The sequence below is a fragment of the Sinohyriopsis cumingii genome, chromosome 8 (assembly GCF_028554795.1).
Source record: "Sinohyriopsis cumingii isolate HCF-2022 chromosome 8, ASM2855479v2, whole genome shotgun sequence".
NCBI lineage: Eukaryota > Metazoa > Mollusca > Bivalvia > Unionida > Unionidae > Sinohyriopsis > Sinohyriopsis cumingii.
The window spans coordinates 54,174,009-54,246,097 of record NC_142968.1 but is presented as its reverse complement, the minus strand read 5'-3'; the positions used below and the strand labels follow the sequence as shown (position 1 = coordinate 54,246,097).

The 72,089-nt window shown below is 35.5% G+C and overlaps 1 protein-coding gene and 1 pseudogene across 2 annotated transcripts; one reads left to right on the top strand and one right to left on the bottom strand.

Moving 5' to 3' along the window:
- The first annotated feature begins 17,093 nt into the window (after positions 1-17,093).
- Positions 17,094-70,007, top strand: LOC149793547 (uncharacterized). Of its 2 annotated transcripts, XM_089967519.1 has the most exons (9): positions 17,094-17,207; positions 25,467-25,540; positions 29,479-29,829; positions 38,071-38,192; positions 44,717-44,900; positions 55,155-55,259; positions 56,162-56,224; positions 61,980-62,330; positions 65,074-70,007. In XM_089967519.1, the coding sequence occupies exons 1-9, from the start codon at positions 17,203-17,205 to the stop codon at positions 65,334-65,336; spliced, it is 1,518 nt and encodes a 505-aa protein (XP_089823645.1). In that variant the 5' UTR covers positions 17,094-17,202; the 3' UTR covers positions 65,337-70,007. The 2 variants fall into 2 exon arrangements, with proteins under 2 accessions (XP_089823645.1, XP_089823646.1); XM_089967520.1 differs by lacking the exon at positions 55,155-55,259.
- LOC149793548 (E3 SUMO-protein ligase KIAA1586-like) lies at positions 40,658-44,673 on the bottom strand (annotated as a pseudogene).
- Positions 70,008-72,089: the final 2,082 nt, after the last annotated feature.

Sequence of the window (72,089 nt, the reverse complement as noted above, 5' to 3'; positions counted from 1 at the left end):
ATTAAAAATTTAAGTTAATAATAATGGCAAATATCGGAGAAGCTCTCACAACTAGACTAGCTCGATAGCGACTAGAAGCAATAAAAAAATTTCTTCCTGTGCGAGATAGTGTAAGACAAAAATTACAAGCACGGCAGCAAGCACAAGTTGAATTTGCAACAGGTGCAGAAGAATTTTTTAAACCCATCACAACAGCTACTGAAAAAGCTGCGGCGGTCACTGAAAAAGCTTTACTGGGGGATGAAGGTATTCTTCCAGCGCTAAAACAAACTGCCACGCAGGCTGAAAAGATTGCAATGAGAACTAAACAAACAAAAAGGATTTTACGAGAGCTTCCAACTGATATAGCTGCAGCTCAACCTCCACCCACCGTTGTAGTTCAACCTCCACCTACCGCTGAAGAAGGTACTGAAGTTGCCGAAGCTGCTGCGCCCAAAGTAGCAAAGGAAGTTGTTAAACTAACTGCAAAATTTGATCCGGGTTTTATTAAAATCCTTAAAAACACACCAGAAGAAAAATTGCCTGAAGTGATATCAACGGGTTTATATAACAAAGAAATATTTTTAAACAAGAAATATAAGTCCACGACTGATGACAATTTTGTTAAATGGGCGTATCGTATATACCATAACAAAAAAGTGGTCAAATCTAACGATTCAAAATACTCAGCCCTTATAAACGCGATGCAGAAACTTGACAAAAGTAGACGACAAGGACCTCCTCTTCCCTATTCACCTCCGGAGGAGCGTCCAGATGAAAAAGATGTTCTCGAAGATCTCGGCTTACATGAAAAATCCGGCAAAGGTCTTGGTGGTCACATTACTTGTCCTGATAATATCATCAATGATGTATCACGGCTGGAAGTTCTCTTAGGAGGAAAACGTGCTGGAAATAACTCACCAGAAATAATTAATGAAGCAGCTGATATCTGTCAGCGATTATTTCGCGGCGGTATCATGGATTTTCACATCTATCGAGAACTATTTGATGAACTCGTCGACAGCGATTAGAGAAATAACAATTAAATAAAATGATAGTGCACAATACTCATCGTAGACCAGTCATGGTCAGGGTTGTAAATTCACGAGTACCTGTATACAGGATGACTTATGGAAACGGATTAGGCGATGTTGTTCAGGGTTTATTCGCGAGGATGGCACCTGAAGCAATACCGATCGTAAAACAATTAGGAATGAAAGCTATTGATGTTGTCAAGGATAAAGCTCTTGGAGCTGTTGGTAGCGCTGCCGGAAAAGCATTTCAATCAGTCGAGGACAGACTATCGCGATTAATACGTAGAAAACCTCCCCCGGTAATATTACCAGCCACCGTAGATATGCCAGTAAATGTCAGTAAAGTAATAAATCAAGCCGCAAATCAAAAACTAGCAGCGCTGATTGATCAACAAACAAGTCCTGAACAAATAAATACGAGTTTGATCGCGGGAAGTGGTCTTCGTTTTAGACGATAACTTTTTATAATAAAATGTTTAAACGGGAATCTAACCCAGCATTCGACATAGACGAACCGGTTCTTAAAAATGATTCAGTGCGTGATTATCAATATTATTCTTATGACGCACGAGAACCAAACAGACGAGGACGAATCGAACTTCAGGTTCAAGACACCAGAAGGTATTTCCTGCCCGCTGAAGCGTTTATTGAAGTAGAAGGTGAAATTAAAAGAGCAGATAACACAGACCACCTGGATGCATTTAAAGTCGGCTTTGTCAATAACGGAATTATGGCCTTGTTTGATAGTGCTATATATATGATTGATGGAAAAAATATTGAAACAATTCAGAAGGATGTCGACGTTGCTACAACAATAATTGGTCTAGCACGATATTCTGATGATTATACAAGATCAGCCGGTCCATCAATGATGTTTGCCAAGGATAATACTGATCATCCTGAACACAGACCTTCTATTCCGGTACTAGCAGCACAAGCCACTGCTATGGACCCATACCCAGCTGAATGGGGGGGGTGGGGGGTGGCGGGGGCTAGACCAGCTGCTGCATTTCCAATATTAGGGTATGTTCCAAATCACAATCTTGGTTTTACTACGCGTAAATTAATGTTGAAGGATAATAGTAGAAAATTTTCTTGTGCGATTCCGCTGTCTCACATCTTTGGATTTTGTAGAGATGTCAGAAAGGTAATTTTTGGAGCAAAACACACGGTCGTACTTGTTAGAAAAGCAGACGATAATGATGCGCTATGGCGAGAAGCTGCTCACCCTGGTAAAGTATTAATAACAAAACTATCACTGTGGATGCCGGTAATGACTCCTGCAATTGCTGAAGAACAGCGACTGCTTTCTTTTATGGATCAAGGTGGTAAAACACTGTTATCGTGGCTTACAACAACCACAGATAGTATTCAAAGCGCCATTAATGGTTTATTCACATGGCATATAGCATCACAGCAGGGAGTTTCAGCGCCGCGACATATCTTCATTGTTCTTCAAAATACTGCACGAGTGGGTGATCAAACACGTTCGCATATATTTGATCAACTTGGTGTCACTAACGTTTCTCTGAAAATAAACGGACATCAGGAACCATCTGAGGACATAATGCTAAATTTTGATAATAATCATGTTGCACGCGCATATCAACGATTGACGAAATATCTAGCGCGTGATCTAAATATCGATACTGGTTTGCAAATATCACAATTGGATTTTAAAACTCTTTATCCAATCTGTTACTTCTCGCTGGAACATCTTGATTTAACCAGACAGTCTGTCGTTGATATTCACTTTCGGGCTACCGTGAATAGACCCGTAGCAGGAGCAGCAGCTATAGCTAATTACAGAGCAATCGCGGTTATACTTTCCGATAAAGCAATGTTACTTGAAGGCGCTGGTGGCCGAATGATACTCGTTGATCCCCCCGTGGAAAATATGTAACGCAATTAGATCAACATCGTATTAAATAAAATGTCATATCATCACGCTAACGTCGCTCTGACTCCTGGTCAGATCAACAAACTAAAATCAAAGCAAGCATCAGCGTCAGGAACGTCAATAACACTTAAGCACGGACAACTTAGTGGTGGTCAAAATAAGTTATCGGTCACTCAAACACAGCTTAATCAAATCAACAAAGCCAGGACATCAGGAAAAGGAATCAAACTTGATTTTACTGCCACAGCTGTCCGTGATATGGTTAAGTCTGGTGGAATATTTCCACTCATTCCAATATTAGCTGCCGCGATACCAGGAGCACTTGGAGCGGCAGCAAAAGCCGCAGCACTTGGAGCAGTTGGAACCGCAACAGGAATGGCACTTAAGAAAGCAATCGGAAAAGGATATAGCAAACGAGGAGGACAAATTCCTCCTGCAGCAATAGTAGCAATGGCTCAACTTCTTCCTGCGGCACTAGCAGCAATGACTGGACAAATTCCTCTATCACAGCCAAGTGAAACAATGAAGCAGGTGGCAGCGTTGGCACCAGCGCTTATAAAAACTGCTCTAAGTAGAAAAAATATTTTGGGATCACTTACGGATGTTCTATCTAGAGCGCTTTCTGGACGAGGATATAAAAAAACAGGTAACGGTCTCAGACTCCCAGGAACCCCAGCCTCATGGTATCCAAAACGGTTTTAAAAACGCTTCCAGCGTGCAATTTTGATTTACTCGATGCTGTTAAAAAACTACGTATAAAGAATTTCAGGGGCGTCTTTATGCGAGATCAGTTACCAGCACGACCGAATAATCTAGAAACAGGAATTATTAATCTCGACAATAAAAACGGTCCTGGAACTCACTGGGTTGCTTACGCGATCGATCCACGTGGAATTATATATTTCGATTCGTACGGACTAGCAGCACCAGTTGAGTTTCTTCGATATACAAAAAACATCCCCGCGACAAAGTCAGGGTCAGCAAAGATTTGGTATTCAACACTGCCAACACAAACACTAACCGATCCTCCGATATGTGCCCGTGAAGTACTTAATGTTCTTGATGCGATCTCGAAATCAGCGAGTCCTCCTCACAAAGTCGTGCATGAATACACCACAGATGTGATTTCCAAATTTAAACAATCCCATAACTAATAATGGTTGATATTTACGGAAGATCAAGCAGAACCAAGGAAGAAAAAAAAAGATATCGATTTATCAAAGTATGCGACCAAAGATGAAATTGATAATCTTTTAAATCTGCCTGGGATAGATCCAGATGAGGTTGTAATTTTTCAAGATCGACATGGCAAGCTAAAAACCAGTAACATTAAGTGGAATGAAATAATTCGCAGGGTTATTGGAGCTGTCACGGACAACATTGTTGTATTCACTGACAGCGGCAGAATCAAAGATTCACTGATATCAATCGCGACGCTTCGAGATGATGCACGAAAAGTCGCAGGGGAACGTGTAGCGAAGACCGGTGATACAATGACAGGTGAACTCAGCATGAACGGTAACAAAATAGCTGTGTTAAAAGATCCCGAGGGTCCCGAAGATGCCATAAACAAACAATATGTGGACACCGTTGACAGTAAACTAACTACGTTGCGGGCAGAATATGATGTTCACGTGGGCGCGTTTACAAGACTTCGAAGAAACTTCGCAAAAGCTGATGAGTCCATTGATAAGTTCTTTGGGACTCCTCCAGTCATCGACATGTAACTTTCTGATATCAAGACCAACATTGACACAATCAAACAAACACAGCAAAACATCGTAGCGGGAATTCCTGAGATCGTTAACAAAACCAATTTGATTAAAGTCCCCACTGGAGTTACCCCCGGACATTTTACCAACATCGTATATACGGTATCATCAGGATTTGCAACATGGTCTCGACAAAATAATGCTATCAAATATACAGCAACAGCCACTGGCGTGTATAGACTGTCTGTGTTCTCCGCTGCAAAATTTGAAATCTTCACAACATATCCCTGGAGACATTCCACTGATAGGTATTCCGGGGTTGTGACTATCATACTAAACAAGGACACCGAAGAAATATTTATACTTGAAGCCGCAGACAAGAAATTAACCGCAACATCTTACTGGTGGTGTTTGGAATTCGTAGCTGAAACACCTCAATTGGTTACCGCGTAAAATAATAAAATGACAGAGTCAATAAATGTTCAACAGCACAGGTACGATCAAGTACGTGAATACCCGTCAGAGTTAAAAAATATCATTGACGAGTGCACGGTAAAAGTAAAAAAATATCGACGACGAGTAACCGTGTTAGATGTGCTAGTGTATTCTGTATCCGCGGTAGTAGCATCAACCGGAGTAGTATTATCGGCGTTGACTCCGGTTACCGCGGCGATTGCCGCCACCATTGCTGTGTCAGCGACAACTACGGTTGCCGGAGTTGCTAGTATCATCGCGAAAAAAATATCATCGTGCGCGAGTGACAAACTCCACGAATACACAACTAAATTAGAACTTACCCAGAAATGTTATTCAAAACTTTCTAACGCGTTATCGGAATCCGTCGCTGACAGCAATATTTCCACGGCAGAGTTCACTGAGCTCACCAAGATATATGAGGATTTAAAAACATCACTGATAAATAATGACAACACAAATTCTGTCAGACATAGCCGCAAATACAGCTCCGGTAAAAACATCAATGATAACAATGTCTTCGACACAACCAGAGTTTAATATTAATTTTCCAACTGCAATTCCAGTAAAAGAAATCGCGTTGGCACAATTACGAGTATATAATAGTTGGCCCAACATCAGGTCGACATCATTTCACGGACAATCGCCGAATAATTCATTTGTATTTTCGTATCAGAATAACCCTGACGGTACTCCAGATTGGAACGTCATTCATTTACCAACAGGGTCTTATCAGATAGAAGAAATCAACAGGGAAATACAGCGTCAAATGAAGTGTGTCACCGGAAAAGAAGCAAAAATATCAATAATCGCACACGAGCCAACGTTGTCAACGATCATCGAAGTCGCTACACCGGGTTACCACGTAGACATTTATAACAGCTCAATCAGAACAGTATTAGGATGGCCAGAAAATCCACCAGCGATCCAACTACCACCAGAACCTAAAAAATCCGACTATGTAACAGAAGATCTTTCTGATGATTGGAAAACTAAATTCTTGCAAAAAGATCCCATTAACCCTAAATTTAAATCACCTATCATTTCAGAATTATTTTACGGAGATTTGTTTTATCCCACTTTTAATCCTTTATGGGGGACGGATTTTGCATGGACTGTTCATGGAGGAGGATTCGATGATAATTTTACGCCAGAAGAATTTATCGATGCATTTGAATATTATAACGAGTTCTATCGACAACAATTATCTAGTCTGCGTGGGGTTTTTTCAATCACATATCGTAAGATTTGAACACCATCATGAAGTCATCCAGAAAATTAAAGAACTAAATCATCTTTCGGTTATCATTGAAAAAATACACAATAAATCAGTTCAATCGATAGTTGGTTATTCAGTTGGCTTAAAGGAGAAAGTTAAAAAAGCTAGAGAACTTGTAGATGAATACCATAAGATTTGGGCTAATCGCCCCGCCGGCTCCGCCCCACACCCCGAAACAGACCTTATACTAAGGGGATACCGAGCACAATTAAGGAACGCTGAAGCTGAGTACGCAACATTTCAAAAAATTTTAACCGATAAGAAAATCACAGAGGCTGAATTACCAACGTGGAAAATCCCCGGATATGTGTCTGTGGCTGATCGTAAAAAACTTCGTGATGATCTCATCAACGAATCCTTCGATGACATACTTGAACAGTACAAGCGAATACGACCACCGCCAACTATCCTCAGCGTTGACAATTCCACCAGCGGTGATGGCCGGCATATTTCTCCCGGCATCATAAATATCACTGATGTCGTCGCGGTCAATCTTGTGTGTGACGTAATCGATGGCAGTTACAACATAGACACAACAGTATCAAATCAAGCCCAGCAAGGGTTCATATTATATTCATTTACTCCGAATTCCTCACCTGGGTTTTTGATTGTACAAGAGCCAATCAATCCAGTATTTCTGCAGTGCTTAAATCCAACTCTGACAAGAATAAATTTTAAAGTCACTGACCAACAGGGTAGACTTTTGGACCTAAGGAATGAAATTATCAGTACTAATTTGCTGGTGAAATCCTAATTACTTCCAATTAATAATATCATATCATAATAATGTCTTACAGGAAGTGTCAGGACTTCGTGAGAAATTCAACGAAGTATTCGGAATCATCTTCGGACGATGATTTTATTGTTAGTGATGAAGATGTCTCTGAAAACGCTGGCGTTTCCGACAGTGATTTTATTGTTAGTGATAGTGACGACGATGATAGCCCGGTCGGAAACATCATTATCAATGACAGCAATGTCACAATAAATTATATTAAATGATAAAAAAAGAATATAGTATGCATCAGCACGTGAAATGTTTCATACACAACAAAAGCGCGCTTGAAGAATTCATCCGAAAAATATTTACCGGAAATCATTTCCCGGGTTATGTTAAAACAATCATCGATAAGTACGGCAATGATGATTTTTTACTGACAGAATTTCAGCTGAAGCAATTCCGCGAAAACAATGTCACGATGATTAATTGTGACGCAGACCAAATCCTCAATGTTGTGCATTTCACGGGATCATCTTAATAAGATACTGCAGTGAAAATTCTTTGAAAATATTTTGCTTTATATATATTTTTTTTACCACTGACAATTTTCCTGATTTTCATAGAGTACTTGCTAGTAAAAATTAACAAAACAGACCAAAGTCATAGATTTGATAGAGTATTTGCTAGTAAAAATCAGAGAAACTGTCCATTTTCCTGATTTTGATAAGGTAATTGCTAGTAAAACGAGTGAAAATCATGCAGTTTGTATAAATTTCATATAATAATTATTTCACTGCGGGATTTTATTTTTTATTATAGTACTTTTCTGCAACAGACCAAAGTACTCGATTTGATAGGGTAATTGCTAGTAAAAATCAGAGAAATTGTCCAGTTTCCTCGATTTGATAGGGTAATTGCTAGTAAAAATTAACAAAACAGTCCATTTTCCTCGATTTGATAGGGTAATTGCTAGTAAAAACCAACGAAATCGGACAGTTGCACAATTTGGACAGTAAAAAAAAAAGTAATGTTTTTTTTACTTCCTTGACGCTGTCAAGGATTTCACTTCTAGGTGCCCGATTTCACTTCCAAGTAATGCAATCAAGGTGAGGTATTTACTTCCTCGTGAATGACTTCGTCATCCGTGACGAAGCTATCATCGACTTCAAAATTCTCTGGATTTTCATCATTAACTTCATCAGCGGACATAAAGTGTTTTAATTTACGGACCCGATTATTAATTATCTTCTTTGTTTCATACTCAGCTGCTAATGCCAGCCTGATCTTTTCGATTGCACGAGACAGTGGAACAAATTCATTTATTTGTGTCTCCGCTACGCTACGCTAGCCAGCGATTTATACAAATTATTTTGTATCGTCTTTATGAATCAATATTGAGCAGGAAGAATACAACACCCTGCACATTTAGCTTCGTATAATGATTCAAAATCAGACAGAATAGTTTCAACATTTAGTAATATATTAAATCCTTGTTTTTCTAATTTTTTAATAGCAAAATCACATTATTGATATTTTCTCGATTCATATTTATATATATTTTTATATATTTAAAATAAAAAAATAAACAGTAGCCGCTGATGAGCGGTTAGTCTTATATTGGCTTATGGGTCTCCACGAGGTCCTTTCAGACTTAAGATTTTTCTATTTTGTGTTTCAGGTGATTTTTTTTTCAGAATTTTTGTTATCTCAGTCCTACAGAGCTTTTCTTATAGCTTCTCGGCATCCTCGTGATCGGTTCTTTTAGCCGTATTTTGTTTTTGACTTACTGTTTTAATCAGCGGCTACTGTATAACTTAATTCTATAGGACGGTACAAACATATAACTTAATTCTAACTTATCCTAAGGACGGTACAAACACGATGCGGGGTTATATTCTACGTCCAACAAGTTGCACACCCACCCCCGAAAAAGGTCACCCCTCAACAGGGCGATAACGGAGAAAGTTGTGCAACTTCGTTGGGTTTCGAAACCCCAAGTGTGATATTAGGACGATATTGTATATAAACCGACTGATACTTGGGAGATCAGAAATAGCTCAGCGTGATTTGTTTAAAACGTATTTTCTTAAATATAATCGTGAAAAAAATACAGATGTACCATAAACCCGAACAAGTGTAATAAAATAGTGATATTGTCTGTAAAAATAAAAGATAAACAGACGATCACTTAACGCTGTCAGGGATAAAATCACTCTTGCGCTGTCACCTTGACAAAGTCTAGGGGAAATAAAGGGAAGTTATTTACTTCCTTGTGCAGAAAATCGTCTGCTCGTACCTGTAGAGTGTTATAGCGCTACTGTCAAGGTGACAGCGGGGGGGGGGGGGGGGGGGAATAATTGACTTCAACGACGAGGGATTTTCACACAGTCGTTGCAGAGTTATCTCCGTTTGGAAAATTCTCGGATTATAGTAAATTACCTAACAATAGTGAAATGTAATCCTCTGATTATATGTTTTTGACAGAGTTGATTTGATAATATTTTCTGCGACTTGTTGTACTGAGGGTGCACAAATACCGAAATACTTACCAGCTGCAGATATCGATTGAAATTCTCTCTCTTCATCTGTACTTAAATTTATGGATATAACTCTCCTGGCAATCTTATTACCATAACCAGTATTCCCAGCCCTACAATTTTCACTCTGCGTCACAGCTCTCAGATTGGATAAATTATTATTAAGTTTCTGTCCATCAATGTGATCAATTACAAGACTTTTTTTTTATCTCTCCGTGGAAACACTCGAACAGGAACCTGTGAATATAATAATGTTTCTTTCCAGCAGTGAACATTAAATAACCAGAATTATTAACAAAACCAACTGGTTTTTTCAATCTGATATTTCTGACTATTCCCTCACGTGATGCTTCAAAATTCTTGATGGTTGGATGTGGGACAAATACTTGGCTAATCATATATATAATATATTTGTCTAATTCATAATTTGTTTGAAAACCTGTTTATATAATCACTCTCGGATTTTAGCGCGTCTTCGTTATTTTTTTTTATTGTAATATCGCTTGAGTTCCCGGTATCGTTTCACCCCGCATCCCGCACATAATTGTGTTTTACCTCTGACACCAATGCCACATCGCAGGCAGGGAATAGGTCCTGTGCTTCCTCGTGTGATGCTTTGTATATGTTCACCGCAGAATTCCTTCCTGCAGGGCTTACCACAGACTATTACAGATCCAACTTTTAACCACTTGCAATTATTCATTTGTATATATAATATTTTTTATTTAAATATTTGTCTTAAATATAATATGGAAGAGTTTTCGAAATTATCCGCAGTTGGCGCCGGGAGATTCGATCTTGACAGGCTAAACCCGGATCCACGACGACGGTATCTAGCTGATCTGTTTAATATTATCAACGAAGGTAAAAGAGAATTTCGCGACGAGGGCGCATCTCATGCATGGTCCACATTTAAAATTGTCCGCGATGATGAGGTCATCATCGATGCTACAATGACTGATGCCCGAGCAAAAACAATTATTGATTATCTGTTTGATGGATATCAAAGAGATGGACATACTAAGAAATATGTTTTCAGAATAAAATTTATTGTGCAAACAGATTCCGATGAGTGGATTATCCGTGACAAACTCGACCCTATTCTTGCTAACGGGAAAACCATTCTGTTCAGTAAAAATTCCAAACCAGGAATGCTGACGGGGATTGATATACCATATTACGCTAGATCGTATCCTGTAACCGCAGTCATTTATGGAATATATCCTGTAAAAAAAACAAAATTTGATAAACTCGCCCCGATGCGATTTTCAACGTTGAATTGTGTAGCTGAACGAGTAATGGAACATTTTAAAAACGCAAAACGAGGGAACGGTTTAACCGACTTGCGACGTAAAAAAATAACAGCATGGGCTGAATCGGTTAAGGATACTGGGGCATCAATAAATGATGTTGCTGCGCTATCAAGTAAATTAGAATGTTCAATAACAGTAAAAACACTAACCGGAGAAATATTATATAATTCGAAGCATTATAAAAAGTCAGGAAAACCGATTGAAATTATTGATCATAACTCTCATGCCTGGAATGATGCGGTTACAATATTTCCACGAGATCGTGTTGTCAGATTTTATTCTGGAAATATATTTGATGCTATTTACACGCTGAGTAAAACCGACCCTATGTCAGTGTGGTTATTTAGGAGTTCCGAAGATTCCGAGTATGATCAATTTGTGAATCCCAACGGAGAATTATACAGAACGGAATCGTTGCAACAACAAATGAAAAAACTCGCAGAACAATATGTGAGAAACGCAAGCGTTTCCAACGACAACATTGAGCAGTTATTGGTTAATTGTTTTACAGTTCCAAGTGTTGCCGCTCACGCCGCCAGAGAAAGAAATTCGTGGAGACCAACCCGAAGTCAGTTTCTTTCAGATATACAATTAAGTTGTGTCGAGTATGGACACGGCGGGTTATGGAATACCCGGTATGACTACCGGGATATGATTTCCGTGGATATGATTGCCTGCTACCCAGGAAGCTTTCTCTGGAACGGCGAGTGCAGCAGATACTTTAAGCGATTTGGTAACCCCACGAACTCGATGACACGAGTTGCTATAAACGGCGTTTTATCCGATTTTGATTTGGCAGGATTTGCTCGTGTGACTTCGTTTGAATTTGCTAAAGGGCTTCATCAGATTTGTTATGTTTGGTTTGGCAGACACTTCAGTGAAAAGCGCTGGGTACCAATAGTGTTATTGCGATATATGCTTGACAGCCGAATACTAACATCGTTGACTGTCAGTGAAGCAATCATATCATATCAACCGCAGACCTCAGTTTGGTTACCAACACCAGAGCGTATTACCCTCGAAGAAGTTATCGGTGAGTATGCACGAGAGTGTCCAAATACCCCGATGGATGTCATCGTCAGTGAGGCTCCTAAAATTCTCAAGATCAAACTCGGTAGCAGTGAAAAAACAGCGAAAGATCTCGGACGAAGAATAATCGGTAAATTTACTCAGGGTGCAGCATTTGATCATAAAATGCATCACTCGTGGTTGATTATCGATGAAGCTGAATTGCATTTTATAATCGCCGACGCGGTTGCCAGAGACTTATTTTGTAATCGGGAGGATGTGTTCTTGTCCGACGGAAGAAAATTGGGTACAATTGTAAGTTATATCGACGGAGAATCGCCTCAGTGCACACATTTAAGATCTTCAATGCTGGCTTATGTTTCTATAAATTTGTTATCGATGGTAAATCGATTTCCTGACACCGCAGTTAGAGTTGCCACGGATTCATTTTATATCGATAAAAAATATTCAGAATCACTGACCGATATAATGAAATTCTACAGCGGAGATGAATGGGGTTCGTGGAGAATAAAAGCCGAGACGTTACACGACTATTGTGAATCCGCTGATGTTGCAATTAAGGATGATTATTGTAAATCAGAAATGTCAGAAATATCTTCCGCACCGTCTGTGTATGATCCAATCACTAAACACAAAACTGTTTATTTGAACGGGCCGGTGGGGGGGGGGGGGGGGGCTGGTAAAACAACTCGAGCGATTGAATTGTTTAAAAAATCAGATGTGATTGTGCTAACACCCACTCACAGGCTTGCCAGGGAGATGAAACAACGAGGAGTCAATTCTTGTACTTATCACAGCTTTTGTAAATACAGCGGTGGTGTGTGGACATCAGATCGAATGGGAACAAAATATATCAATGATATAATAATTTGGGATGAGATATGTACGGTACCGTTAGATACATTAAAACATTTCTTGATTGGCTGCTAACGAAAAATACTGCAGTGATTATGTGCGGCGATCACGGTCAACCACCTCCGTTTGTCGGCGCATCTCCGCATGATTGGCTGAGGAATTTTGTTGATTATTACGAAGAAGTGTCTGATGATCATAGAGCACTTGATGCAACGTTGAAAGAACTTAAAACATTAATCAGATTACAACCGAATAAAATTCAATGTGAAATTATGCGCGAGATGATTCCTGAAACTTCAATGAGTGACTTTTTACGTGTGTGGAAACCAGACGATTTGATAGTGGCAAGTAGAAAGATAGTCAGAGACACACTTCAACAACAGCTATTTCGGTTGCAACAAAAAAAGTTTCCAATGTTGCCAGTGCCGTTATGTTATAGACCAACTGATACGCGGTTACAAAATATAGATGTTGATATTCCAGGAAAGACAGAGAAACAGAATTTAGTACTGAATGATATTGTGCTAGTTGACATCGATGCTGTCAAAGATGCACTAGCGATGAATAAATCCCCGTGGACGCTAGGATACGCAATGACAATTCATTCATCTCAAGGACTGACTATCTCTGATACAACTGTCTGGATTGTTGACGATCGAATCGAATGGTCAAACTTAGTTTACTTGGCTGTGTCCAGAGTCAGAAGAATATCTCAACTGCGAAGAATTGTCTTGAATGAATCAAACGCTGATAAAATTAATAATGAAAACAACAGCATCACCGATGGTAATGTAATAAGAAAAAAACTCGCCGGTTACAAACAGAGTGACAAAAATAATAATCGCGATTTTGATCTTGATGTTGAATTTATTAACGCGTTGAAACAACAGCAGAATGATCACTGTGCGAGTTGTAATTGTATAATGCTATGGCAGTATTCGAATAAAAATTCAAGACAATTTACCGTAGACAGAAAAGATAACAGTCGTGGTCATACATGTGATAATGTCATGTTGACCTGTCTTGAGTGTAATCGACGTCGGGGTGCCAGCGCTAGTTAAGCCATTGAAATCACTTCAGTGATTTTGGCGGCAATTGTGTATCCTCGGGAATTACCTGAAGTTGCTCACGGGTGAATCCACGTTGAGGAGCAGTTGAATCCAACCTGTAGATTGCTGGTCTGCCAGTGGATCTTGTCACGGTAGATATCTTATGTGTAGTAACACTCCAGATGGGATCAGTCGCTCTTCGTTTACCACCTTCAAGTTCACGTGGTTCATATAAATATCTAACTGTAACATTACCCAGTATTTGCTGTTTTTCTTTCCTTCGTTGTAGTGGTATATTTTTTTCGTTATCGCGATGGCAGGTTTCATGTTGGTTGTTCGTGTAATCTCGTTATTTAGCGCAGTTATCACGCTTGGTAATCTTGCAACCCATTCGCGCGATCTCGTATCCTGAATAAATTCCTTCGCGTATTGATATCCAAATAACCGCTCAGCAAGTGTTCTATTGAAGCGCTCAACAATTGCCTGATCGCGATGAATTTCAGTATGTCCTCGTCTGATGGTGACGTTATGTTGCTTCATCAACAATGATACTGCACCTTGAAATTCTTTGCCAGGATCAACTTGTAATAGATTTGGCCATTGTAGAGGTCCTCGTTGATAAATTCGTTTAAACGCAGAAGCAACCTCAGATGCTGTTTTAGTCGTTAACGGTTCCGCATCTTTGTATCTACTGGCAACATCAACTATGGTTAACGCGCACTTGTATGTACGTCTTCGGATAGTATCATGTGGCAGAAATAGTATGTCAGCCTGATGAACCTCATTTGGCACACTAACATCGAAATGCGCGAAGTGAATTTGTTTAGGACGCGGTAGATAAATTTGCCATATTGCCTGTCGGGATAACCAATGTTTGGCAGTATTACGTGTGACTTTTGCTGCACTGGCAAGTTTACTAATTGCTGCGTTACCTCTCCAGTATCCTCTTGGGGAATAATAAATCGACTCCATTATAATTAATTACCAGCGCCTAATACAAGCTTAGATTTCATTGCGGATTTTATTAACCAGGATGCTAACCTCTCCTTGAAAGATTTATCAGTGATAGCATTTAACGCATGAATTAATTTCACATCCGCGAGATGGCGCTGTTGCAAATCCTTGCTTCGGTAAGCTACATCATGAGCATGACACGCCTTATCAATAGCATTTATCGGATACTCACCTGGCTTTGGTTGATCTTGGTCATCAAGTCTGATATCAAGTCGGGTTCCTGGACCGCAGTAATTATATCCTGGAAGATGTTTTTCCCCTGGGTATTTAGCCCACGGAGCCCCTGGTAATTTTCCTAACTTGGCTGCGATATCACCTCCGTTTTTTTAAAAAATAAATCTAAATTTTTTGTGCCACATCGTTCACACTTGCCTGTAAGGGCTTGTCGATTATTTTTTGTTGTAATTGTTGTTGTATCCCCAGTTGGGGTATGTGCTCGGCATTTCACACAATATAAATTCATATTTATTTTATGATATATCTAATGGAGATCACTGACTTTTCTGCGTCAAAGCGACGAGAGCCAATCAAACATAACTCAGTGCTACCAAATTTAACTCGAATGATTATTATAGGTCCATCTGGGTCGGGTAAGACGCAATTGTTACTTAATTTAATAATGAAGTGGATGAAGTGGGATAAATTATATTTGATAGCACCATCAGTGGACGATCAGCGATGTTATCAGGTATTAAAAGATTTTAATGAAAGTGCAAAATCGATAATGGAAAATCAAAGTGATTTTCACGAAGATGTTATTGATTTTATAACTGATATCAATGATCCACCGAGTATCGATGATATTGATGGGAGTATTAATAATTTAGTCGTGTACGATGATGTCATGCTGGACAAACAATCAAACCCTGCCAGGATATTTTCCCGCGGCAGGCACAAAAACGTTGATGTGATTTATGTAACTCAACGGTATACACAAATTCCGAAAGTGATCAGAGATAACTGTAACGTTCTTGCGGTATTTAATGGCGTTGACGCACACACGTTACAAAACATTCATCGAACTGGGTGAAGCGGTGACATGGACATCAATAAATTCAGAAATTTCTTTAGTCGTGCTCAGACAAAACCACACGGATTTGTAACGATAAATTTACATGATCCCCGGACACGGTATCGAGTTGGATTAGATACAATTTTTAGTTAGAAATCCTAAAATATTTACATTCTTAGCAGCAGAGAGACTGAGCCCCAAGTATTTCGTCGACCCCCCCCCCCCCCCCCCCCGAGTCAAAAAAGTATTTTTATAGTGAGTTATTTTTGTTGAAATAACTTCTCTTGGACATCAGAGAAGGCTTATTAATCATAGTTTCTGAATAGAGGGTTTATTTTGTGAAATAAGACCTTTATATGGAAGTGTTTTCGATACATGGTTCTGTTGGGACGAATAGTTACTGGGCTCAGTCTCTCTGCTGCTACATTACTTGGGCTGTAAATAAAAATCATTTTCACCGTAAATGTGATAAAATAAAATTGATAGAAAAAAAAAAAAAAACATGTTTATTGCCTTATTATGATGATGTTCATCTAGGACCCAACAGTCACTGAATATCTTATCTTCACTCTTTTACATCGATTCATTACACTTAGGACCCAACAGTCACTGAATATCTTATCATCTCTCTTTTACATCGATTCATTACACTTCATCAGGCATGCAACTTATCACAATCATAAATAGTAGTTATGTGAATGCAATTAGCTCCATTTGGATCAAACAAATTAGACTATTGCCATGCTATTAAAATTCACCTGTTTCCATAATTTATATTTATTCTCTTCAACAGTGTTACACACGTACATCTTGTCTAACATTTGTCTGTACTTGATTTCTAGCTGAAAAAATATTCTTTAAACTGCAGCATAATTCGTCCATTCTATTCATCATAAAATAAGTTTGATGCATTTACTAGATATTGTGCCTTAATTTTGCAAGTTTCACAGACAAATATCTTGTAGAAACCTAAAACATCTCTAAGTCCCCCATGCAAAATATAAAATACATTATTCACATAAGTCCTAGTCATGGAATTATATGTCATTGTGTTACTTGCTTATTTATTCCTGCAAAATAAATAACAAATGCCCAACTCAATTGTAAACGAACTTACGGAACTGATTTATATGATTTCGACAGTCGTGCAATTTCTATAGAAAGAGCTCAACGAGTTGGAATTCGGATTTCTTGCTTATTCCAAGTTGTAGCCCGGCTCCAGGTAGAAGAGAAATAATGAAGAAACTTACAGTGGCTATTAATTTGTTTTATCAGTATGGTACTTAAATCATAGATGGGGTAAGGGTGTGGTCTGTCTTCTTTACGGTAGTGTATATGTGACTAAATGCACAGGCGGTATTATAAAATTTGTACCGAATCATTGCTCGATGACCGAGACTGACACCGACTGCATATTCAGCTTTCACTTTTATAGAGTGACTTTATATTTAGTTGTTGTATGTTTTAATCAGTGTCGTAGTTACAATAGGTATATCAACTGTTAAGCTCCGTTGCTGATACTTTAAAAATATTCTGTGCAGTGGATGTTTTATTTTGTACCTGTGATTGGTAATGGACAATTCAGTACGGTAGGTGGGGGATCTCTGATCACGAAGAAATGGCTACAAATTTTGGTGAAGTTTCTTTCAAAGTTTCAGTTAAGCATCCAGCAACATTTAGCAGTGAGTGTGTGAAACAATAACTTATAATTAAAATAATTTCATATCGTTTTGAACACAGACTTGTATGTAGTGTGCAGCAGTATAGAGTCGGTATGTAGTGAAATTAAATTCCAATGACACTTATTACAGTGAAAGTCACACGGGCCGTGTAAGCGCATTTACTGATATAAATTTAAAAAACAATTTTGGTTTTAAAATTTAATCATAATATAGTTATAACAGAGTTGATTCAATCGTGATTTTGAGTGATCAAATTGTCATAACATTTATGTCGTAACATTTCAAACGAAAATTGTCGATCACTATGGACTTTTACAATGTTAGTTAGGCATTAGACTGGGTTAAAAAAGTTGATATTGGATTGAATTATTACTAGTGCAGGAGGAATCCTAGGCTTTGTTTATAAATGATGACATTGTCACATCTGTTTGTTTTAGTACAACTTCTTCCCAACTGCAGGCACATTTTCTCTAACTTCATAGCGCATGACAAAAACCAGTTTAAACAGGATCACACCACTTGCTTGACTGTCTAAAAATGTTGAAATATCTTTGAATCTGCCATTAAGCATTTTAAGAGGAATTTATACAATAACCTTCAATGGAATTTTGATAGTCAAGGCTTGAAATAAAGTGAATAAATTTTTTTTATATATGTATGTGTAATTAAATCCTCCAAAATGAAACATATAGCTGCAAAACGTGACTCAGAGTGCTTGCATGAGCTATGTGAGTTGTTCTATAGTAATCGATTTAGTGGCAATGAGAAGTGGATTTTATATTTTTAAAAATTGGAGAAATTGAACATGAGCTGTTTTTCAGCACATAGTGTTTCAGAGATTTGCAAATTTTATAAAAGGCAGGTTACCTGGGTCAAGCTGACTGGAAAATTGAACTTACCCTTGGAAACTTTGAGCTTGCCCCAAATATAACATCCTAACATGAGTAAAACAACATAAAATGTTATATTTTAAGGAAATCTTATTTATTGAAACTTTCATCTCCTTTGTATCTCTTTTGGCACCTAGAAACCATATATATATGTACCAATAATTAAAGTTACTAAAAAATGTGTATGTAAATATACTCATACATGTAGAGCAAGAGTTCTAATGCAGCTGTTTCAAGAGCAAAACCAGAATTTGCATGTAATAATAGATAATGGGATTGGTAGAAAAGATTTTTGAAATAACTACATTTTACTCGCCATGCACAAGGTATGTTGAAAATGTACATTTTAAGGAGAAAACCATTAACCTTTTTAGATTTACTGGTATCTCATGATTACATATTTATACTTCCCCACCATAAACCTAAGATATTAAGCCAGGAGCTGACAAAAAATTGAAATCTTAAAATAGCATATATTCAGAATTGCTGGAATTCAGAGATCAGCAGTTTTCTCATCAACAAAAAAGAATATGCAAACATGTCAAAATGCTTAGTAGTGTCTTAGTGCCATGATCTATTATGTGTCAAAGACAAAATCAAATTGCCAATTTTAGCTCATATAAATAAAAAGGTTGCCCCTGAACATTTAAATGCTTTTTAAGTTAATAAGTTATAACTTTTAACTTAGTATGTATTGTTCATGATACTTGGCTATACAACACCCACCCACCCTTTTAAGTATATTACCATTAGCACTTAAAATGCACATGACAAAGTACTTAGAGATGTCAGAATTTTGTTGAAGCTTTACTGGGTACTCATTGATCCTAACGATCAGTTACCCTGCTATCCGTTTAAAGGGAAATTGTATTAAATGTGAACCAGATCTGCTTTGTTGTAGGTTTACAGATGCCAACCCCCAAGATAGGTATAAGTGTAATTATTACTAATATAAGTGGCAAAAAGGTGTGATCTGAGTATAAAAAGAGCAATCAATATATTACATTCCATAATTATAAGAAAACTGTATGAAGAATGTATTTATTTTTGACACTTACATTTATCTGCAGTTAAAAGTTTTGTCACAAATCAGCAAAATCCACGTGGCCTAGTGGTCAGTACAAGAGTATCGACAAAAAAGAAAATTGATAAATTATGTATGCATAACACTCACTTTTACTAGTCTACATGTCTACATTTGCATATTGTCGTAAAGTCCACAAATGTTGACTGGTTTTATTTTGTTTTGTTTTTTAAGGGGTACTTGGTTGTCCATTTTGTTACCCGTGTTATTATCGACAGGCAGTTATCCAAGTACCAGGGTACCAATTGACATCTTAAATAATACTTTGATTTAATGTTATAACAACTTTATTATGTTGAAGAAAAGGTATGTCCAACCTATTGTCTCTTGCTTATTTATAACAGAATTCATTCCAGCAGTGACAATATTTTCCAGTATTCAGCAGTATCTGAACCAGATTGTTTGTTTTTCATTATTTTTAAGGCTACTGGTGGTAGGCTAGAGGAAATTAATGGGATTATATTTTGTCCATTCTTTTTTTGCCAATCATTTTTTTGCCTATCCATTAGGACATACAGGCTAGCCACTATGTTGACCCTCTTGAAAATCTTGCTATTCCTTCTGAATAGAAAGTCATATTGATAATAACATTGCGTTTTTACCAGAAGACCCCTCATCGTTAGAGATTATGATACCGTACAAACTACACGACTAAGTTGCCCAAGTATTGAGTTGATTATTTTCTCACAAATGTGGGGGACAATGCTTTGTTGTTGTATTTGAAAAGTGGTGTTAGGTCAAGATGTTTTCACTCATTTTTGTGAAAATATGACAAAAACAGCAAACACAAATACAATTTAACCAATGCCTGACATTACTACAAATACGTAGATAAATATAGAAACCATACTTTTGTAATACTATCAGTAAACTGTTGTAACACCGCTGGAATGTGATTGGTTACATTAAGAAAACCATTCTTTCAAAAACTAGATGCACTCACGTGCTGTTTCGATTCAGTTGGAAAGAAGGGTTTAGTTCATTCATATCGTAACTTTTTCATGTTCTGAATAGTTACAGTAATGTTTTGTCAGCAAAAATGATGGGATGAAAAGTATGGTATGTATACATGTGCATTTTGCTCTCATGTACATGTTATATGGGTTGTTTCAAACAAGTTTAGAAATCTTTTCAACTGCCATTTTATTGTGAACTTTTATTAAGTTAAAAACAAGTCTTGTTTAAGTGTAGTTTATTAGGCATTTTTACTAACTTGCATTTACAATACGTAACCATAATCTGCACACACACACATATTTACATTCATGCACATTCACATACTTTCATATTCAGATGCATACACACATTCACATGCTTTCATATTCAGATATACTGCTCCGGTGGCCTAGTGGTTAGAGCGTCCGCCTTGGATGCGGTAGGTCGTGGGTTCGATCCCCGGCCGAGTCATACCAAAGACATACAAAAATGGTGCCAACAGCTGCCTTACTTGGTGCTCAGCATTAAGAGGTTATTGTTAGGACTGGTCAGCCTGGTGTCAGGATAATGCGATTGGGTTGGACATCATGCGGCATGATGCCTCAGTGCTAGACATCACTATAAACTGTCACCCTGCAGACATTGTAGCGATATGATTGAAAAATTGTTAAAGCTATGCTAAAAATCCAAATCACACTCACACACACACATATTCAGATACATACACACATTCACATGCACACACACAATCACATGAAACTGAAATTGCTGAATTAAAATAATGGTTAACTAATCAATCTACATATACATTACACAGGCAGGCCAGAAAATGATATCAACAGAAACAGATCTAAACCAGTCACATAGATGATGGGTGTAAGGTTGACACTGTTGGACTTGCAAGCTTGCAGAAAGCACAATCAAGATAGATACAAATACATTTTGTTTTGACAGCAATCAGTGTGTTCTCTAAATATGCTTGGGAAGATGAGTATAAAATAAAAGCGGGGAGGTGACATACACTATGCTATCAGAGAAATATTCATAGAGAGGAAGCCTGAAAAGATATTGTTTAATAAGAATAAAGAATTTCTCATCAAAGTTCAATGAGGTAAAGAGTTTTACGAGAAAGGTTGGATTTACTAGTAAAGAAAACACTGCATAACTTTCACTTTTTCAGACAATAATTACAATAATTAGCAGTAAAAAGCTTTAACAGACCCTTAAAATATGAAAATGTTGAAGTATTTCTCATAAAAGAAAAAGCAGAAAATGGGCTGACAAAAAGCCAAAGCTAAGTTATAAACACAATAACAGACTGAAATGAGCAAGGAAGTAAAAATATTAAAAGCACATGATTGTATCAATATATTTGGGTATTCAGCTACTGGTACATTTGATCCTCCAAAATTCAAAATTGTTGAAACTGTAAAATATAAAAAGATATTTGCACAATGATAGCTTCCTAACCTTACGAATTAAATATTTAAAATCTGGTTCATGTTCTGTAACCCAGTTGTTACAAACTGAAAATCCTACAGAGCGTATGTTTTATGAGCAAGATTTATTTCTACACAGTATACAGTATGACATACAGTATGACATACAATATGACATAAAATATGACATAAACAGTTGGAAAGATTTTAAAGATAATAAGAAGGAAAGGTACAAAAGTATGTATTTATTAATGGATATGACAAATCATTTAACAGTTCAGACAAACAGCAAAAAACATTATTTTGTGAAAAGAAATAAATGAAACAACATATACATATAAGTATTACTGTAACAGTATTTAAATGAGTTTCTGAAAGATGACAATTTTTACAATGAAACAGTTCAGTAGAAAGTGAAGGATTTAAAGCATTGTACGTAATGTTATAAAAACAGAAATAAGTACATGTACTTCCAGGATCGTCAAAGTTGAGCAAAAACATGACACACATGAAACTCATGACAATGCGACCACAGCATAGGCATAAGTGACATCACAGAAGAATTTAAAAATTAAAACAGATAACATTCATAGAAATGATTTTGATTCTAACTACATCATGACGAGTTGCATGATTGGATTGACACTATTTGGTAAAACAAATTTCCATGAATTCAAGATAACACCATTTTTAAATAAGGTGCTGTCATGGGCATACTGCTTGTCATATTGGCACCATTTATTTAGTAAGAAGTAGATATCATAAGAAGTCTTTTGGTGAAACATTCAAGTGGAATAGGGCCCATAAGTTTCAAGACAGCAGTTGTAGTAGTCAAATTGGACTTGTACAACAACGACTATTTTCATTTAGGACCAACTAGGCATAATAATAAGTTTTGGTGAAAACCCGATATTGAAATAATGACATGGAAGTAGTGGAGATAACAATATTTTCAAGGCAGCCACCATGGCGGCCAAACTTGTTAACAAATGTACATTATCTCTTGATACTGATATTGTTACTTTAAACTCCTAAAATATTTATAATGATTGTCTGAAAACTGGTACAGTATAAAAACTGGTACAGTATAAAAACAGGTACAGTATAGCTTGGTCTTCAGCTACCGGTACTTAAAATTTGCCATCTTCTCAAAGTTCAGTCAGTCAATTAAAATACAGACTAGGAGTGAAAATGTGTTGATTCTGTTTTAGAAATTATAAGTGTTCTAGACAGGGCTTTGAATATGTTTAAACTGATTTGAACCAGTTGACTGAGAAATTTATCAGTGTTCTAAGGTGTGTTCTCATTGTGTATTTGAAACGAGAGCCATTCCTCTGGAAAAACCTCGTTTAGAGGTATTAAGATGTTAGAACATTCTTCTGTATTGGCATGAGGATGCTTCAACCATTTTTAACCTATTTCAGAACAATCAGATATTATCTACCAACAGGACATGTTTCGTTTAGTTACAGCAATGTACTGTGAGGCAACTGTTTGATTTTTATTGGTGAGAATAAGGCCATTATATGTAACACATACCATTGTCACTCTTGTATATTTACCTACATTTGTGTGCTTTTTCAAGTGCAAAATATGTTTATGACCTACCAATTATACTAGTTAATTATGAAATCAGTTTGTGTGTTTGTAATGTGTTTTGTAAGAAAAGATCTTTGCTTATTCATTTCCAAGATAGTTTTTATCTGTTTGATTACAATAATGAGATCAAACAGATGAAATATTTTCATGAACCTGGTGTTCAAATGAACAGTTGAGTAAACGCAGAAAGTCAGTACCTAGTAAATAGATCTTTCTCTACTTAGTTAAAATGCTTTCTTTAATTCACACAATTGTTTTTTACTTGAGAGAATAGGAACATGGAAGTTTATGAAATGAACATTTGTATATCATCTGTCTTCAGTAACTTGTGATATAAATGCTATGAGAAAAAAAACCATGAATCATTTAATATCAGGTTCATGCAATAAATGACATCCATCATTGCAGTGAAGATAAATCAAAGTAATTATTAAAACATGTATAGTCTGTTTTATTGTTTTATTACAGTAGATTATATGTAAATGTTGCAGAGGAGTTCAGGGATTTTCCTTGATCCATACTCCTGGATTTTTCCTTGATGCATACTCTTGGATTTTTCCTTGACCCATACACCTGGGTTTTTCTTTGATCCTTACTCCTGGGTTTTGCCTTGACCCATACTCATGGATATTTCCTTGATGCATAGTCCCAGGTTTCTCCTTAACCCATACTCCTGGATTTTTCCTTGACCCATACTCCTGGTTTTTTTCCTTGACCCATACTCCTGGGTTTTTCCTTGACCCATACTCCTGGTTTTTTTCCTTGACCCACACTCCTGGGTTTAATAGCATGTGTTTAATATTTTACCCAAAAATGACATTCACTGCTATGTGTCATTTATACTCTCTGATAATTAGAAGTCAACTTTACTCTAACATTTTGAGATCGGAAGATAGACTGTTTGAGTGGCACTGATTAAGATAATAGGAATATTGAATCCCTTTATAAAGTAAGATTTTGAATTATCTACAATGACTGGAAATTAAAAATGGTGAACAGAAATCAAAGAGAATTGTTTATTTTGCTGTAATATCTGGATTATTTGATCAAATTATTGAGTGAAATTCTCTTTATACTGGTTGCACTTGTGGCATGTAAGTGAATTGTATCATATTTGATCATTTCCAGTGTTACTGTTACGCTATTTACATCATTCTATATTATTGATCGCATTTCACATCTAATTAGATTATTGAATATAAACACAGCTGCTCATGGAATATTCTGACTTGTTTCTCAGGGATATGTCAGCAGAAGACTGATTAAAACTTTGAGAATGAACATGAAGACACCACTTTTTCACAATGACAACTGAACTTAGATCATGAATGATCATAGCAAATTATGCATATTTCATTTTTATTTGAATAATTGCGGATATTTCAGTTATGAGCAACTTAAATGTGAAGAAAGTTTTGAAACAATTTAATTGACAAAAACATTAAAGGAAGTAATTCATTTTGTGAAGATATGTAACTGTTATGCTTTTCTATTGTGATTAGTGAATACTGCATTTCACTGTAATGTGTGAAGTTGAAACTTCTTTTATTGTTTCCTCTTATTATTTTATGTTATAATTGTGTTGTTGTGGAACAAAGAAGACTCCTTGATGCAGCCTGCGTTTGATAATAAACGTAAACTAGTTTTAAAAATGTGTTTTCTGTGTCATTCTCATAACTCATTGGTTTAAGATTTTTACTCCTGGAAATTTTAACCTAAGAGTTAATGACCCTTCACTTTTCATATCCTCAACGAAACTCCAAAGCTGTTGATTAGGTACAATGAGATTTCATGTCTGACATACTCTTTTATATTTGTATTAAACAGCTTTGTCATCAGCATAAATGGAAGGATGCTGTCTTTTCCTATGTGCGCAGAAAAAAACAATAAAACAGTTATATTAATTGTAAATTTTTTTATTATTTCAGAGTTTTGTTTTTGGATGCAATGTGTCTCAAAGGAATTATCTTGATCATCATCCTTCAAACAAAGGGAACAAATGGTAAATAGAACATACCATTTCACTTGTTCACTTCAATTATCATATAGTATCTTTAGAAAAAGAATTTGTTGTTTTCATACAAGGCCATGGACCCAAGTACAAAATTATATATACAGTAATACCTCGTGCATTCGCGAATTCACGGATACGCAAAATTTTCATTGGAACCCTCTTTGTACATGTTTTCTTTATTTTATTGAATTGTACCTTCGTTATATGACTTCTGTGACATATGAAGTTTACCTAGTTTACCTTCCTGACAATGACAAAGAAAACGTCAGTCATTAAGTTTACAGTCCCATTCGTTACTTGGTTTTACCTTACTATGAGTGGAAAAGAAAACGGCAGCCAACGAATTAGTATATGGGTAATATTAGTATCACAGGAGTCTAACGTTTAATTAATAAAGTACGGCAAAATCTCTGACAATATGAAATTCCCTTATCGGTAATATAAGTAAACACAAGGAGTGCAAGCGTGACCACAACCCTTCGCTCGATTGGACTTTTTCTCATGCGTCTTTTATCGCTTCAGAATCACAAGAAGACTGAAAAACTACACATATACATTCAAAAGACAGTAACGTACCAACGCATATCTCTTAAATGACCATGTCCTGAATCCAATCTGGCGAATTAACCTTTATTTTCACCACTAAAGTCAAAATCCCTTTCTATCAAAATCGGCTAGACGGAAGTAGCACATTCTACCAGTTTCTACCCTGCAGTAAATATGCTGAATAACATGATGAAAGTAATTTCACAAGATAAAATGTTTATCTTGCTTTGTATTTCAGATTGTATAATTTTATAATTTTATTTAAATTTCCAGCACAGAAATACGTAGTCAAAGTTTTGATAGTAGAAATAACGGTTGATGACGTCATCAACCCTCATAAATTTCCCTAATATTCAAAGATAACACAGATTCTGCACCATGTTCGGTACAATTATTAGGCCCTAACTCATATTTACTGCAGGGTAGAAACTGGTAGAATGTGCTACTTTCGTCTAGCCGATTTTGCTAGAAAGGGATTTAGACTGTAGTGGTGAAAATAAAGGTTAATTCGCCAGATTGGATTCAGGACATGGTCATTTAAGAGATATGCGTTGGTACGTTACTGTATTTTGAATGTATATGTGTAGTTTTTCAGTCTTTTTGCAGTTCTGAAGCAAGCGAAGGGTTGTGGTCACGCTTGCACTCCTTGTGTTTATTTATATTATTGATAAGGAGATTTCATATTGCCAGAGATTTTGCTGTACTTTATTGATAAAATGTCAGACTCCTGTGATTAGTATACATGTACCGTACTGTAAATGCGCTAGTGTGGCAAATACCCATTAGGCAATACTGTACTCTATTTTTACGTCAACCATTTATTTCTCTGTTTAAGGGTAATGTATTAAGCTAACTTTTAAATGAAATTAAAGTGCTTTGGGAGCAGGATTTGGGTCATATTTAGGGTTTAAACCCTAGAAATAAGCATTTATTATCATTTTTAGTGACTTGTACCAAACATTCGCGATTCCTCCTGATCCGCGACTGGTTCTGGAACCTAACCTCGAGAATGTTCGAGGTATTGTGTATATATATAAAGTGTTCAGTAGCTGAATGATGGTGTAGAAACATGAGTAATCTCTAACAATGTGCATGGAAATTCCATTCTTTGTGTTTTTATGACGCACATAGATTTGGGCTGGAGCATCACACTTATTTGCTTTTGATTCGCCTCCAGCTTAATTTCATTACAAATTTATTTTATGTGACCGTGGTTGGCATATTCATGACTATTGTTTAAATCTTCTCAGTCAATGCATGTATGCAAAATCACTGAACTGGACAGAGCTAACATACCTCTGATGTCAGGCATAGGTATGGATATTTAAATGAAGATTGGATGGTTTTGAAATTATCTTAAATGATTATTATAGTTAGAGGAAAATGAAAACAATTATAGCATGAATGGATTAACATTTGATCAATTATAAGTGTTAGTTCGATCGTGTCCATTTTGAAAAAAAAAAGATCTCCATTACTCAACCACAACCAGATCTCCTGCTCCTTTTGCATTCCTTAATGACTGAGGAAATATCAAAGAGGTTCTCCACAGGACAAGACTGTGTTCGACAGTGTAGATGGATCTGTTCCTCCCACTACCTTGAGACCTATGGTCTCTGCGTCTAGTTACTGGATACATTCCCTGAGGTGGTCATTTAAGCCATCCCAGTTGGATACAGATTTGTCTCAATAGGGTATTACAACTGAAGACTGGGCATGCCTTCCCATTAAAACAATTCAAGCCACTGAACAGAAGTCCAGCTCCTGGTCACCATACCTTCCCATGCTGACCTCTTCTGTGGTACTTTGTTTAGTTTGTGAAGGATGCTCTGAATCCAGACACATTGCAACTTGTATTGGAAGCTGTGGCAAAGACAATTCTTGGTATTATGTGTTTGGGTCATGTTTGTGATGTGTTGCATGATAAACTGATTTTGGAGGATGTGTGGATGATTAATGGAAATTATTTGGGGTATTTCTGCAGTTCGCAATGACTGTTGTCTTGAGGAAATAGGGAAGACATTGACCTGAAACTAGCCTTATGCAGCTGTTGTTTTTTATTCATTTGGTTGTGTGACTCCTTGAATGCCACATTATTTATAATGTACTTTAGAGATGGTTATGAGGTGTTTAGAGGTGTTATGGTTCAATAGCATACACCTTTATGTACTCATTTGAGTCACAGTCTGATGATTTTTATGCAGCAGCAATAACATATATCACTTGTATTTCATTTTATATAGCCTGCCCAAATCAAAATGTTTTGAAATTACGCATTTATGTGATCTAAGAATTTATTATGAACGCTTAGTAATCTCAGCCAATCAGCAACTGTATGAATTTTTTTTTATTAGTCTTGTTTTGTGTACACCTTACCATATTCTTATATGAAGAAGATATCATGATGCATACTAATTTCTTGTGCACTATTTATAGAACAGTTTTGCTTAAGCAAACTTGAAACTTTGATTTTGAATATCAATATAATCCCAAACGCTATAAATGCAGTTTTTGGATAAGAAAGTTGTCTTTTATAAGGACATAAAATTCCTAGAGTTTTTTTTTTCCTCCAAATTACTTTAGAGCAATTTTCCTATAAAAACAAATATCTCCTTTATGATGGATATCCTAAAACTGGACAATTCATAATAGCAATCTTCAAATTGCCTTGAAAGCAAAAGACTATATCTTTGGATCAGTGAAGTTGGTAACTGTGCAGATATCTAGAAACAGGTGGAGAGCAAGGGAGAGACTGAGCCTATGGCTGCTGACTGAATGCAAATAGAGTCAGTATACATTTTTTAACATAAGCGACAAACTATATCTTCTTTATATCTGTCTTCATTTCCATCGGTAATGAGAGTTTTGAGTTAAACTTTGTTTCAATGTATTCCCGATATGAACATTTTTTAAGATTTGTAGTCAGTTGATCTGCTGCTTTCTGTTCCATCAACTTCATTGTGTCATTGTATGAAGGAAAAAAACCCACTGATTATCACTTCAGAAATAGTTTTTGAGGAACTGGTACACAGGTGCTTGCTGTGTAGACATACAATCTTACAAAGTTTGAGATCTTGTGCCACCTCAGTTACCTCCCTCATGAGTGAGACAGTCGTCTTGTGAGTTCCTTAATCTTCAAATTTATTTTATGCTCAACCAAAATGTCTTTAAAATGTGAATATATGCCTTAGTATAACATAATGAGTTACTCACTGCTGAAAGTATTCAACCTTTAGTACATTCCCTACTTGGAAACAAAACTTGAATGAAGGTTATTATAACAATCAAACATCAATTTGTTTTAAACTATTTATTATTCAGTAATAATAGAAAAGTTTTTTGTTTCTTAGTCAATTACATTATATTGAATGTATTTACAGGAGCACCAATGACAATGCTACTACAGTTGACAAAGACAGAGGAATGTGAAGGGAAAGACAAGCTATTGTCAACAGAAGATCATTCAGCTACTGAAGACTTACTAACTTATGAATGGGTCTACAGCTTGAAAAATGTTTTTATTGGTACTCCTAACAAAATATTATGCCAGAAGACAACATTAGGTGGATTTGAGGTGAACCCATCTTACCCTGGGAAAGTTGAATATTGTGATTCATCAGGAATACTTCTTAAAAACGTATCTTTGAATGACTCAGGATATTATAAATTGCAATTCTTGAGAGAAAAAACGGAACACAAGGAAAGTCAGACGATATTACTTACAGTTTCAGGTCTGTAAAATATATTTGTCATCTTACTCGCCTTGCTTACAAGTTAATTGTATTTCAAATGAGATAATATTGGGTTAGGAATTATTTAAGTTATCAATAAGTCCAGTATTATTAAATAATAAGTTATCTTTTTTGATACAAATGAAATCTTTTAATGAAAAATTTTGATTCCTAAATGAGTGAATATTTCTCAGTCAAATACATTACCTTATCACAGTAGCATTGGATTACTCTCTGCTACTTTTAAATCCAGCCCTTCTTGAGAATTAGAAAAACATTTATCCATCTATAGCAAATCTAGTTAAGGGAAGTAACTCTTACAGTTACAATTCCCTTTACACATCCTAGGTGGCCACCAGTATCCCAGATGTAACCTTTTTCAACTTTTACTTACTACTGTAAACTGTGACTTCCTTGAATCCATCTAAAACTTAATTTCAACTATCCAAGTATCCTTTTCATTGGCATAGTATTAAGTCAAAATGTTATATACTGTACATACAACATTTACATGATTTCCGGTAAATTTATTTGTATTTCTGCTTTTTTCATAATGTTTATTATTATTCATGTGATAGCAGTTGATAACATGCAGTTGTAACCTTTGAAATTGTTGCACATTATTACATTTAAGTTATTTCACTTTTTAAGTCATTTCGTTAATGAGAATTATTATTTCTATAATTTATGAATTTGCTGTGTGCATTTGCTTTTTATATCTCTTTTCATTACACTGCTCCCGTATGAAATAATTAGGCGCATTACACCAGGAACTTAAGCAGACTACAGGCGGAGTCTGCCTAAAATGTTAAAAAAAACTGGTTAATACAAAGGCAGACATGGAAAATTGGAGAAGTCAAAGATGAATCCATCTTGAGTCTGTCTAACTCTAAGATGGAGTATTGTCAAAATTCCTGCTATAAATACATCTTTGGGCATAATTTTGGACTTGGTTGATTTTCCACCCACCATCTAGGTGGAATTAGGAACTTAGTCACTGGCATATATTATATGAAAGGAGGAATCTGGACTTAGTTTATTTTTAAACCAACATCTAGGCAGAATGAAGAACTTAATCATTTACATCAGTTAAATAAGGCTGAATTAGGACTTGGCTTTTGTGTGTCTGTAAAGTTAAATGACTGAAAATATAGTGATATTTTGTGATTGTAATATCACTGACATTTAAATAAAAATATCATTAAGATATAATACAATTTATTGTTTCTTGTACAATTTGAATGATTTTCAGCAGCATTTATATTTCCTGTTTCTGATAGCTGTAACTATTGTTTTTTTAGGGCACATTTATAACTTCTTTCCACATCTTTCCTTGTTGAATTTCTTTTTCAAATTTGTTGTTGTTGTTGTATTTTTGTTTAACTTCAGTTGGATTTAATTGCCCTCAAACAAGTTTTCATCTTGTTTTCCATTATAAAACAGAATTTCGCTTTTCTCCTGACCTGAATTTCCTCGATATGGACCCATTTTTTAATATCGTTTCCGAAACTTTTTTAAAAATAATAATCTATCCGGTCCCATTCCGCAACGAGCTTTCTAATAAGTATTTGTTCTGTTTATTGTTTAACTGATGATCATTGTATAAAGCTTTCTGACTGGTCAAAATTTTGTAATTGCCCAATGAATCGTCACATAGCAGAAACTGATGGGAATGAGCATGTTTGCTAAACATGGCGATTGAAATTTTCGAGCAGTATGCAAGATTGAATAACCATATGAAAAATGTGCAGCAATGAGAATAGCTTGAATGCAAAGTCAGTGGGACGTAATTGGTCAATTTGTACGAAAACTGAACGCTAGGACTAGCATTTTGCTTTTTTGCCATAATGAGCTTTGCAGTAACGGCTGACATGCTAAATAGGACAAGGAACTGAACCAGGAATCAGAATGATTTCGAAGTTATAGAACTCCAAAATGATTAACTTCAGAATTTAAGGAGGGACAGGGTATAGATCATTGGTGGGAATTGTTGCCAGATACTCATGTCTATCAAAGATAGTCATATCTTTTTGGAATTTTCTTGGCCGAAAATTAGAATCTACTTTCAGTATCGTGAGGCATTATTGTGTATGTTATCAAAATATTCTAGGGGTGTTTGAATTCAGTGTAAAATAAGAGTAATTATATCATGATAAACATTTGTCACGGCTGCTTATGGAATAAGGACTAACTCAAGAGACCACAACAGCATCAAAGTTTGTACAATCAAAAATCAAGTCTACACTACAAGTGACTTAAGGCAAGCTCCTAGCTTTTCCTCTTTTCATAATCAATATCTCAAATGGATGCTTTCCTGTAATTTTTAATTATTTTCATGGCTGAATTTTTCAATGCAGATTAATATTTTATATTTTATGTATGTTTATGTGTTCACAGATGCCAGTGCATATGTTCCAGGTTTGATAGTTTGATTTTTTTTAAATCCCCTTATTATTTAGTGTCAAGCCAGATTCTTCATATCATGTTGTATATACTGTTTATGTTGTACATCACTTATAGAAGGCCTCAAGGTAAATTAGTTCTGTAACTAATTGAACTACCTTCTCTAAATAAAATCTTTATTATTATTATTATTATTATTAACTCCCATTTCTCTTGCCTTGGATGTCATATAATTACAACAATAGTATATTTGTTTTCATGCACACTTAAATATCACCTTGGTTAATAAAGTCCTGTTTAATTCATATCCATTATTTCTTTGAAACCTGCTGAAATGTCTGTAACACTACTGAAACTTAAGTAATATACTATATAATGATCAAAATTTTAGTGAAATCTTACGAATGTTTTAGTCAAAGTTTGTTGAAACCTTACAAACTTTGCGTAGAAATTTTAGTGAGATCTCATCATAATTTCAATGAAAGTTTCGATCCAAATATTTGTGAAATCTCACCAAACTTTAAAGTGAAATGAAAAATACTTAAGTGATGCCATCATGGATTAGGTTTTGTATGCAAGAAAGAAAATGAGGACAAGAAAAACCTACATCTTATTTGATTATGTCTGTAAAAAAAAAATTATGATCCATTTTAAAAATTACATTTTAAAAATTACTGTGAATATTTATCATTGATTCCCAATAATGTCTACAAATCATTAGGCAGTTTAGTATAAATCTGCAGTATATTTTTTTATGGTTTAGGCAGAAAGCACTTAAAAACCCTGTCTGAAATCCGCCTTGACATATTCATTATTGGATGGGGTTTCTGCAGGTGTTTCCATCTAATTGGGCAGAAGTAAAGATTCTGCCGAGTAACAGACAGTAATTTGCATATTTTGAGCTATATTCCACACTGAATCTGCCTAAAAGTGATAATAAGGTGAATCTGGGCTAAATACATGGAATAAACAGATTCCGCGTAGTAGGCAGAATAAACAAATTCCTCCTAATAATAGATGGTGTAATTTGCATAATTTGCATATTTCGGGCCATATTCCACCCTGAATCTGCACAGAATCCACCTAAAACTTATAATAAGTGGAATCTACTTTAAAATTTCACCTGGAATCTAGTTAAAGTCAGGGCAGAAGTTTTGATACAGGAGAGATGCCAATCAAGTGCAAAAAGATTGTGCGGGACAAACACAGGATGTGTTTGGCATGCACAAAGTACTCATTGTCAGGCATGTAATGGGTGTGCATTATATGGTCCAACATCTTAAAAAGGCAGCTATAGGGATATGAAAAACAATACACTCAAAGTCAATGGAGCAGGAAAATTTGAGCCTCCACCCCACTTCAGAATTGTTGATAATTGTGTTATGTTGAGATGCCACCTCCATGAAGATACCAAAAACTGCACTGGTGGTAACTGTGACTGCAAATAGAATCAACCCCATGACAAGTGAATCCGGTCAAGCATTGGAATCATGTTGTTGTTGCTGTGGGGTTTAACGCCATTTTTCAGCACACGATAGGCTATGCATATTGGCCAGTATTAATGGTGGAGGAAGAACCTAGGAAGAACGACCAACCCACGAGAAGCTACTGGCAAGCTTTCTCACATACCCACATTGGCCAAATCCTAGACTCAAACGCATGCAGACAGAGGTAAGATGGCATTGATCCCTAACGTAGAGTGCTTTAGACCACTCGGCCACTTGGGGCCCCTGGTATCGTGAATGATTCACATGTTACAACACGATTTATCCTCGAAAATGTTGCTGAGTAAATTTCTTTCCCTCACTCACAATTTTGAGTTGATAATCATAGTAGAGAAGCTTGACCTTACCCATGGCAATATTTTGTCCAGTAAGGTATGGAGCTCTTAACGCACTTCAGTATGGTGTATCTTCCTCCCAAATACAGCAGAACTAACATTCATGTGACAGAGAAGTTTTCAACCAAGACCTTTGTCTCAGCAAGGGAGCTCTTCATCTTCTTGGCCCATTCAGTGCAGTGGCCCACCTGTTACACTTTGGCTTCCTTTACATGCACCCTGAACAGGTGCCCCTTCTGATGTAGTGGCATCTGATCTTGGGTTGTTGAAATCATCATATTAAGATGTTGACAAAGATGAAACACTTCCTTTTTAATATAAGAACATGTAGTGGCTAATGGCAGAAACATGCTTAGAAACCCCACAACCAGAAATAACAATCTTTCCAGATGTTTGTTCGGTTTGGGGAGCATACTTGCTATCAGACTTTATGAAAATCAACAGCCAGTATCAGCAGCAAATAGACGCTGAAAGAGAAGGCTCATAATGTCAACCCTTTGGAAATAAGGTCATTCTCAATCACACTTGGGTGGAATGTATCCAAGGAAAGACATTCCTGATATGTTGGACATCTCTGTCTTGTTGAAGTATCTCTGTAGGCAGGGGGACAGGATGAAACCATTGGACCTTTGCCTCAAGGTATGGAATTTTCTTTCTTGGTATTCCAAATATCAGATAAATATTCAAGTAGGCACATTCCAGGCAGACCAGTTGTCTTGACCAACTCATCAAGGAGAGGGCAAAAGCTGCATAAATCATGTTCACTCCATCCATTACTCTTACATTGAGTCTGCATCCTATGTGGCAGATGGATGCTGGACCTATTGCTGATGAGATGGAACAGCAAACTGCCCACCTTCATCTCCTCATTTCTGGACCGAGAAGCATGAGTCATAAAAAATGCAGGTCACAGACTGCAATTGGTTCTGATTGCCCCTCTATGATAAGACAAGTCTTAGATCAGTGATCTGCATGTTTTAGTGACAGATGTGCCCAGAATGAATGTATCGACTATGCAGCTCAAGCACTTGAGGGACCGCAATTCCATTCATGTATGGAGAGATTCCTCCTAAATGCTTGACTCTTGTCAGGGATGTTCTGAGCAAATAGGAGTTTAGAGCTTCAATTGTGGAATGGATGACAAGAGCAAGAAAAATCTCCTCTCTGACAGCATATGATGGGAAATGAAATTTTCATTAATGTCAGAAATGTTATACCACTTTCACCCTCCATTTCTCATAGGACTGTAGCTTCTTTCTCTTTCTCTTCAAAGACAAGATGTTGGCACCTATCACAATTTAGGGTTCCATTTCATGATACTAGACACATTCATACATCATAGAAGAGATACTGGCCACACAGCAACATAGACCTTTCTGACTTGCTGTCCAGTTTCAGTATACCCAGACTATGCTCAATTGCTCACCATGTTCTCCAGATGGAATCTCTTCTGAGTCTTGGCATGGGTCAGTTTGTCTAAGTACAAGCACCTGTCCTCCACCCACTGAAACAGCAAAAATCAAACAAATCTTTGTTCTTGAATGAGCTACATGCGCTCGATTTGGATCTGAACTACATGCAGATCCATACCAATGGCTCATTCGATCTAATGACACAACCTGGCATGATTTCTGAGTGTGAAGTTCTGTGTGACTCACTGTTATGCGTTGGGGTGGGGTGCTCCCAATATTTATTCGAATTACTGTGGAATTCCTACCCTGGCTCGTTTTTGTAGGAAGTGAAATTAGTGATAGAGAGAGGTAAAGCTCCGAGCCCCCAGTCAGCAATACTGACAATTAAATTGTTAAGAACACAAAGGTGAAAGCCAAAGGAAAAGCAATTTAATACAAATTAAACGATATTAATTTCTCAACCAATCTGCTTCCTCTCGACCATGTGACAACCTATTTCATCACGTGATTTTAATGTGAGATGGCTTTCCCCTGTACTTGGTTTACTCTTCTGTGTTTACTACGCCAATTGCTTTCCTCCTTCCGGCGTTCTCCGATTCTTCCTGTCCTCTTCCCCTTTTGTCTTCTTTTCTCCTCCTCCTTTCTTTCTCTCTTTCTCCTTCAACGAGGCTTGTTCCCCACCTACTTCTATTCTCTATTTCTCCTTCAACGAAGCTTGTTCTCCGCCTACTTCTATCCTGTCTCTCTGAGACTCGATACTTGACTACTCTGTCCCCAAAAGCTTCCTACGAAAAACACAAGGACGTTAGCATTTGTGTTAGCCATCTCGCTCACACTAAATCAACAATCAATCATCAGATCAAGGTTATCTACATCTTTGGTCATGCATTCGTGCACATCGAAAAACACATGTTCTTATAGAAACAACATTGCAGTAAGAGCGGTATCCTACTTATCATACAGAAATCACTAAATTGCGTCATATCAATATATATATTTTCTTAATCTCATTATTCTCAACAATATCACAATAATCTGATGCATTTCTGTACATTACACTCCCACAAGTGTACACAAATATTCAAATATATTATTTAAATTTACACACTGCAGCCATTTTACAAGCTACCATTTAATTAGTAACTAAATAGCGTATTACAATATTAATTCCGCCGAGCGAGCAATCAACATAATCATGGCTCATTTCTCAAGTACGCATGTAAATTAAACAATACAAGGGTAATTCTACGTGCTAACGATTCTAGTAAGTAAATATACATACTGCACTTAATTACAATTACAATGCCGTAACATTCTGCAACAATCGAGCAAATAACTCACTGACCTTTACGAAGCTTTCTGTCCTTAGAATGTTCTTAGAGTTTTCCTGCCAAATCACGAGTGGCTCCCTCGGAGTGAGTATATTCTGCTTTACCAGTATGATGGCTTACAAATCACTAATTCTTTATCAGTTCAAGTGACTCTTAAGTTCTGGTTCGAATTGATGGCCCCACCCTTCCTCAGTTCTGATTGGATATCAATTCTACCCCCAGTCGGTTCAGATTAACAGACGAACCTCAGGCCATCTGTCAAAGCAGGCAGATTTACAATAGCGTTGAGGGTCCTTTGTTCTTAGAACAAAGCTTCTAACATCTATATGCTAGTGTTAACACCTAACAGGGGGTTCTTATACAAACAAAATCGCCGTAACAGTGCAGGGTCGACATACTCATTTTGCTAACCTATTCCTTTGTTCCTGACTTACGTAATCGCGGGCAGGCAAACGTGACACTGAGAACAGGTTGTTGTCACAAGGTAACCAGGCAAATAACTGTTCACTTTCTCTCTCCTGGATCTCCTCATTGAATGAAGTGAAGCTGCTGGACACCTGCCTTCAGGTATTATCTTAGGTGCATGGAGAACATTGGTAGGATTGTCACAATAATCAGTGTGGGATCCCACAGGGATTTCCCTATCATATGTATTAACACATTACTGTATTTTGTGATGAAATAGCATTAAGAAACGTTCATCCTTTCAGTAGAATCATCATAATCTTATTGGTGACACAGATTACCCCTCCTCTTAGCTATTCTGCTAATGTTGATGTGATTAGGTGATATATTTGACATAGAAAGCAAATTTTTTGTAAATTTTTTTATATCTCATAATACTTACCAGATCATATTACTAAAAATCCATGACACCATTCCCTACAACGTGAGCTTGCAGTTAAGTATTTTGCTGAAGCTAAACCTGGTTACATCCAGGAAACTGGTGGCCACCTTGCAAGTATGAGTTTACCAGTAGGAGCTGCTTTCTTTTGTATGTAATGTTCTATAGATGGAAAGACATTTTTACATCTGTCAGGGAGGGCTGGATTCTAAGGAAGCAAAGAGTAGTCCTGATGTTAATGTTACAAGGTAAGTTGTATTGAAGCACAATAATTTACTAAAATATTTGCATTTTACAATCATCTTAGTTAAATGTACAAAATAAGTATCAAATTACATCAGAAAACTTTAAATTCTGTTTTATTTTTATGTAATAGAACAGCTTCACCTACTTTCTTTCCCATTTTCACAGCTACTCCAACAGAACAATGCAAACCAGTCATTAGACACCATTCTGGAAATGTGTTAAACTGTACAACACATTGTGGATATTTAGACCTACAGTGGATATGGAATAAAAGAGAAAGTGTTTTGGTATGTTGGCATGAAGACTGTATAAAAAAATGTTTTGTTGTAGTGAGATTACTGGTGAATGCCTATTAAGATAAAATAAATCAATGTATTAATTAGTTGTTTGAGTAGCCTAAGGAAAATCATTTATTTGCTGGAGTAGTCAAAACTGATTGTATTATGAATTTCTGATAAATCTCATCGATTTCTCTATCACAGTGGCTGACTTTTACATTCTGAAATACAATAATTATTTTTATTTTATTTTATGGTAGACCCTGACACTACACCCTTCCCCCCATGCTGACACACACACACACACACACACACACAAGTGAAGTGTTGCAGTTTTAGTCCAGATTTGATAAAAGCCTGATTTAAAATATTCTTTACATGAATAGTCTTCTATATAATTTATGGTCCACACAATAGCTTCTACATCAGTCCAGTTAACTTTACATAGAATTGTTCTAAATTATTATTTTTTAAATCAGTTCTTCATTCAAGTGAAACATTTCAGTCCTAAGCTTGTAAAAGCATGTCACATGTTATCCATGAATGGTTATTCCCAAAGAACAACATGGCTAAAATTATAGAACTATTGCTTGAAGCACAATTATTAACGAAACACTAATTATACTAATTACTGCAGAGTATTGAAGTTCAGATTTCACTAATTTATGGACAAAGCCACTGAATCAACATCTTGCCAATGAAGTATGCTGCTGTACACAAATCTTTCATCAGGTAAATAATGCTGAAATTCATTTCAGTAAGACAAGCATTCTTTGTCATGTGGGCCACCAATACCATTCATCATGAGTTAACTTGATAAAGTTTTAGGTTCGTTTGCACATGAGGCAAGCTCAAACAAAGGAGTGATTACATTATTTTTCCATTTAGTTAGCATCTTTGCACTTAGATGGGCCTGGAAAATATCAGATGTTGACTCTGACCGAAACAGAAAGTTTCAGAAGAAATAGACAAAAGACAGGGATGGCTGAATTATGACAAGGAAAGGAACGTTATGTGGTGTAACTGGTGTATGCAATTCGCAAAAACAAACACACAGAAAACATCCAGTTTCGTTGGGGTTGTTCGAACTTTAAAATTGAATCGGTAAGCGTGCATGAAAGCTGTGTGACATTGTTTTGTGAATAGGACTAGTAAAGATTTGACAGGACTAGTAAATTTCTCAATATACTAGTCCTTCTGGCCACAAAGAAATTCGTGTTAAATTCGAGCCCTACACTGATCATCAGAAAGTAATTGATTGTACATCTCTGTGGACAGTGTTTTAAGGAAAGACAATATATACACATTTACTATAATAACTGATTAATTTAGTATTGCTGGCTGCATTGGTTCCTTTAAGCACTGAGTATTAGTGATTTCTCTTGACAGGTGTTTAATTTGTGCTCATACAGATGATGGTATTGCTTTAAGCATGAGGTGACTACCAATTGTTATTGGAATGTCGTTTTTTTTTTCATTTTTATTCTTTGTGGAATTTTAGATATTAATCCCTGAAATGAAACACCTACAAATAAGAAAACTTTGAAATGCAAAACAATGATCTCTAGTACCCACAAAAGCGCCTTTCATTATAAAAGAATGAAAATTGATATCCACAAAAATAAATGATGCTACAGTAAGAAAATGCAAAAAACATGTAACCTTTGACATGTGTATATGGAATATTGCAGGGCCTCACTTGGAAATATTTTTCTTTGCACCATGAAATTTGCCAAATTTTTAAAATTTGGAGCCACTTTTCAGCCATGGGAGCCATTTTATGCCATGATGCATGAACTTAAATATTTGCATAATATTATATTGGCCCTATTTGTAATCTATATAAACATGACACAAAAACAGTTTTTACATGTTTTTGTTACGTTTCAAAGCACAAGAATAATTGTGAATAAATATAACTATGCCGTTATGATTGATTGATTGATTGTATTTTAATGGCACACCAGCACTGTTAGGCTATTTAGTGCCATACAAAAGGCTGTATGTACGATTGTTTAAAAATTTTAAAAAGCTTCATATCGACCAGCAATATCAAAACCAAATAGTTGAAATTAAAACGATAAGATGGTAATGGTAAAAATAAAGCTTCCCGTATCAACGGGGGGATGTAAATGGTGTATGTTAATGTAGACGGATGAAAAGGTATTGAAAAAAGGGACGGTATCTACATTACATAAAAATGCTCTAGGTGATAGCACACACATTATAGCTTAGAATAAATGTTTACTTCTTTCAGGAATTTTACAATAGAAGTGATTTTTATTGTATCAAAAAGTTCCTTCATGTCATGTACATTGTAATACTGATTGCGGGTAGGTTATGCCATTATGTACTTATGAAGTTCACTGTATAGCATATGAAAAGCAAGAATGAATAAGAATCTTTCTTTATAACTTATACAAAATACTGCTTAGTCTTTATGAACAATGTCACTGACACTTCATAAATATCCACCTCATTTTTTCCCCAGACCATTTCTTAAATGCCTTCCTGAAATCAATATTCTAAACACTGGGCCCATCAATATAAATTCTCATTAAATGTTTCAGAGTAGATATACCCATAGAATTTCATAAGTTTGTTTTGATGAGATTCTGGCAACTGAACCCCCTCTCACAGTCTGCAGTAGAAATAGGGGCAACAAGTAACCTGGCAGCTGCCTCAGATGCATCAGGATATAAATCTTTGTTTTTCAGAGCTAGATTAGCCATATTCTTTGTGCTTGATGCAGACTTGTTACCACTGTCAATTAAAGAATGAGCATAACTCATGAAACATACTAATTTATCTTGGAAGCCAGCTATATCTATTGTACCTAGATAGTTGGTAATTACTTCAATATCGTCATATTTTAATTCTTTATTAACTGAAGGATTGAAGAAATTAATCATGGCACTGAGTAGAGCACTATCATCATTGTCTGAAAATCTGTCATTAAGACTTCTGATTAAGCCTAGGACTGGTCACAAGCACTGACTGCCTCTTGCCTTTGCTTTTCTTCCTCTCTGAGTGTATAGCCTTCAAACTCAAAGGTACAAAGACCATCTGAATCTAGTTCTGGCTGTAGTCGGACCTTACTCAGGAACTGGGTCAGTCTGTTACCATTTTTGTTGTCCCTTAATTCTTCAAGATTGTCAGTAGTTGACCTTAACAAGGGAGTAACCTCTGAAAAATCCAAGTCGGACTTTTAGTACATTGTAGACAGGATGGCCAGTGGTTTTTCAGTATCAAAAAAAAAAATGTACTACATAGAGAAACCTGAAGCATGTTACAGGCTTGTGCAAACATTAAGATTTGCTAGAGTTTTCCTCCAGAAACACTGAAATTAAATTACTGTAATTGGTCACCAGAGCTTCAATAGGCCCCTCAAAACTAAGCCACCTAGTATGAAAAACTTCCTTAAATCTAGAAATTTGACTAGGGATTGAGGCCAGAATAGTTTCCAGCATAGCCATATTTTTAGGAGATAAGTGGAAATACTTGTGCACACTATTCAAGATCTCACACATTATGGAATGGAAGCTTGCCAGTACCTTCTCATTGGTCGGTGGTTCTTTCCAAGGTTTTCCCAGGTTCTTCCTCCACCATTAAAACTGGCGCCATGTATAGCCTATCTTGTGTCGAATAATTGCGTTAAACCCTACAACAACAACTATTCAAAATCTCACAAATTATGGAATGGAATCTGCACCAGTACAGTAACTTGGTACTATTGTGTGTGTAATACAGTGAGTTGCTAAGATACCAGGGACATTAGGCTTCAGCCTAGTAACTACACCTGATTTGTTACCAACCATCACAGAGGCACCATCAGTGCTCACAAGAAAGGCCTGCCAAGCCATTACATTTTTCATCAAGCATGAAATGGCCTTACTATATATGGTTTCTACATTTGCTCATGGGAGACTGTCTATTATCTAGAAAGTAAGTGTGGGGCTCATAGTAACCTAGGGTACCTGACTCTAGGTTGTGAATGTATATAATCAGATTTTGATCTACAGAAATGTCAGTACTTTCACCAAACAATAAACTGTATTTGGCACTCAATTTCATTTTCTTTAACATTTCATCCTCTATCACAGAAGCTATTGATTCTTAGGAGTGAGCAAAAGATGTTGAATGTTCATACGTTGTGTTGTGATTGACTTTAAGATGGCAAGTTGGGTCATACCCTGTAAATTAAACAATGCAAGCCATAGGATTTATGAAAGCTAAAATAAAATGTAATCCCCCCCCCCTTCTCCCTATTCTCTCAAGAACAGATAAGTAACTCACAGAATAACTATTGTGTCGTTCAATAAAAATACTTTAGTATTTGTGTAAGCAAAGAAATACTCAGATATCAAGTTTAAATAATAAAATGAAAATTTCATCTCCCATACTATATTTTTGAATATTTTGGATAAGAATCAAGCAATTAGTTCATGACCTAACCAGTAGGGGTAGCAACATTCTCAGCTCTGAAGACTGAGCAAAACAAGTATATACTTTGTAATGTATTTGAAGCACAATTAACAACTGAATAATGCTCAAGTGTCTGTCTTGTAGTAAATCACTTTCACTAATTATAATATTGAGTTAACATTATTCAGTAAATATATCTCACTATCTTTCAAATTCATACTGATACAACATAAATTCATTTAGCTTTGGAGCCAAAGAACTTGCAAGTTCCTTCTTCACCAGGAAGTATACATTTGCCATGGCTTTCATAACTGCAGTCTCGCTTTTACTTAGTGTTGCTTGCTTTGCTACTTCCATGTTAGTGCCTAGTTCTGCAACCTCAGCTGCTTTCTGGTGATCTTAAAGTATAAAAATATGATCAGCATATGAATTATTTTTTTTATTATTTTAGTTACATGACAATCTTGAATGCCAAAATGGCCAGTTTACACATTTATGATCACAAAATCGAGTAAAGATATTTTATTGCATCACAGTGATGGTCATGGGCATACACTAATTGCAATTCAAGGTAAATATATTTGTCATGTAGAAGCATGTTTTGTCATAGATTCTTTCTTAAACACTGTACAGCCAAATATTTGAATTATTTGCCTTCAGACAGACATCACAAAACAAAAAATTTGATTTGGCATCAAATCTTAGCCACGGGCTTCCAATTTTCCAGCTCTCTTTGAAGTTCCTAACAGGTGAATTCCATATTTCTGCAGTTTTTGAATGTGGAGATTCACATGAATCAAGGGCATGCTTTCTGCTGGTGAGGCCACTGTATCGATGAATGATGAAAATAATTTGAAAATCGTACCTTTTATATTAAAAATATGACTGCTATTGGTTAAATCAAACCATTGCTCTTATTCAAATCTATCATGTTTTATTACCTCCTTTTACAAAGAAACAAAACAAAAAACAAAAAAATTATTTGCCTTTGAGGTTGGTGATGAAAGGGAGATTATGTTCACTGTTTATATATCCTAAAATTGCTACATGTTGGCTTACTAGTTTCATCTTCTTGATCCCTTTGCAGTCAACGACTGGCATCCTTGTAGCCTCATCCTGTTTTACTCAGTTAAGTTCAGAAATGCGTGTTATCTAAGTAAATAAACCCTAAAACATTATGCAGTCGCAAGTGTGTCTCACAATCACAGTTTGCATTAAACATAAATTAACAACATGTGCACTGAATCATTTTGCCAACCTGTTCAACAATAGAGTATATCCCCAAGTCATTCCTCAATTCCTTCTAATCACATATAATTGCTTCTCAAAACCAGCTGACAGCTTGCAGTTAGCAGCAATCATGTTCAAATAACGTCGTATTCATCATCTACCAAGATGATCCACTGACTGCCGCAGATAGTGACAACAGGTATTAAGTCGCCAGAGTCACTTATATCAATGAAAAATTAAAAATTTACTTTATAAAAAAAATTCTCCAGCAGATTTTGCCAGTCAGTAGAAAAGAGCACCAATTTCTTTCGCAGTAGGCATCAAATGTGAAGACTAGCAGAAGCTGTGATGTTGGGAGAAATCTTAGGAAAAATTGCAATGAGCTGAATAATGTACTCACAAAAATATTAATATTCTTAAATAATTTGAGAATATTAATGGATATACTGTACATGTATGAATTGAACACCAAATAAATTGCATTATCTCATGATTTTATAAGATCTTGGTGGTTGCTAGTATAAACATTTATTGCTTAGCTTCATTTCATTTCCTAATGATAATGTTTTTTGTTTTTAAAGTACCAATAATTAACAATTGATATTCTATATATCCTTCTATGAATTGTCTTATTTTTGTGAATAAATCTTTCTGTAAATCATCTCATGATGTAACTGTTATAATAGACTTTTTGGTCATGTTTAGTAACAATTATGCATCATTTGGCACCTTATGCAGATGCCATTACAATGGCCATAGTGTAACTTGACTATTTATTTATTAATTTTATAACTTCTAAAAATGTATTTACGTATTTACCTTCAGTCTTCAGCATTGATTTTGACTTGAAGATTATGGTTGTGGTTGTTTAATTACAGGGGAATCAAAGTGTTTTGCCAATTAGTTGTTCGTGGAAGAATGAAGTCATCTTGTGCTGTCTACAAGGCCAGGCTATGGGGTGCTATAACGGGAGTCATGGTGACTTATGTACACCGACAATACCTAGTTCCTGCATAGAAGACACATCTGGAGATGATGGCTCTGATATCCATACTGTTAAAGGTACTGAATGTAAACGTACTTAAAAGTTGGTGAACAACTTGGTAATGCTTTAGAGAGTCATATAATGATACCAATACAAAACAATTTAGCTGAAATATGGCATGATTTCGACTATGAATTTACACCACAATGGTAGCAATTTTGATTCACAGGTCTGACACTTAGGCCAAACACAAACAAATATCTTTCAAGTTGTTTTAGCATGTAGCATGTTTCTCATTGTCAACCCTAGCACTTTTTTCCCCATGGTATAAAAAAATGACATGCCTACCCAAATGTTAAAACCAGTGCAAAAGGAAGCATACACTTGGGGTGGGGGTGGGAGGCTTATGACATTGTCTGTCAAAAACTTGTTGTTTTCTTTGGGCTCATAGATTTCTTCAGACTAACAAAAGGCTATGTTTAAGCATGTGAGCCATAGAAACTGCCAAGTATTCAGGTTGTGAATCATTTTGCAATCAGTGTAAATTAATGTGTTTGCTTACATGTCTACAATTACAGAGAAATTGAACTTTTGGACGGTTTATGAAGGTGAATTTTGCATTCCCATTATTTGCTCAACTTGAAGGTGCTGAATATATTTTTGTTGTCTCCAAAACATATTCTGACCCCCAAGTCTTTAGGAGAAAGCTAAATGGACACTATTTTTAGTTTTCATTACGGCCGTAATCATCCAGAGACATCAAATATATTCCTTCTATTAGCATTGCTGCTCATGTTAATGGTTAATTTCGACTTTGATCTGTGGTTCTAAAGATCACTGTAGAGATAATAGTGATTCAGTTCTCTTACTCAGTGATTCTTAGCTAATGTACTTGTGGGACACTTAGATTGCTGCATTGTGATGTATGTGAATGATTACCGTATATACTCGCGTATAAGCCGAAAAATTTAGGAAAAAAATAAGGCCTGGAAGAAGGGGGGGGGGTCGGCTTATTTGCGGGCCAAGGTCCAAGTCTGAAATTTTTAACACTATTTTCCCTCGACTTTTAGTATTTATTGTTTCTGTCGATCGCCAAAGACTAGATCACATGCCTAATGATGCTACATGGCTCATAAGATTTGTGCTGTCGTGAAGTGAAACAAATATTTTATTTCTAACTTAAGTGGGAGGATAATGAATGAAAAACATGTTTTAATGTAATGACGTCTATTTGACAGATGTCCATCCACCAGAAAATGCAGCCATACGTGTTATTTAAGTCATGGTGGTGAGTGTATTTTCCAAAAGAACCGCCATATTAGTAATCTCCAGTCAAGTATTTAACCCTCAGCTAATCAGTAATCATTGAACTCTACGGTATCGTACAAATGCACGCTAGCTTATTTCAGTGTAAATATGAAAAGAATCTACGTAAAAAAATAAAAGAATTACGATACTGAAGGTATATACGACAAACATTTTGATCGAGAGTAGAAATACATGTACGATAGTCTTAAAGGAACAATATCGAGAGGCTCCATAGGGGTTTGTTGCGTGCATGCTTAGGAAGGGTAAATAACAGGGCAATATACAAGTCAGCGTGAATAATTGTAAAACAATATCATTTGTGGAATTTCTTTGACAGGTGCTTTAGAAGTAATTGGCGGCCATAGTTTATATACTACTGTTGTTTAGTTATTAGTAAAGCAAAGTGGTTTGTTAGCAGTTGAGTGTTGTACAATAGCTACCATATGCTTAATCTGTGGTAAATGCCTCAGGGATAATACGCAGAAATCTTGCTAGGATTTTAAAACTAGAGTCTACAACTCCCATTTTGGTAAAAATAGGAATCCCACCATCAAAAGTTGCAGTCCCTTCTTTCCTACAGAATCAACATAAACGTATGTGCATCTATTTTTAGAAGGAGAGGTTTTCGTAACGTAATCACTCACTATAATATAGCTTCATTACAAATGGTGCATTGACATGATCGCAATTTTTTTGGTTTATTTATTTGTCTACGTCCTTGTAGTAATTTTAGGCAATTATTAAATAGTATCTTATTTGCTGTTTTTTCCCCCGTATTTTCACAAATACATCTCAGGTCAGAAAACAGATTAGACCTTAAAGCGCATCTCCCGAATTCCACAACAAAGCATTGTCCCATACGTTTTCTGACCTACATAATTTTCAATTTAAAGTTAAATCTTTAATAAAATAATACCTTGGCTTTGCTTTCAATGATCTGTATATTTTTCTGAAAATAGTTTCCTGATGGTTTAGAAAACAGACAATCTAATAAACTGGTACATCCCAGACTTAGTGAAGTCCGCCATTATTTCCCGTTAGGCCGAATGGTTCACTTAGAGTTTCAAATTAATTTTATGACGAAATAGTGTACACGAGGCAGTTAATAATCACCGATTCTGATCTTAAAACACAAGTTTGTTTGTTTTATCATTAAAGGGTATCATGCAGGAAATTGATAGTTGCTACTTTGCTTGGAAAAGGGTTAATGGTCAATCAGCTATCAAAACATATGCTTGTGAATGGATAAGAATTTGTTTGTCAACGTAATTGATATCAAAACTAGGCCTAGCTACTGATGTATTGATGAAGACATTTTGCTACAACACTAGAACTAACCCGGCTAAGGTGAGCTGCATTTAAAAAATAAGTATGGTCAGTCAGTGTACCTCTTAAATATCTCTTGTTCGTCCATCAGTGATACTGAATTTCATCAATCCAAGTCATGACTTATTCCAAACACTAAGCTAGGCATCACACACTTTCTTACAATTGGCTACTGTTCTATCCGAACTATCAATGCTAGCAGCTTTAGCACTCTTCTGAATCTCGTTACAATCTTCGTAAGTTTGCCGTTTAACCCCAAAATACTTATCCAAATTACGAATTAAGTCTCAACATGTCTTGATTCTCGTTCACTACTTATTCTGTTACATTCGGAAATGAACACAGTAACGAAAGCTAAAGTTGTTTATTTGATGTATTTTTATAAATGACCACATGTACATCTCTGGGTCTTTCTGACTCTGTATTCAATGACTGTAAATATCAGTACATTTTCGCATCCGGCCGCGAGTCAAACAAAGCCTTTGATCTTGCCGCACAGCTATTGCATCATGTTCTTTTTGATCTACTCTTATAATGGCAACATGTATGTACATCAAAAGGTCTTTCAGTCACTGAATTCTGTCATTGTAAATATCAGCATAGCTAATTAATCATCACATTTTCCCACAAAGCAGGTGGCTGAAGCAGGACTGGCAAGTCTTTGAAATTTGCCGCACACCTATAACATGCTTATGGAGGACTCCCGCCTCAGGGATTATCTGCATCCCAGATCAAAAATTGGCATCCAAATATGCGTAATTAAGCGTTTCCGAGATCTCTGATAGGTTTGTTTTGTTGCACAATGCCAGTGACTTTACTAATCAGATGTATTGTTTAATGAGATATGGTTGTGGACATGGTTTCTGCTCAAAGTTATAAACTGTCACAATGCTTGAATAATGTCCATGCTGAAATCAATCATATTTTGATCAATTGAATCACACTATCGGATGACCATGATGACAATGACGATGTATATGATGAAAGCACGCCCGTAACAGAAGCCGAGTTTCGTGAACTGTTTGGCGAGTCTGATACAGAGCCAGATTTTGAAGGATTCTGAAAGTGATAGAACTTTTATAATTTGTAATTTTAGAATGAGGATTAATTAAATTTCCATTAAGACTTAACACTTTAGAATTGTTTTTATTTCAACATATAAATTAGCTTTCTTACTTTCATTTTATTTAATAATGGGATTTGCTGAAATAAATGTATTCAAAACTCACTTTGTGCATCTTGTAATGTACCGGTAGTCTAGAAATTATGGGTCGGCTTATACGCGGGTCATGCACTTTATAACAGTTTTACCACTTTAGTTTGGGGGTGTCGGCTTATATGCGAATGGGCTTATACGCGAGTATATATGGTACTGATTTCTTAGTTCTTTCCTTAAGTTATTATTAAGCAGTTTGAATGTATCATTGGTATAATGTTGAATTCAGCACTAGATATCTCTTGCATAAAACCCCTTACAGCCTGTTTCATTAGCATTCATAAATGCTCTATAAGATTGATATTGTCAGGATTCAAGTTGTTACGTTTATCAATATATTTCATCTTAAAGGAGACCAGAAACCAATGGAAATATAGAATAATAATAAAAGTAGTATAGCAGAAAACCTTACTCTAAAGTATCATCTTAGACCGTAATGCCAATATTTAAATATTGGCCTATCTTCTAGGAGCAGAATTTCCGTGACCTCTTATGCAAAATGTCCGCGCCTATTTGGTTACTTTCAGGATGTGATGTCATAGTAGCGACTCCAGCAGCCCAAGTGGGAGTTGCCAGAGTAAAAGACAATACCGTTTTTCGTTGCTTACAGGTGTAATAGAACATCAAGAAAAGCCTGTTTACATAAAAAAAAATTATTTTCCGAAAGATAAAAGCATAATGAAAGAATGGGTACATTATTACAAACAAGTCGATTTCAAAGCAACACCATACAGCACTACATGTATATGCTCATTACATTTCTCAAAGGAATGTTACGAGAGAGATCATGAAAAAATAGCAGCTCAAAGATACGCAAATGCTAGGCCTATACTAAAAGTTGGCGCTGTTCCAGACATAACTTTGGACATTTCAAATCCTGGGAAAAGTGTTAAATGTGTGAGTTACGAAAATAGGCAGAAGGACGAGTAAGTGACCACAAAATGCAACAATCAATCCACATATCTTTTATCTAAAAACAGCAGTGCTAAAGCTAATCTGATAGCCCGACACCCTGGTCCCCTTCTGGCTTTAGTTCCAGCCCATCCTGTATTCAAAGTGAGATGCCCGTCAGGCTTGTCATAACAAAAATTGTTTGCCTGAGGAAACTTTGATTGTGCTGGTGAAATGAGTAAATGTATTTGCAAGATGTTGACATACATGCCTTAACACGGCACAATCTAAATCAAATGACCACTGTCCTAGGTGAAATTTAGATTTGATTTTAATCAAATGGAAGCTTTGCTAAAAATAAAACTCTAAACCTGTCGTGTTTCGAGAAAACACAATTTTCAGTAATCTTATAAAAATTAAATTTAAAAAAAAAATGCATTGTATACATGTAGTGTGCATAAATGGTAATCTGTAATAATTGGAACTGATATAAATCTATTCCATGGGCAGTTTAAAAAGCAGCAATTAAAAAAAAGAGGTCAAAATTTCACATTAACTGTCTGACAATAGAACGGGGGGTGGGATTATTGACACACACCCCTTTCCCCAATGTGCGACCGCCCATTTGACGTGCCTTTTCTCCGTGTGATATGCCTTATTATTCTCCCATGACAAGCCCCTTTTGCATATTCTGGTCAGTTCTGGCTAAATTGCAAAATAGCTAAAGTTTTGATTTAAGTACGCAAACAATAAAGCCGGTGTGACTAATGAACATTATCCTTGCATTGATCTTGTGAAAATGATGATGATGATGATCTTGTGAAAAGGACTGCCCTTCGGACATACTTCAAAGAAACCATGTTCGACAGTGTGTGTATGCGTAAGCACCAGCAATTGATTACCAAATAAATGATGCCTTTTTTGTTGTTACTTACGATGCCCTGGACTTCATTTTAACAGTTCAAATCTGCAGTCACAAGTTACCGTACTTGTGGCAACTGTTTTTCTCACGTTTTATGCCCCACCTTATTTCCTTAGGTTTAAGTCTTAATGCATGTAACACTGTTTGCTGAATAAAATATTTATTCAGAATTAGTTCTTTAGGGCCACATATACTGCATGGTATATTTTGTTTTGTTCCTTGTAATTTAATCATGATAATTAAACTTTTCATATTCGGTCGAGGAATGTCAGGTGTCAACTGGCCGAGTTTCTTTGGCGGAAATGGAGATGCGATTTTGTTTGCAGAGAAAATTTCAAAGTGATCATTCATTTAAGCTAATTGGTGACAATGTTATTCTTTTAATTTTCTTTTAATACTATAGTACTGTTGTAGTTGTTTAAAAAATATGAAATTTACTTGAATGTTTAATCTTAACGTTCTATTTACTGAAGAAAAAAAAAAATGTTGTATGATATTAATTATTTCATCCAGTGCCGGTTTAGACGTGTGCGTGTGATTTGAATTTTTAACGTAGCTTTAACAATTTTTCAGTCATATCGCTACGATGTCTGCAGTGTGGCAGTTTAGTATGTGGATTGCATACGTTATACATGTATTTAAAAATGGTTTGGTGTTGGGGTTTTTCTTCTGACAAATGAAAATTGACAGACATAATGTAATAATCGGGACTTCGCTGTGCAAAATTAAGAGATATTACGAGATCGGGAGGTAGATGAGGAAATACCCCCAAAATCGGGAGGTTTTTCTCCCGGCTTGAGAGTTGACAGGTATGAACTGTCCGGGCTTGTGGAATTTCATTCAGGACTTTAGTTTATTTAAGTCACCAGCCCGGGGCCTGTGCCTAACAAATTTCTTTTAGCACTTACCAGTACAGTACATAAACTATTGTATCAGACTGCAGATTCAACTTTTGAATGTGCAACCCAAATCTGGTCTCCTGTCTGCCTCACTCGCCAATGTTTATGTTTGTATTCGAGGACTGGCTAGTATAGTGTCACGGTACCACGTGATCTGTTGTCTCATCAAAACTCGGAAAAACTCTGCAATTTACAGAATCATGGTCTCTTCCACGCAATATAATCACTACAATCTTATGATATTTAATTTATAAACATTGCAGTCGAATTAAAATCTGTAGAGAATTACATATGTAAAAGGAAACTTTTGATTTCTGGTCTCCTTTAAAGTCTTACAAGTGTTCTTATATGTAAAACATGTAAAAATCCTGGAAATTAAGAGTTTCAGAAATGGAAATGGAAAATTTGACTTTTGAAGAAAATTTTATTCACACAACTATCACATTACAAATATGTAATTGAATACACTTGATATAATAAGAGACACATTCTCATCCAATGATCAACAATTTATATGGGTAAAATAACAGTATGTAAAGATACACTGGACGCAGTCAGCAATAAAACAGATTAATAAAATGACTCGTGTATGATTGACTGGAAATCTGCTAATTTAGCATGTAATCTGATCAGCACCAGTCTAACCTTAATCTTCATCAATCAAACATTTATCGGTCTACATATGTTCAAGTCAAGATTTTACAAGTTTGGTGGAAGGCAAGAAACAATCACAGGGAGCTCATCTGCACACAAGATGTGTTGCATTGCAGTACCAAGTCCGAAAAGGAAGAAAATTATGACCCCCCAAAAATGTCATTAGACTTTCCATGATCAGTGGAAAAAGGCTTGGCCATTGGCTGAGTATGATGTTATTAGGTTGTTTGTATTTTGCTCAGCATGTAAAGCATAAACAGTCAGTCAGTTGTTTAAGTGCATTATTCAGAGGCACTTATAATTTTATAACTGATCCATTGATAGCATGTGTAACAAGCACAGAGCATATTACTTGCACCACTTGGGCTGTTGATAGTAAATAAACATACTCTTCTCATCATTAAGTCCCTTATTCTCTGAGCCTGTACAAAACTGAGTAAACATTGAATTATTCACCATGTTAGAGGGACCAGAACTAGTTGATTTCTGTCCTGATGAGACCACTGCACACAGACTGCTTTTACCTGGAAAAGCTTGGCATTTGACTGTATTGTCTGAGCCTTTGCAAAACTGAGTACACATTGAATTATTCACCATGTTAGAGGGACCAGAACTAGTTGATTTCTGTCCTGATGAGACCACTGCACACAGACTGCTTTTACCTGGAAAAGCTTGGCATTTGACTGTATTCTCTGAGGGCCAAGGTAAAGTTCATTTGAGGTTGAGAACTCTATACAGTAGTCATGAGTTTTCTCTGACCTTTCCTTCCCCATGTTAGATATTTTGACAAGAAAAATGTTTAAGTATCTAGAACATCCTTCCATTAATTTGGAATTAGTCCTTTATTTTGGATCCCCTATTTATTTTGCTCGCTTCACTACTGTGAAACAAAGGCATCTACAGAGTAACATAAAGGTTCTGAAATGGTATCTAAAATGAACTGTGTTAATCAGAAGTGGGCAAATTTGCTTGTTCATATCACAGGGCTTGAAGATTTCACTTTTAACTCACTGTTACAGCACCATTTGAGCCCTACGCTGCTCAGATCTGCATAAGCCTAGGACTGGTCCAACAGCTATGTCAGTCATGCAGATATTTGTTACTGTGCATTAACATAAATGAAATATGGGAATATATAACTAAATGAATGCAAACTGAAAATAAGACATTCACTTTGTGCTGGTACCTTCAGGGAACAGACTCTGGAGTTGAGGAAAGATGTTCAGCCATGACTGTTGATGTAATTTTGTCATAAGTTGGATAAATCCATAGGTAGACAAACTCAGTGTCATCCATTTAGAAGATATGGTAAACTGATACTGTTGATGATTAGTTTTAACTATGGTTGAGAACAGACAACTATTTGACTGATGAAGATCAAGCATAGACTGTGATCCACATATTGCATGCTAAATTTGGCAAATTCCAATAAAAATTGTACATGAGAGTCTCTCATTATTGATTGACTTTTGCTTGCATCATTGAACTTTTGTGGCTCAGGATTAAAAGGAAATTTTTCTTCAATTTGTATGAGCAAATAAGAAATATTAAGGTCCTACAGGCTAGTGCTGCTAACATATGACAGGTCCACAGATACAAATAATCAGTTCTGGACCTTAGACCATCATAATTTTCAGGCTGTATATCACTCATAAAAGCAAGGGATTACATTTTAATTTATGTTTTGTCAGCTTATAAAAAACTAATGCAGTGCCAAATGACATTATTTTGTATATTGGTTCATGATTTTAGGGTGGTTGCAGTTTGAGTGCAAATGCTCCCTAATTGACATCATCCAGTGACAGAGATCTCACATAACAGGTTTCACCCCACAAACCTTTCATCCAAATGGGTTCAGTTTGACATAATATCAGAAGTGCATGTTTAATTTCCTCTGTTGGTCAACTCACTTTGTATTGATGTGGGTTACTTTACTCCATTGGAGACCGCTTAGATGGCCTAAGTGGCTAGAGCATCAATCTAAGATGTAGGAGGTTGCAGATTTGGGCCACAGCTGAGTCATACCAAAGACTTATAACAATGCCACTACTGCCTTGCTTGGAGCTCAGCATTAAGAGGTTAGTATTATGGCTGGTCATCCTGGTGTCAGGATGACTGGGTGGGACATCATGTCACATGTTTGTGGCATGATACCCTAATGCTAGACATCACCTTAGACATTGTATTGATATGACTGAAAAATTGTTAAAGCTATGTTGAAAATCCAAAACCACACACACAAACACATTACTCCATTGGATTTGAAAGAGTGAATTTTGTTTTCTCCAACAAATTAGGTGGACCTATGCTTTTTTAACTCCATTGAGTCAACCGATGGCTACTGATGTTTTTTTCACCCTTTCTTTCCAATTTTCAGTCCTTGTGAGGTGATAAATGGGTAAAGCTAGCTACCTCATCGACTTGCATATTGTTTATATTTTAATTCATAATCCTTAGGGGGCCCCGAGTGGCCGAGTGGTCTAAAGCGCTCGCCGTTACGGATCACTGCCATCTCACCTCTGTCTGCGTGAGTTCGAGTCCAGCCTCGGCTAACGTTGGTACGTGAGAAAGCCTGCCAGTAGCTTCTCGTGGGTCGGTGGTTCTTCCCTGGGTTTTCCAGGGTTCTTCCTCCACCAATTATACTGGCCGCCATGTATAGCCTATCTTGTGCTGAAAATGGCGTTAAACCCTACAACAACAACAACAACATCATAATCCTTATGTATATTACAGTAGGTATATAATACTGGTAGATTATGAAAATGATTCAAACACAGGAACAATATTTGCTGTGGGAGACTTGTATCATTTCTGGAAGAACTTTAAAAAAAATGCTTGCCAAACAGTCTCATCAGTTTTAAATGTCAATGCCACCAACAACAATGTTTTCATGTTGTGTAGAATATTCAGTGGTCATCATTGGTGTAAATTTTGGACAAAATGAGCACTTTTTGCAATGTGTAACCTTTGCAAATATCTGTACACTTTTGCTTATTATGACTGTTCATTCTTCCAAGCAATTCAATCATCCAAGCAGTGACTGATGAGTTCTTTGTTAGTATATGAAATTGATCTAATTTTTATAAAATTAATCAAGCTATTTTGTCTTTTTCAGCTCCAGACAAATCTGACAATAACCTGTTGGGCCTTCTGACACTTGTAATAATCCCAGTCATACTAGTAATCATGTCAATTTTTTATCGGAATAAAATCAAGTCATGTAAGATATCTTTCCTTTTATATACACAAATGTTATACTTTATGGATTTTAAGTACCTTAATGTCAGTTTTATTTGCTTTCATTTTAAATTGAAAATAATTTGCTTGAATTTTTTGCTGAATTCAAAGTTCAGAAATTTTCAACCCATACCTAGGCAGCCCAATACAGCAAATTTGGCAGTTCACTGCATTTACAGGCAGAAACCATTGTCAACATACATGCCGATCTTGGTTGCAAATTCCTTATACAATAAAGAATTGATATTTTCCATCAATGGATAGTTCACATTGAACTCACTAAAATGTAATATCATGTGCTATTTAATGTTTTATTTGATCAAACATGCTTTCTTGTGAAAGAGAGAGAGAGCAATAATAATCTTATATTTGCTGTTAAGTTTCTAGTATGGGCAGCAGGTATTAATTTTACCTAAGTGTGTAAGGTAAAGCTTTGGCTGTTGTGTACCTTGTGTGAACCTTTAGTGCGCCAGTTGCTCAGAAATGTCCACATTGTAATGTTCAAATAGTCAAGGTTTATGAATGTTGCATGTGTGAATTTGTCAGTATAGTATAATTATCAGCTAAGTGATTCAAGTGTTTCATAATAAAACTTAACAAATTGTGGACTGTCATGGATTATAGATGGGAATGAGGACAGATGATGTTTAATTTTGTCCAAGCAAAACTGTATGGATCATCCTATATAAAACTTTTATATATGAAGATCTGTAGCATCTACAGTCTGTAAAAAAGATGGCATTATTATTGTCAGTGTAGAAGAATATGAATTCCTGAGCTTACCACTAACCTTTTAAAACTTTGCTTTCTTTCACATTAAAATTTTTCACTGCCTATCTGTCTGTTTACATGTGTGCATTTACATTTTGTTTCATGTATTTACAGGGATAATGATGTGTCCTAATAGAAAAAATGAGACCACACACAACTGTCACATTAATACACAAGGTACAGTTTTATTTATTGTTTGTCTAAAACAAACAAGCACAGTAATCTCGTTAATCTCAGAAAAATGAGTGGAAATTTGTTTGATATATGATAAATGAATCTGATGCATAACATGTATAAATATATTGAATTTCTTCAGTATTTTGAGTTTCTTCAAGCACAATCAAAACAGAATATATTATGTACAATAGAAAACCCACTCACTGGTTTATGATGTAATTTATTTTAACATTTGGTAAATACTGAAAGTCTTCTCCAAAATATCCAGAGTCTTCATAAAACATATTATGCATTTTTTTGCAATGAACACCGATTGAATGAAACAATCATTAATCATTTTATTAAGCCAGAAAATTTAAAGATCTTGATTCAGTACCTGCATTAAAAAAATAATAAAATCATGAATTTGTTTATCTTATTCCTTGTCAGTTCTGTGATCATCTTGCTTTCCCATTTGGATCCCACTTCCAAGTTTGGAGCTTTATGACTCAGTGTAAGGATTGACATTGTGGGCCAATGTTAGTTTCATGTGGAAGTTATGGGCATTCATTTTTTTGTATTGAGTAGTATTGAAGTCTTAGTAGTTTCTTAGTACCCATGGATTAGATACATTCCACAGGTAATATATTTGTCACAAATACATGTCATACCAGAAGTTATATGTATGTGTATATATGGTGGGATCTAAATAGTTTTCCATTTGCCACCATGGTAAATGTGCCAACCCTTAACAGTTTTGCCTATAAGACTCTTATAGAAATGACACTTAAAATACTGACTTATGGAATAAAAGGACAAATTACGGAAATAAAAGTGTTGGCAGTGCAATCTGGATAATTTCATGTCCATGTTAAATTTGGATCAGAGTTTCGTATTAAATTAAATGGAATTAGTCAGGGAACAAGTCTAACTTTACCATAGTACCTCAGATGCTTTAAACTGCACATATGTTGTGCCAGAAATGTCTGCATGATCAAGCTTTTGCTTATTGTTATTGTTTTTGGTTTTTTTTGTATTTTACAAATGGTGTCCAATAAATAAGAAAAAATGGACATTAAACCTCTTTAAAAAAATTGTAATTGAACAGAATGGAATATTTAGAATCTTGGGAAAGAAAGCAGGAAAGGAACAGTTATGTTTAGTGGACATCATGTGTTGAATTGAGTATGTCACATGGCAGGAAAGACAAAGAGATTTAAATTGTTTAAGGATTATGTCAAGACGTCACAAAGCCATTGAGCTCCATAGGGTCTGAACTATAATTTGAGATAGTGTTCTGGAAGTAATTAAGTTTCAGGTAAACTTTACAGATTTTTTTAGTTGAACACAATGTTTACCTTTGCTGTTTCAGTCCTAAATCAAATATTAGGACATTTAATTGCATGTTTTCCAGCTTGACAGTAGTGGCACATGATATTTTTGATACATCTTACTGAAAATAGGTTCAGCTATTAAAATAAAATTTACTGTCTTATTGAGAAGGATTTTTTTAGGGTTGGCAGTTCTGCTCCATGAGCTAGCTCCTTGGGTTTGTGAAATATTTCAGGTGATTAAGTAGGTCAGGAGCTAATTCCCCAGGGTAGTGAAACATTTTAGGAGAATGTGTAAGTCACACTATGAAATTTAAGTAATAAATCATACCAATCAGCTGTTATGTATATTAGGTAAGCTCATTGGTTTGATTAAGGGTTCATCTGACCCATGAATTTAATGAGGAATTAGAGATGTAGAGAAAGTGTCTTGAAAGAGTTGAAAACAAATGTCAGATAAGTTTAGAATGTGAGGGAAAAGTGGCTTGAATTGTCTAAGTTGGAAGTTTGCCCCCAGTTTTGGAAGGAATCATGATGATTGAGTTGCATGAAATCTTACAGCCTGGATAACTAGCCATCATTCCTGAGTAAGTGTAGAAATATGCAGAATGGTTTTTCTGAGGATTTGATGGCTTTCTCCCTCACGCTTTCTCTCTCTCTGAAAACAAAACATCAACCAGAAGGAAACCCTAGAAAATATCAGAAACATGGTTGTGAAATTATTTATTCCTCTTCATGGCACAACAAACTCAATGGTAGTCACCGTAGTAAATGACTTTCAGAATGCATTACAGTGAATGCATGTTGATATAATGTTATTCATTTAGACCTTTAACATAAATTTCCTATCTCTCTCTCTTGCACATAGTGATTGTGACAAAGGTAAACCCAATCCAGCACTCATAAATGCATGTCAGCCTGAGGTCTGTATGGTACCAAATAACAGTGAAAATAATCTTTTAAACATTTTAGTTACATTGATTTAATAAGGAAACAGTTTTGACATTTATTAGAAGCCCATTTTTGTTTCAAAGATATAGGATATGTCCCTTTTTGATTCCATCATCCCTAGACCTGTCCACGGGGGAATGCCCAAGAGTACTTAAACATTTGGCACATAATGTACAACCATATTACTATCATTGACTTATGTTTATATTCTTGCTTGAAGAGTGATATTTCACACCTACTTAAGTATCTATGAAGGTACAGACAGAGTACAGACATAATATTATTTTCTGGCTTCAATTGTGTAAAATGCTTTCAGATTCTAGTCTTTGTTATGCTGTTAAATCTTGTGACTGCAGGTGCAGTTTTGTTTGCCATGGTAAGCTGAAAACCAATTGATGTTTTCCTTTTTCCAGCAAATTCTTAATTTTTGTGTTATAAAACTCACTTTCCCCTCATCAAATTGTACCTTTTGAGGTATTCACTGTTTGAATGATTTTGTTGATGATACATCCAATACGACTGTCATGATGTCATCCAAAAACCCTGTTGTCGATTCTCCTCCAGAATGGATGATTATTATGACAAGAGGTTATCACCATAAGACTTCTAATGATGTGCACTTTGTCCTAAATGAAATAGTACCAAGCTGACATCTAATATATATATATATATATATACCATGGCAGCTCATTTCAGAATCTTGTTATTGCTGAAGAACATTGGAGTTTCAGCACTTGACAGTTAAGAAAATGAAATGGTCTTCATTTGGATCAATTAGATTCCTTGAAATTCTTTTCAAATAGTAGAGCATCAGTCTGCTCAAGGAACTCGTTTGTCTGTTATGTATAACAGAGAGAGAGCTTTACTTTTGATGCATCACTTAATATGAATAGAAATATCTAAAGAATAGATTATGTTTGATCTATTTACTATTCAATAGCCAACAGGTACTTTTTAAAAATGTTTTTAGCAACAGTTCTTCAATCCTTTTAAAATGTATGAATGAATTTAGATATATGTAAGCTTTTGCCATAGCTTATTTATATACTGAGTCACCATGTTGTGTTTAAAATGAAACTTTTTTTCTCATTAAATTCAAAGTTTTTTTGCTGAATCATTATTGTTGGTGCTTTGTAAAGTTTATCAGATTTTTAAGGTGCACTGTAAATTTAGCAAACACAAAAATGTTCATTTTCCAAGATCAATTAATATGTCATTAATCCCGTTCTTTCTGTGGGCTCTGGAATATAGAATGTACCCATCTTCATATCGTAAGAGGCAAACTGAGCAGCTGTGGTTAGCGTGCTGAACCTGTGAGCTAAAGTGTGCAAGATCAAATCTTAACATTACATCAGGAAAGGTTCCCTGAATTATTTGTTCACCCTCCTATTTGTATCCCACCTAACATTTTAAAAGTAAAAAGCATCAAGAATTTTTAAAATGTGCAAATTTTTGCCACTTCTTTTCGAATCTGATTGTTGCCAGTGTCACTAACACTGTCAGCTTATTGACATTTCAAACCAACCAGAATTTCACGATGTAAACAAGCAGATAGACTGCTTAGTCATTTTCTTGTTGTATTTGCAATGTTCAGTTTAAATCACTATAACAAAAATTGAAAAATTGAAAAGGAGGAACTCTTGTATATATGTGTTGAAAGAAATATAACTCCAGAATTTATGGAATTATTGAGATTATCAATGATGGTGAACATTACATCTTTTGCTTGAAAACAAAGTCTTCCGCAATATGGTGACCGTAATACAGATGAAACTCCTGTTCAATTCAAAACACCAACAACTTTGCAGTGTTTGGGAACCCTTGGTGAAAATAGGTTAGAAATTATAAATTAATAAATGAAATGACTAAATTTGATGCAATTTTTATATCTTTGACACTTTTGTTTTTGTTTATAAAATTGGTAGGGGATACAGAACAGGAGAATGTGCAAATACTGTACCATGTTAAGTCCTTGGGCAAGACATTTTACTAAATAACCCAAAAATTTCCAAAAAGAACGCACCTTCATTCCACACCCTTTTAATGATCGTCCTATCATTGATAATGTCATCTTTCCATATAATTTGTTCAGTTGCATCACGTTTGGACGAGTTGTCTAGGCATATAACTCAACAAAACTCATAACTTCCATTGCCTCAACATTTCTTCATCTAGTGTACTCATTATATTATCTGTTGTTTCAGATGCATGCCTCTTGGCGAGGGAACTCCAGTCTACCAGAAAATAACTTAAGTTTTGCATTATTTTAGGTCATTTTATTCAGGCACTGTTTGAGGGAAATGCATTTCAGTATATGGATACAGAATTGGAATAATCTAAATCATGGTTAACATTTCACACTTCATTGACTTCTTATACCTGGGGCAGGGTCTATAGCTCTTTTGTGTTGAGTATTACCTCATCCAACATTTATGTAAACAAGGTACTTAATGAAGCCGATTTCTTAGGTACTTGCTTCTTGGTGTGAATACTCCACGGCATTATGACACCATCACTCAACATTTAATTCTCCAATATTTCATACATCATTGTCCTTGCTCAAAATTTCATTTTTTGGGGATCAGTATCTTGTGCACTGTTCACTCCATAGATAATAATAATAATAATAATAATAGTAATAATAATGAGGACTTTGTAAAGCGCCTAATCTTTAGAAGCTCTAAGTGCTTTACAACATTAGACAACACCTATAAGATAAGAAACATAATAATATTATTACAAAAACAAACATGAAATAAGAAAATACATTTAAAAAAATTAAAAAACATGCTGAGAATATTTCAGGTAGGAAACATTATTAGGTCTTTAAGTTTGGTCTTGCTGTCAAAATAAGTGAGTTTTGAGAGCCCTCTTGAATGTGATCACTGTGTCTTTGTGTCTAAGTTCAGTGGGCAATTCATTCCACGTTGCTGGGCCCTGGTATGCTGTGGGTCAGCATATTAGTGCAATAATAAAAAATTACATGTACTTAATTTGCAATAACAAACTCTATTTATTTATTATGGTAAGAGAGTAATTTTGTAAATACCTGTTGAGGGAGTGCTTTGTCTGTACTGTCCATTTCACCCATGCATAATAATTCCTGAAATTGCTGTAGAATTTTTTTTTAATGCTTTAAATGCAAGTTATGTTTTCAGCAGGGCTACTATTATGTTTACACTTACTAAGAAATCTTTTTGTAAAGGAGAAGTTTTATTTTGAGTATGAGAGTAAAATTTTATTTTAAATTGCAGCAATTTAGTCTTTGTTAAATATTATCAGTTGTCCTTTCTGTACCTGCAGGTTATTCTATTTTCTGTTAGCTCTTGTTAACATGCAAGGACAGGTCCTCCTCCTTACTTCTATTCTTCTGTTTTTTGCTGGGGTAAAATAATGGAGCAGGCAACCGGCTTCTTTATGATATTTTGTGATTTTATATCTAAGTGATCAGGTAGATCTATCTACAAATGAAATGTTATCTTATATTTCTCCAGCTGAATCTGTTCACCTGTTAGATGTGAAGTTGGAACCTGAGACTGCACCTACTGTAGAAGTGAAAGTTGAACTGGAGTCTACACCAAATGTAAAAGTGAAGGAGGATGTTGAGACTACACCTACCACAGAAGCGATGGAGGAACCTGAGTCTACACCTACCACAGAAGTCAAGGAGGAACCCGAGTCTACACCTACCATAGAAGTTAAGGAGGAACCCGAGTCTACACCTACCATGGAAGTCAAGGAGGAACCCGAGTCTACACCTACCATTGAAGTCAAGGAGGAACCAGAGTTTGCACCTACTGTAGAAGTGAAGAAGGAATCTGATTGTACACCTACCCAATTTTTGGGTAAATTCATCCTTTTACCATTTTTAAATATTCTTGAATTATTGCATAGCCATGTGTTGTGTTTTATCAGAATACAGTTTTGACTTAACCTTTTATGACCATTACTGTAGAGAGGACATGCATTTAGATTCTGTTTGACCTCTGTTACATACAGGGAATCACTTTGCATTTGTTTGTGTCAGATTATGGTTTGGTTGAAAGATCATATGTGGATTTGGCATTGAAAGGCTAAATTAGAGTGATTGTATATACAGTAGTCCCCCTCTCGAACGGCCCCCTTGACCAGTGGCCACCCGCTCCTTATGGCCAGAATCCATTGGCACCGACGAGTTTGTGTTCAAAAGTACCCCTCACGAATGGCCACCCAGCTAATGCGACCAGCAGCCAGCATATTAGTGCAATAATATAAAATTTAACCCTTACAAGCGGCCGCAGTTTATTTTAATATGTATCCAGAACCAGTATTTTATTCATAATATGTGTTGAGTAATCTGATTTCTGTTTCCCGAAGTCAGGTTTTCGTTGCTGAAAGAAGTTTTGTCTAAGTACATGTACCACTAAGGATAATATTATATAATTTACACCTCAGGAGAAGCCACATTTATTCCATAAAGCCGAGATAGACTTAAATTTTAATCCATACAAAAGGGTAAGTATATGTAATCCAAGTAGCCTTATTGCTGTATTATCATAAGATGTCCAGTTTAGTCACTCTGATAATTGTTAAGATTACAATTATTGAACAGTAGTAACAGCTGAGAAGTGGCAGCATCGATGTACAATACACAAGTCAGCAGGAAAATGGTTTGATAGCCTTTATAGCTTCCCTTAGTAAGATGTTGAGCTTGTTCACTTTGATAATTAGTGGCTATTACTACTGACAATAATTGTCAAAATTACAAATCCTAATGGCCGCGAGGTCAAATTTGCGTGATGTTAATGGTACATATCAAAGCCGTTTTGGCTTCTCTCACTTAGTGCAAAGAAATATTTAAAACAATAGGGTACCAGACTATGACTAACGAATCATGTGACAAGATCACTTCCTTTAAAAACACGGCAATTTGTTTAGATGCATAAAGAAATTGTTTTATCAGTATTGTCGTTGGCAACATGAATAACTAACTGCAGAAAGATCAACATGTCATTGACGGAAAGAAAAATTCTCAGTTTAGAAGAGATAGTGAAAGTACTTCAACTGATCAGGAGGTGTGTGTGTGGGAGGGGGCGAGGATCCTTGTGGAAAACTGATGTCGGAAAGATTCAGATCAACAATATCGTGAAAGATAAGGAAACAATTCTGCAGAAGGGGGAAGGTGAAATGGACGGAGAAAAGAAGATTGTTTGAGCCAGGAGATGTTTGTATCCTGATTTGAATGACAAGAAAAAGCAACAGTTTTGTCAGTTGAATTGGGGTATGATGACTTTACCGCAAGTAATGGATGGTTGCACAGATTTCAAGTGCGACACAATATTAAGTGTTCTGTCCTTAGTGGAGAACCAGCTGATGTTAATAATGAGGTTGTAGAAGATTGGAACAAAAGACTAAATGATATATGCAGTGGATATGACAGCAAGGATATTTTTTAATTGTGATGAAACTGGTTTGTTTTTTAGACTGTTACCAACAAAGTGACAGATGATGTGATCTGTAACGTAATTATAAAGACAGTTTTAAAACTATATTAACAGTTATTCATAACATTCTTTTGAAAATGATTTAGCAGTTTGTTTTACATTTATTTCACAAGATGCATGTGATTTTTTAATGAAAATATTAAATGTTTTAGAATTAAATGTACGTGTGACATTATATGTATTTGCTATTCACATTTGTCATCCCCTCTAGAAAGGCCACCCTCATTATAAGGCCACTTCCCTGCTGCAATAGGGGTGGCCTTATAAGAGGGTGACTACTCTACATCTATATAATAGATAATACTGATATTTACTTCTATATGCATCTGAGCAAATATGCTTAATCCATAATGGACTAATTAAGTTGATAGGTAAGTTATTCATTGCTAAAACTAGGGTAAATGCAGAACCCCAATTCAGCGAAGATGCCAACATCTTTTTATACCCATGTTCCATCAAACAAGCCTAATTCCGCTGCTGTTTTAAGTTTGGAGCTAGCTTTGGTAGGTCACACATAATATTGAATTATTGCTATGTATCACATTAACAGTATTATAAGCCTGTGTGATATCTGCTGATAGGCTGAATCATAATTTTTAAATTGATAGTTTTATCCCACAAAACATGAAAATATGCTGATAAGGTGAGTGATTTTCTGGTCTAAACATTGAGGCCTCAAGTTCATAGCATGGTCATTTAATACCTCATAGTTATAGTTCCAAAACTCTTATGGCTAGAGAACCTTATGTGGGAGTATGTTGATGTGGTTACATTGAGTGCTCAAATTATAAAACCATTGAAGATATTTTTAAAATTTGAGACACATATTAATACATTTTAGTAGTTATCTGCCATATAGCATATCAAGTGCTCAAAAGTGGCATTAAAACCACAACAGCATTGTGCTACATGGTTTAAATTGTTAGAAATCACCTGTTTACTAATTTATTCATGTTCTTGTTAATGCATTTAAATAACTGGTAAGTTACATTCGTACCTGCACTTAGATATAATAGTTGGTATATGCTTCCTTAAGAAGTTTTAGAATGGCTCGCAAATTAGAATTTAAGGTAAAAATTTACAAAGCAGTGTACTTTCTTTGTAGACCCACGACATGAGACAGAAGAAAAAACCACAGAGCATAAAACTCATACTGATTCAGAAACTATGAGAGAGCTCCAGGAATTGCGTGATGCTGCCCTTTGTAAAGTCTGCTTTGCAAATGAAATGAATATGGTTTTTATGCCCTGTAACCATGCAGTGACTTGTGCCAACTGCAGTTCTTCTTTACAGCAGTGTCCAGTCTGCAGAGCAATAATTAAAAGGAAGATGAATATCCGTTTTGATGAATATAACAAGTTCCAGTAAATATATTGATTAAGCAAAAATTTTAATATTTTGCTAAACTGCAATCTCATTATCATGATTATTAGTGAGATATAAAATAACCACAAAATTTAAACATCTAACAAGCATTTAAGATCCATCCAAAATATAATGTGACTCACTCCCAATTGCAGTAATTGATCAGTGGTCATAATGTCTCTTTTTGCCAAAACAGTCAAATTTTAAAATGTGAATTTACAATACATTATCATAATCATTTTTGGTGTTTATTTTTAAAAATAGATTGTATGCTTGAATATGGATAATGTGTGCATGCAAAAGGTATCAAAGCTTTTAAGACCCAGAGTAGAGTCTTAAAATTAACGAATACATAGTGACTTCTAGTTCACCAGGCTAAAGGTAAATTGGGTTTATGGTTATTTCTTGTGTGTCAGAATCTGGCATGCTTCATCTGTCATCTGCCTATACTTGTTTTTATATCCCTCAGAAGCTTCATTTTGGATCATATTCATATCTTTAAGGTCTTGGATTATGAACAGCAAGGTGACCTTGCATCTTATTGCTGGAACTTGTGAACACTCTGGAGGCCATATATCTGATCAGAATTGACATGTAAGGTTATTTCATCAAGATGACAGAGGTGTTTGATTATGAACAACATCCACACATTAATGAGGTGATTTTGCACCTGATTAGATGAGATTATGTATACTATATATGCCATAATTTTGATCAGATTTCAATGAGACCAGGTATTCAAGTCTGTAGCATGATGAACTCTGATGAGGATGAATGTGAGCAAGGTACATGCATATTAATGACTGTCTTGGCTGATTAGATAGCTGCAATCAAAACAGACAGCCTTCTATCATAAGGCTAATGTCTTGTCCACTGAGCCAGCTGCCTTAAGTGGGGGTCTGAATGATTTCCAAGTTAAAATCCCAAAGGTGTTCTAGTAGTGTAAGGGCAGACCCAGAAGTATATGCTGACTGCACAGGTTAACACACTTCCTGTGCTTAGTAAGTGTATATGCTTTTTGGACAGGGCTGTGGACAGTTTCTGAGTTATGAATTTTGAGATAGTCTTTAGTGGCAAGGATAAATCCAGTTGACCATGCTGGTTGTATAATTGACAGCCTTTCATATCAAGAAAGTAATTATATTTGTATCAAAAAATACAAATGATGCCACCTTTAATTCACCATGTTGCAGCTATGTGCTCCAAGCTCCACTTACCCCCTCTGCAGTTTCAATATGAGTGAACTAGCATGTCACAGACATGTCAACTATCACAGTGAGCAATATAGAATCCATCTAGGATTCTTTTAATAAATACTTTGTGTTTAGAATATTGAAATCAGTGCAGCTACTACTGATTAGGTCTATTTGGACTGTACCATTGTAAAACCTTTTGGGATTGTATTAGCTATTTGAGAGTAAATTTTCTATGATATCCTTGTCATAAAGATATGTTTGGGTTTTCCTTCATTATGACATGGAAAGTATATGTTAATTGTTTTCTTTTTGCTTCAAAATTAGTCAGATTGAACATTTTCCGATTCCATTTCTCATCAGTAAGTGACATTTTCTTCTTTCAATGCATTGTATGTTTTGCTTCATAATTTAAAGTAGCAAACATATTTAATTTGTAGTCTTTTTTTTTTCTTACACAGAACTTATTTTAGTGGCTTCTGTTCTAATGATGTTTCTAATAGAATGTACAACAAGATAATACTTGCTGTGTTTTCCTGCTTCTATCTGTATAATAAGTTGCATATGACTTAATAATTCTGTAACTAATATTTGTTATCCTTGTGATGGTGATATATATCTGAAATGGGAACTTAGTTGGTGGACTAAACTTGTAATTCAAGATTCACAGTTTATCATCCCAGGTCAGCTGCCTCCGCATGTACTTTAGAAAGGCACTTGGCTTCTATTTGCTCATCATGGTATAGTCAGTAATGTGCCAGATGTGCAGCCATAACAATAAATAATACCAGAAATCCTGAAATCACTGTACTTGTCAGATGTATATAGAAAAATGTTGTCTAGCAAGTATTTGCTGAACAAACAGACATCTGCAATTGGATATACTATACATTTTATTATATTAATTCAATAGTTGATTTGTTTGTATGTTAAATTGTAAGTAAAATTCAAAGGTTATTGGACCAGTTTTTTTAATTGTTTCAGATGTGACTAGGTTTTGTTTGCACACTGTTTCATTGGCAGACAGTTAAAAAGATGTATCTGACCAAGCTTCTTTAAGCTTGATATTTTTCCACTTGCTTAAAAACTCTGTAGCCACAAAGCACAAGACAAAAGAGGTGTGAAAGCGTACATCCTGGACTTGTAAAAAATGTGCAAGTAAACAGTTACCCCAGGTGGACTATTCCTGTGGCCTAAGTGGTTTGAGCTTCCTCCTCGGATGTGGGAGGTCAGGGGGTTTGAAATCCGGCAGAGTGGTACCAAAGGCTTATAAAGACGGTACTAGCAGCTGCCTCGCTTGGTGCTCAGCATTAAAATGTTTCTGTTAGGTCTGGTAGGCCTGGTGTCAGGATAATGTGGCTGGGTGGGACATGATGCTACATGTCTGTGGCATGATGCACCAGTGCTAGACATCACTGTAAACTGCCACACTGCAGACATCATAGAGATGTGACTGAAAATTGTTAAAGCTTCATTAAAAATGCAAATCACACACACAGTTACCCCAAGTCTGTTCTGCAGATATTACTCCTTCACACTATGTATTTCTTAAGTCTATTGTTATCTCTGTTTGTCAGCAAAAGATACCTTTAGGACAAAATATGTTAAGTCTATAACAAAATTAATAGAAAAATAGTTCCATAAAGAACTTTCATTATCATCTGACCCTACCAGAAATACATATCCGGTAAATAGTACATATTTAGGATGTAGTAAATATGTTTGTTGTTAATTAATATTAAGTTTACAAAAAATCAAAACAAAAGAATTGTGTAAATTGATTTGCATAAATAATTCCAGTGGAGGGAGTGTTAATACTAATAGTAAAGCAGCTGCAATTCTAAAACAACAAAATTACAGTTTATAGTACATTTAATAGGTATATCAATGTTTCTTTTTTGTCACAAATTGTTACATCTCCTTCAGATGTTTTGACATTAAATACCACAGATATATAGTTGCCATGTTAGTTGTCAGGTACAAATGTCCAACAAGAGTCATTATATATACATATACACACAAGGTCTATTATCATTGCCTAGACTAGTAATTAATGTGTAATTTATATTTTAAACCCAACACCATTGCATGAGAAGATAACTGAGTACATATTTCTGGAGACCTGTCATGAGAACTTTAAGATGCATAACTATTGACATTATCTTCCAGATTTCATTAAATTTATATTCTTATTGTTTGTTTTCCCACTATTCAACCACTTGTCGAGGATGAGTTGTTTAAGAATGTTTACTTCACCTACATTTTCACTTGTCTCAGACTTTAAAGCTTTTTCCTAGACTTGATGAGATGCCTACATTTTAATCGATATAATAAGAAACAAAGTAATGTTCAACATGTATATTACTTCAAATAGCTTAATTTGTTCCAATTTCTTTTTATTATCAATTTATCTTTTTCCCATTTTTATATGAAAAATGTAAGATTGATGTTTATGTGCACACTTTGGTCATTACACCATGTATTTTTGCCATGAGATGTTAAATGCGCAATAGTAGAAATTATAAATCACAATTAATATGAACTGCTAAATTACATAATAAAATATGTTTTGATTGGTAAATATATTTTGTAAACTGACACGTGATGTGATGTGATTTGGAATTTTAACGTAGCTTTAACAATTTTTCAGTCATATCGCTACGATGTCTGCAATGTGGCAGTTTATAGTGATGTCTAGCACTGGGGCATCATGCCGCAGACATGTAGCATGATGTCCCAACCAGTCACATTATCCTGACACTGGGCCGACCAGTCCTAACACTAACCTCTTAATGCTGAGCGCCAAGCGAGGCAGCTGTTAGTACCGTTTTTGTAAGTCTTTGGTATGACTCGGCCGGTGATCTAACCCACAACCTCCTGCATCCGAGGCGGACGCTCTAACCACTAGGCCACCGGAGCGGTACAACTGACACTAGATTAATAATTATAATTTTTTCATTTGAATCTAAAACAGCACTCAAAACTGTCTAAAGACAACTCATTTTAAAAACATTTTGAAATAACCACTACACATGTTCAGAGAGAACATGCAAAAAAAATGTCTTAACACTATAATGGTAAATTATTCTAACAACAGTAATCTATAATATTTTTATGTAAGCAATTTCAGTTTACAGCCACATGTTGAATCAAAGTTTTCAACCTTTTCAGTTTTTATGAAGCTTTAGAAACTAATGAGACATATTTTGGAAGCATTGAATATGTGTTACTTTTTAGGGGCCTTACATTACCCGGGTACTATTAGCTGTTAAAGTTATCTACAGTGTCTAGTTTTTGCTGTGATTTTTGAGGTCTGATGACCCAGATACTTGATGTAAATGAGCAGAGTGTAGATATAAACCTTAAATTACCATTTTGGAAGGATTACTTGTCGATATCAGGTTGCTTTGTCAGTGTGTGTAATAGAGACAAATGATTAAATTAGTGTGTGGAAAATGTGAAATATATCTGATGATGTAGATATTGTGAATTTGTTTATTTTATAGTTTAACATTTTAATAGAAAATACTACCTGAAGGAATGTGGGGGCAATTAAGATAAACTCATAGATGGTACTACATGATCATAATATGTTTTGTAAGTTTCTAACCTTATTGAAAAAGTCTGAACGCCTACATTCTTCTAGTTCATTCTGAAAATACATAAAAGTCTTATTCTTGGAAAAATTCAGGGGAGACCTATTAGTTGGAATAATTCTCCAACTGAAAATTTCAGAGGTTCAATAGATGAACATATCAAACCATTTGTTAAAATTTCCTCCTCATATATTAAGGATACTATGGATGTTATAAATAAGTTCAAGCCATTGACAATTTGCTGGATGAGTTCTTCTAATGGATGTCACTTATAATGTTAAGACTTGGTGGTCTTAACTAAGTACAGAAAAGAGTGAAAACAAGCAGGTTTTGTAAATTTCAACAAATAATATATTTCCCTAGAGAAGAAAGTGAAAATTTAGAAAGAACTTTCAGTATTTTGAATTAAATCCTAAATAGCCCTAAAAGTCCTATCACAAGTCCAAAAGTATAAAGTATTGCACACGAAATCCAGTGTGTTTCAAATGAACTAAATTCTTGAAAGTGCTGATGTACCAATAGCCTGAAATAGTATCGATTTGCTAACGGTCTTGATATATCACAATGACATAATCCACAGTGTGTCTAAATGATCTTACATTGATCCCAAATGGTGATTTAGTCCGAAAGTATTATTGAGCACTTTGTTAACCAGGATGAGGGTAATTTCCCCATAACATTCATAAACAAGATCCCTTCTAGAATCTTCCAAGATAAGAAGCCACATGAACATATTTACTTCTGAGTAATAATGGACTTAACATAGAATCTAAGATCATAGAAAAGAATTAGCTATATAATATGTTCTTTATAAAAATGACATTGTTAGGTGAGCCCATCTACTACCCTCAATTAAGGATAAAGGTTAGCAAAACAATAGAAATTAAATATACCTAACAAATGATCATGGACAAAAAAGCCGGTACACATTACAAAATTAAATATACATAACAATACACTAGTATACTGGACCACAAAGGATTAAGTTCAGTAGCCAAAACTTTGGCTACAAATAAACCCAAATATTGTTTCTCAAATCAGAATATATTAGCTCTATTAAGACTAGTACTACATTGCAATAACAGTACCTTCTTTGATTGCAATTACCTACAAATCAATGGTACTGTTATGGGAACCAGAGGCCCTATATTATGACAGTAACATTTTTGGCAAAGTTTATCTGAACCTGCTGAACCTAGCTCCCCATTAACTTTTTTTAATTGTTTTTAGGCACTATTTTTATAATCTGGACAGGAAGAGATTTGGAATTGCAAACAAACCTTCAGTGTGACCGCAAAACATATTGTGTTTAGTGTCAGATAACAGAAAGTATCAAATCTGATCCAGAGTTTACTACATGTAGTAGCAAAATGAAATGGAAAGATAGAGAATTATTTGTATATTGGATGCACCAATTACATATTCTACATCCAGTAGGGAGCTACATATCTGTTTAAATAAAAGTCCAGGCATTTTTATTTTATAAAATTTAATTAGTCTTCAATGTTACATGACTGTTTAGATTTGAATGACCTTTTCTTAAGAAATTTCATTTTGTTACTGTTTTTACCAAATTGCGGAATGTCAGACATTTTCAGATATATGTTTGCTAACATTTGCAGCGAAACAAAGGGTCATACAAAATCTGTCTTTAGGGCTTTCTTGAAGGTCAGCCATAAAAGCGATACATAACAATTTCGTGGTCTACATGTACTCTTTTTTTCTGTAACATTTTATACCTCACATTTTTTGGACACCAATAATCTATAAAAATCATAAGCTTTTGAATTTTTGTACATATAATAATGTTAAAGTTTTATGAACAATAATTTGTGTGTGATCAGATATATATAAAACAATGTGTGCAGTATGCCTGTGATACTTCTGAAGCATTATAATGTCAACTTTGAAAATTATTCTGTGAAAGTTTCATAAATTCCTTAAAATCAACCTTTATTATGTGGTCA

Excerpts from the sequence above, each read along its gene's own strand:
- LOC149793547 (XM_089967519.1), top strand. Across the intron at positions 25,541-29,478 it reads TCAAACAAAGGGAACAAATG|GAGCACCAATGACAATGCTA; the intron begins GTAAATAGAACA and ends ATGTATTTACAG. Across the intron at positions 38,193-44,716 it reads ATAAAAGAGAAAGTGTTTTG|GGGAATCAAAGTGTTTTGCC; the intron begins GTATGTTGGCAT and ends GTTTAATTACAG.